The sequence below is a fragment of the Limanda limanda genome, chromosome 9 (genome assembly GCF_963576545.1).
Source record: "Limanda limanda chromosome 9, fLimLim1.1, whole genome shotgun sequence".
NCBI classification, from domain to species: domain Eukaryota; kingdom Metazoa; phylum Chordata; class Actinopteri; order Pleuronectiformes; family Pleuronectidae; genus Limanda; species Limanda limanda.
This window is the reverse complement of record NC_083644.1, coordinates 10,368,368-10,423,890: the sequence shown is the minus strand read 5'-3', so window position 1 is coordinate 10,423,890 and position 55,523 is coordinate 10,368,368. Positions and strand designations below refer to the sequence as shown.

The window sequence follows — 55,523 nt, the reverse complement described above, 5'->3', positions numbered from 1 at the left end:
AGTGGATTTTAGTAAATTATGTGCAGTATCTGAATTTTTACTTCTTGGCAGGATTAAGCAAAAACTACTCAGCTGACTTCCATAGAATTTTGTGAAGGGGTGGGACATGAACCAAGTAAGAACCCATTAAATGTTGGTGTGGATTAGTTTTTTAGTGTCTTTTAACATTGCTAGATGTTTTTCAAAATTTTGGTTGATTAGACTTTTATCTAGATGAGAATAATTCATGCATCTTGATAAGAAACAAATCTGGCATGTTTAGAGGACTGATATTTATGGATGTGTGGGAAATGAGTGAGTTCTAAATAAAAGTGGGGTCTTAGGGTGCTCTACTGGTGCTAGTGTAAGCAGCACTGGTGATGTTTATATTCAAATATACAGATTGGAATCTCTGATCAATAATCATAGAATATTAGCATTAAAATCTATTGTGAAAAAATCTATTGCGAGGTTGCTTTAAAATGCAAACATGTTAAATGTGGGAAAAAGGACTAATGTGGATGAAATCATAATGAAAAAAATAACATCTTTGAGTATTAGTATGTGCAAGAACAGTGAAGTATGGTAAGCGCTCCATAAATGAATATAAATTATTTAACATATATTCATTCCTATCCTATATTTGGTCTATAAAAAAGGGAAAAAAGTTTGACTTTAACAGACGTGACTTTTTTTTTCAAACGCAACAGCTTTTAGTGGAAATCAACATTCTGCACATTTCACAAGCATGCACATATCCAAAATAATCTGTTAAATTTTGCATTTGGAAATACAGATTACAAAATAGAAACAATAGCAAAGACAATATACAACAGGATCGAAACATCATGCATGTCCACAGCAACACGCTGCTGCCATGTCGTAAGATGACAGTTTTTTTGTTTGTTTTTAAATTGACATTATTCTGCAAATCAAGACTATGTGCAGAGAAAGATCTGTTTTTCCACATTCAATTTAATTGACATTTTTCTTTCCTCTTATAAACAAATGGTCACATAAGGAGAATCACAGCAACAAATAAGTAACTACAGATCTTTTTACTACGACTTACAGGACAACAGTGATTATAATGCTATTCTCACTATAAGCTTGAAGTGGAACTTAAACAGTGTTTTTTTTTTTCCATAACCTTTTACATGTTTCTATGAATTGTGGTTAGAAAAACCCAGGTTATTAAAGGGACATGTTATTCAGACCTAAAGCTCTCAGGGAAAAAGCAGTAAAAACGACTGAGCAGCAACTCTAAGCTTTTGTTTTCGGGACCCGGGAAACACAGGACAACTGTTTGAGCTTCACTCATCTACGTTTTCAGATTTAGATTCAAGACTTTATAACACAACAGGAACATGGGCTGTGCTAGAAAGACAAGTGGAGTCTCAACCTAAAAGAAGCAGGTGAGTGAAATGTCAATGATCTACGAGACGTGGAAGAGGATTTGAGTTGATCCGTCTTTCTCGTGTTTGAAAAATTGATCTCCAGTTTCAGTTTGTTGGCCAGAATTTAGTTTTAACAATTCAGTGTTTAGTTTCAGACTCACTAGATTTGGTGACACAAATGCAAAGTGTAGACTTAGATGAGGGCGTGGATCCAGGTTATCTTAGTTTTTTCGTCAACATTGCAAGAGTTTACATATTCTCAGAGAATAATTCATGGATCTTGATGATAAAACCTGAATTTAATTGGTTTTCCCTATAAGACTGGTGGGCGTGGGCGGAGGTATGTGCTCCACTGAGTGACATTCTAGCTCAAACTCTAATCAAAGTCGTATTAGCTGCTTAAATCCAACTCTTAACTTTTGCTGCTCACTCTGTGTGACGAGTGAAACGTCCTGGTCTCATATGTCATCACTTAATTTCTTAGTTTCCAACGTGGTGACCTTCACACATCTTGCAGCTCACTGTGCTTTATTCACCTTGTTTCTAGCAGCTGTACACATCTGGTAGATCACGGTGTTCTGCAGGAGAACTGCACACGTTGGACTTTTGACAGGAATCACACATTCGTCATGTAACCAGCGTTTTAGGGTCTGGACAATTTCAGGAGGTGAGACTGCCTAGGCAGCACTGTTGTGTCTTTTTGAGGCTGAAACTAACCACTGCACTCGGGTCGTTTTAATGTCACTGTTTGTACGTGACTCACTCAGATGTGTGTGTGTGTGTCTGTGGGAGGGGGGGGGGATGACCACCAGAGAAATACATTCGAAGCGCCGTTCCTTCCCAACACGAGCGCGCAAGCTGCACTGGAGTAAGCCCTTTCTAGTGTTGCATCTCCTTAAAATCTTCAGGGATAAAGAAACAAAAATGTAATAAAATTAACAAGATAAGCCAAAATATAGTTTACAAAGGAAAATAAAGAATTCATCTTTTCTTTGACATGAAAATATCTCCGGTGTACACATCTGTAGTGAGAGAGTCAGCATTCACATCGGGCAGAACAGTCCCTGCTCAAAAGCCAGGAGGCCACAAATAAAGTGCCAAGCAACAAGCGGACAAACCATTGCACAAAAAAAACAAAACAAAACAGAATTACACTTTACCAGGTCCAGAACCTGACATGATAGGCAACGACATAAATCTTCTTTACGTGTCTGTCATGTCATGCAGTGACTGAGTAATGCAGAGGCGCCAGAACTTGCTAGTCCGCGGATGCAAACGACCAGTGCGCCGTGCCAACCTGCAATCGGAGGAGGTGGGGGGGGATGCTCTTTTTCATACGAGAATTTACCATTTACAGCGACTCGTACACGGATGCTACAGTAGGACGAGGAGTGGAACGAGCAACAGTCGGGGGGGGAGAAGATTGAAGAGCAGAGACAGAGAAAGAAAGAGAGAAGCTGGCAGGGTGCCGAAACACTCCAAAGGTCGGGGGTCATTTGGCAACAGGCTGGAACTACAGGACAGAGATTACATTCTTTTATCATTCGTGAAGAACCATTATACAGAGATGGAGGTAACAGAGTCACTTTAACAGAACTTAAAACTTGTCGCACAGGAGAAACCCAGACATGCATCCCTCTGGACTGTGTGATCGCTTGAACGTTACACAGATCAAACCCTGTGGAGCAAGAGAAGGTCGTTGTTTATCGAGGTTCTGTCAGTATAGTCATGCATTCAGTTTCAGCTAAAGCGTATGTACAAGGTCAGTGTGGATGACTGTTAATCAGCAGGATGAGAGAAGAGGAAATGACAGGAGAACTCCAACCACTGGCATTACCCACAATGCATCGGTGACATCAGGCTGAAGATCAAATAAGAACATCTTTTTTTAGTAATAAGAAACTTCAACTTTATATAACGAAAATCAGCTTCTGGTAAAGTCTTGTGCATTGCTGGGGGTTTCTTTTGAGTGGCTTATTTTTCAGAACCTGGCTCGTAACTGCCAAATGTTTTCAGTAACTACAGATGAATGTTTCATCGATCTAAAACCTTGAGTTAGGTTTCGTTCCTTTAGGATCAGAGAGAGAAATACACAGAAGTAGTTTACTGTAGAAGAGGCAGAGATGCAGTTTGTATGAAGGTGGTTGTCGAGATTATCGACACGTGATTCAAGAAAAAGAAAAGGCGGGGCGAGCAATTTAGAAAACAAAAAAAACAGATTAAATAAGGAATTAAGTAAAGCTGGATTTATGCTTCTCTATATAAATTCGTAGTTCTGCAAACTATTTAATTTGATTGTCATAGCACCACTGCAAAAACTCCACATCCTGAAGCCAGCATCCTCCAGACCATCAACTCTGCGTCTTTTCACAATTCAATTTGATCCAAGGAGATGCAGCTTATTCTCAATTTACAAATTTTTTTCCAGCGATTGGAATCCAGGCACGAGCAGGGGCTACTTAGATGTGAAGGTGAAAGTTAGAGCGGTACAAAATCTGAAGGTGAAATCAAAAAAGTCCAGCTCTCAAACTGAAAGACCTCGCTCTAGAATAAAAATAAAATAAAAAAACACCATACAATGACGGTGGATAGAGAGTTAGCACTGGAATGGCGCCACTAGTTCACAATATACATATATCAAGCTACTTCCAATTGGAGATGATACTGAATCTCTTTCTCCATGTTGTCCTCAATATCCATTTCTACCATGTTCAACCTTTGGCACCACATCTCACAGACTGAACACATCTCTACATGCAGCTCGTAGCCTCGACCCATTACCAAACCATCTCAAAAGTATAAATCCAGCTTAACTTCTGGAATGTGTCAAACGATAAAACATCAGGAGGTGGATTGTTTTTTCCTTTAAGGGTGATTTGTTGTTTTTGTCTTATTTGCATAGGAATCACAGATCTGTCGAAGGCAAACAAAACTTTTCGTGGAGGAGCACAGCAGATGAGAAACTGGGGAGTCGGGCTCTAAAACCAAACGTGATTCCTTTCTCGGGAAGAAGAAGAAGGGGGAGGGGGAGCGCTTTAGGTGAGTAAGTGATTAGCAAGTCTGTACACAAATATAACAATATACCAAACATGATCCCACAGACCTACAAACGACTCTCAGGGAAACTCTGACAAAAGGCCGAAGCAGACTGAAATCTGAGGTGCAGTTTTTTAAATTTGACACTTGTTTTCATACATTTTGGCAAAAGAGACGTTTGTGTGTCATGGACATAGTTAGTGATGATGCGAGTACATTTAGAGTTTCAGACTCAACTACGTTTTCGAATGTTGTTGTGACCATTTTAGGTGTTTGCAACACTGAATAGAACAAGGCCGATCTTGTTGCTGGCAAGAAATTGCATAAAGTACTTTAAATATATAAATAAACTCATTATTTCTTCTACGGAACCTTTATGTTCTCTGTTCACTTTACTTGCTATAGTAAAAATAATCCTTTTTTTAATACACTCTGAATCTGCATCTTATGGATACAACTGTCTGAAGGCGTTTTAAGTTTTCTCCTACAATCGACCATGGAAATCTCTATTCGCTGTAGAGGACTTTGTTATTGACTGTGGCAAAGATCAGCAGAGATTTTGTTAGAGCTTCCCTGTTCAGGAGCAGAAAGCCTCCCCATAATTGCACCGCTTCTCAAATACTTCAAAACCCATACTTTGAATTATTTTTTTTACGTTTCTTTTTTTTTTTGCCCCACTTTTAAAAAACATTGACAATTTGGCTATAAACTGTACCGCTACAAAATACAGTACATTGATTTGTCAAACCTTACACAACAGAACCACAAGTATCACTGATCAAAAGTTAAGTTCCTCTCAAATACACGAAATGTTACAATAAGTTACGAAAATACGCTGTCACGTTAGACACTGAAGTAGAACAGTAGAACACTCATGTAAGGCAAAATCAGGTGATTTCACAGTGACGACTTCAAAAGATTTGAGATTTTTCGTGTTCTCTGGTTTAAAAACAGACGGCGGCAGTCTGAACATGTGTTGGCTTTTGACCTGCAGAGCATTAATTTTGGACGCGTTTCTATCGCTTTCTAGTTGAATAGAAATACCTGATGATTTTCTCAGATAAAAAATAATTTCAGTGGCGTAAAACCATCCATTAGTGGAAACTAGGACGTTTTGATTCAAGCGTTGGGCGGCAGCGTCGACCACGTGCCGACATCGGAGAACGGCACATCTAACACCGAAGAGCAACTATGGGGAGGTTTTGCACTCCTTCATTAACCAAGTAGCTTAACAAACACAATATAAATATGTTAGTGATTAATAAATAGACACAAATTACATCAGTGCAATTGTACACTATGCTTACAGAAAGCATTTTGGCATCAAAATTTAAATTATGAAATAGAATATAAAATCTTTAACCAAATAAATAAATAGAACATATAAATACAGAAAGCATCAAAACGTACAGTACATGATGAAAATAACTTTTGGTTGTCAAAAAATAAAGCTTTGAGTGTGAAAGAGAAAGCTGTTACAGCATGATGGGGAAAACCAATTCACCTGATCGCCAGGTACAAGCAAACCGGATGACTTTAGTTTTTTTTCCTCTTTTTTTTAACAACAGCCGTTATACCAGGAAACGGTTTAGCCCAATGTCCGAGCAGCTTCCTGCTACGAGCAAATATAAACAAATACTTAAGTGGATATGAAGAGAAAACAAAATGTGCGTTTGGAATATATGTGGCATGTAATGGTACACTGTAAACACAGCAGGCTAGCGAAAGCACTGAGCGACCAATCTCATTCAAAGGGACAGCAGGGCAGTTCCCCAGCAAGCCACTGGGTGTGCTGTTCCCTGCTGTCTTTTGGTGGCGCGTGGTTTCAAAGGGCTTCACGGAGATGAGGGCGAGGTCGGACAGCTGGACAGCCATGCAACGAGGGAGAGGGTTCTTCCTGCCCTTTGTTTCTCTCCTTTCACAAGTTAGTGTTTTTCTGTTTTTTCTTTTCCTCTTCTTGTTATTGGCCAGTCAGCCTCTAACGTTACAGCCTGTCCATCCTGAACGTGTCCTCGGTGGCCGGGTCGGCGAGCACCATGTCGGGGTCGTTGAGCATGTGCAGTCCGTCCAGGGTGAGCGGGTCGATCTTCAGCTCGTCCAGAGGAAACTGAGAGTCTGTGTCGAAGCTGACATCGCCGACATCAGCCAGAGAGTTGGTCAGCTCTTTGGAGAGGCTCGGAGGAGACTCACCTGTGACTGAGATACGAGACGTTAGAGAAAAACCCTGGAACTGATGTCTGAGGAAGACAAGGCAGGTGGACGGGTATCACATTGAGATTTTTTACACAGACGACACTAAATCTAAAGTGTTTGCATTTTGAACCAGAAAACTAGAAAATATTAAACACAAATCATATGAAAACCCAGAATATATCTATTTAGAACACTATAATTTTCAGTTTAAAGAACCAAAGGACATGTTTGTTTCCTGTTTGGTGCTGCAAATACAATATATCATCAGTTGTGGTGGAAGTTTGGACTTTCTCCTGCAGGCATTGCTATTTGTAAGTATTTTCTTTTATGGTTATTTTGTTATTCCCTTCTCTGTTTTCCTTACCTTGTTACGCAGCCTTGTGCACCTTGAAAGGCGCCCAAAAAAAATCCAAGATGTTATTATAACCTTCTGAGAAGTTAACGGTATTTACATGTTTTCATGAGCTCACGGTCAAACTAGTGGACTAAGGTTAAAGTGGATGTAGTAGTTTGGCCCGTGTGGCTACCTGTGAGGATGATATTGGGGATGTTGCTGTGGCCACTGTAGTTGAGCTGCTGAGAGTCCTGTAGGCTGCTGCCAGTGAGGCCCATCATGGCCGCCTGTGTGTAGTTGAGGGTGGAGCACTGGTTGTAAAGGCTGGCGGAGCTGATGGGGTTCTCGATCATGTTGAACTGCTCCAGCTACAAACCAGTGAAGAGCAGATGTGGTGTAAAGTTAGGGGCTTTACGAAGATATCAAATACTCTGGCTGTTTGTGTGTTCTGTGTCACCTGGTGAGAAAGTGCATTGGTCTGCCTCGATGTCAACTGCTGATCATAGAAGGAGTCGCCAAAAATACTGCCCACTACGGGGATGTGCTGGAGAGAAGGAGGAGGTGACGAGATTCAGAACAAAGAGGAAGAAAGCAGCTCAGATTTAAACAAACAACAGGAAAAGCTACAGGCCGGTTTATCTGAGCCCACAAGCAGAAACTGCAGCGATGGACCAACAGAAAAACACGAGCAAAACACAAAGCAGCACGAGTGTCAGACTGAGCAGTGACCGAAGCAAATGGTTTTTGTGGCAAGAGCTGTCGTGGTCGAGAGTTAAGAAGAGGTGAATGAAACACTGGAAAGAGTAAAAAAAAGTTTTGTTTTCTTTGTTTGATGTTTATATTCACCACACACATGGAATTATTTATATTTTCTGAAGCTGTGGGGGCATCGCATAGCTCACCTGGTAGATTTGGCGCCCCCTATACCAAAGCTCGAAACATCTTTACAGCAGCATGAGTTCGATTCCGACTTGCTTCCTTATGCTGCATGTAACTACCCCCCTCTCTCTCTCTTTCCCCTTTCACACTGTTCTATCAAAATAAACAACTTAAAAAAAAAATTGTAAGTGATGAAGGTGTGGATGTGAATGAACATGATGTGGTTGTTTGTGCCGACCCTGTGGTCAGGACACACAACTGCAGTGATACACTGATGAAAAACACAGATCAACATGTTGAAGGGAAATTCTTGTATTTGTCAACGTGAGGGATATTCTCATATTTGACTTTCTTCGGCTGTAGAGGTTTGGGCCGCGAGAACAAGTTTGATCAGGATGAGGACCACAATGATCCGCCTCCTTGTCAGCATGTGGATTTGCTATGTTATACTATATATATATATATATATACACACACAAACATTACTATATTTCCGAGGATGTTTATCTTTACTTTGAGAGTGGAAGATTCTTAAAAAAGCTTTTGGGACTTTTTTCCAACCAGTGTCAGTCTTGCCAAAGCCTGTGTCCCACATCTCTACAATCAAAGAGCTGAGTAAATTATGAGAAAACCAGCAGGTGGCTAAACATCAAACTTTCCCTTCAAAATATTCTTGCAATGAGAAAAGCGCTTTCTTCAGTGGTGGAGCCCCGGTCTAACATTTCCAACATTACTGACACAACTGAGTTGAACTGAGGACGTTGATCAGTGTCTAATATTCAGAATTGATATGGTTTGATTTGATCTGCATCTATAAATTGTACTTTCTCCCTTTTCGAGTGTCTCCTCTTCACATTTCCAAGTAAGCCATTTCTCACATTAAGTAAAATGCCTATTTCAGCTTTCGACAGAGTAACTACTTTTGTTGCTGTGGCCTTCAGCCATGAAATGGCTTTGCACCTTGAAAAACACTAGAGACAAAGTGGACTATGAAAACACAAGCAGCTGTTATTTCCCTTCCTGTCGAATGTTTTATTGAAGAGGGAATAAAGCTCTGATGACTCTTCCCCAAAAGGAGGCAGCGACAGCGATTTGTTGTGTATGTAAATAACAGATGTAAAGTGATGCAAAGAGTGGCACTGCAGTGACCCTAAATACATGGGAGGATAACTGGGAGAATGCTTGTGGGAAAGAAAACAGAAAGACTTTTTTTATGTTGAAAATTGAAACAAGGAGGAGCTAATATACCACACTGGTGTGCAGAAAGGATATTTATTCCTGTTAATTTGGTTTGAAAAAGCAGAAGTTGTCTTACTGTTCACGTTGAGAGAGTATTGCTGCCCTCAACAGATGGATTATTGGTTCCTATTAGATGTAACTGTATTAGCGAGTGTTTTAAAATCGGTTCGATGGGAATTTCGTGGTGTGTTTATAGTGACAAAGGGTTCTTAGCATCTCCTAAAGTCTTGACTGCAGAAATTAATTAAGCACAAAGAAAACAGCCAAGAATGAAATCATGTATAACACTATTTCAAAATATTTGATCACTTTTTCCATCACTACAAGTCTCTATCACAAGAGAACATGGTTTCAATCATCCGTAGCACAAACCTAAAAAAGCTTTATCCACAGTAGCAGAGTCGGGGCCTCCATCAACAAACTACGGCCGTGTAGTCATGCACAGAGTGAACAGTGGTGATGAAGATGTGAGTTAAGCAGCTGCTGACACCATGAGCGGTTAAACTGCTGATACAGAGAACGAAAAGAAGCAGCCTGACTCATCTACTCATTAGCTTTCCCCCCAGGTGCGAAGCCCTTCCCCAAACAGCAGCTAGCTCGGTGGGTGGGCCCTTACTTGAGGTGAGCCGCCGGGGGAGAAGCCTTGATTGGAGACTGGGGAGGTTGGAGACTGAGTGGCTGGTGAGCCAGTCTGATTGCGGTACTGTTGGAGGGAAGAGGGTTAGCTAGCACTAAGCTTCATGCCTGTCACACACAAATCTCAAAGGACGGGTTGTGAGAGGGCATCAGTGAAGAATCTGCTCGGTAGAGTGTAGAGTGTGTTTAAGTGTAGGTGGGAAATATATCCAATCCAAAACAGAGATATCGTGGGGGACATCTGTGGCTGGCTAGTTTATCTACACATCTGGAAAATACAACAGCAACATCTGTTGCTCCTACTCTAGAGTTAAATGGTACAGTTGAAGTTACTGTTGTATTACAGACCCCGTTCAGACCTTGTATTAACATCTGTCCTGAGTAATCTGATCACAAGTTGAAAGCGCCATGTTCAGGTCTGAGCACACCCACATTCGAAGGTGGTCTGGGACCCATGTGGCCACATTCCTTTCGAAGTCCTGGAACCAAATAAGGAAGGACCGCCAACTTAGCTGACGTCTCTGACCCTCTACAGATTCAATATATTTTTAGGCTTCTCAGTATCTAAAGGCTGATCAACACGAGAATTGAAACCCATAATTTGGCCTTCTTGAACACACTTTGAATACCAGGTCTGAACGAGGCCATAGTGAGTGATTAAACTAGTATTTGTGTTTCTTCTAAGCTTCTTTCAGTCAATTTCTTGCTTTAACAGTACACATAGAATCATGTTTAAAAGATCCGTAAGCATCTTCCTGAATATCACACAACTAATATAATTAAAGGTCAAGTCAAGAGTAGAGAAGTGTTTCTCCTGGGAAGGTGAGTTATTCTAAGAAATTACAAATTAATGCGTGAAGGTTTTTACCAGGCTGTATTCTGGGCCGAACAATAAATTAACAAAATAAATAGAAGCTTAAGAACAAGCAAAACGTTGCCAGTCGTTTCCTCAGGCTTACGGTTATCTCTGCTTCCCCTCTCTGACTCGACAGCTTCTTACCGAGCTGATGCTGATGCTGGCGATTGTCTGGGTCTGGCTGTCTGGGGAGGGGCTGCTGGCGGTGCCAGTGGAGGCTGGAGTCGGGAACGTGATGAGCTGGATGCCCTGCGACAGGACCTGCTGCTGCTTCTGCAGGTCGCTGAGCAGCTGAAGCTGGGCCTGAACCGTCAACTGGTTGAACAGGGGATACTGGGCAAGCTGCTCCAGGGTCAATGTCTCTGTTGGTACGGCCTGAAGAAAGAAGGATAAAGACCCTGGTTAAGATTGAGCTCTGTCCCTGGGTTTGACTATTCTACTATTGTAAAAACACCCTAGAGGCCAAAGCTTAGAGCTGGATCAGCAGATCCTCACCTGTGTGATGTTGATCGGTGAGGACAGGTCGGGAGAGAACTGCTGTGGCGACTGTTGGAGATGGAGCTCAGAGGTGAGGGTGAGCGGCACCACGGGGGGTTGCCGGCGCTGTGACGTTACAGTCATGGTGGGCTGAGAGGAGGTGGGGATCCCTGCAGAGGACAACACACACTATTAGTGTGTTTGAATGCAACTAAAACCAACAAACTGATTTGAAAAGAAGAGTTACAAAAGCTGCAAGACATTTTAATTCAAGTAACAGCAGGAAAGGCTCTTCAATTAAAAGTTTGTGTTAAAAGGGGAATTTATAAGGCTAAAAGAAAACTAAAACATTATTAGTCAATATTCTCCTATGTCAAGTATAACAAATAAAAGCATGTTTGAGAAGTTGCATCCTGAGATTATTTAAATCTTGCAAATACCAAAATATCGATCGACAATATCAAGATTAAAGTAATTCTCTATATATAGTCAAAATGTATTAATATTGGATGAAAACATGCCGGCAAAATGTAAATGTTAAAGTCTGTTTGAAATTACTCTCATTTTGTCCATTGGGTTTTTCCACACTGAGTTCTTTAAATACACAAGACTGAGACCAAGTGATGCTGTTGAGCCAAACTGATCCTCAGCCCAGAAAGAACAAACCATCAGATATGATGAAAAGCAGCCAATAGCCTGCTGATCCAGACTCGGAGATCGGGCCAACACTGCATGTGCTTTCACTGGAGGTGGTAGCGTTTGAGCGTAGAATAGCATCCTGTTTATTTTGGAACTGAAAACGGATCATGTTTTTCTGTGTTCACTTCATAATAGATTCTGGTGATGTAAACATTTTTACTTTTCTTACCATTTGACTTGTCTTCGTTAACATTTACTCGACCTCCCCACATATGGAAAGAGAATTAACAGCTGTTACCGTGACTGGCTGCGCTGATGCCCAGGTGGGTGAGGTTGGTGGTGAGGATGCCCGTGCTGTTGGACGAGCTGAGGGAGGGGAAGGCCACAGTGTCCTCGGGGTCCAGCGGAGTGGACAGCGGAGGAGGGAACTGGATGTTGGTCAGATCAGGCAGCGAACCGCCGGTGTTGTGTGCAGCTGGGAGCAGAGATGGGTTCAATTCCTGGTCTGGTGATGGGAATATACTAAAAAGAAGAAAAAAAAATGTTTCAACGGTCACAGTTACACCTTTTTGATTTTTCAAAACTAGTGGCTAGATTTTGACCAACAAACACAGATGCATATATGTTTAACTACAGACACTGATGCTTCAAATTAAGACTCAAATATTTAGATCTGGACATTTGTTCAAATTGCTATGGAGTTGTTTAGTATCAGTCGGTGTTGTAATTAATTTGGAGGTGACATTTCTGTTTCCTGTAATCTGAGTTTCTGGACTGGCGACCGTTTTGTGACTTTAACTTTATGCAATATTGTAGAGACATGTGTTTAACTTTCTTTTAAGTAGTGCTGAAAAATAACAACAGATGACTATAAAATAGAATTCATTTAATACATGTGTACCTAATGGGAGTCTTTGGGTGAACACCCGGCTGACGTATGATGTTTCAGTCACAGGCCAGTGTGTTCTTGCCATAGATATAAATATAACAAATAAAACTGAATACATAATGAATATACAATAACAAACACTATTCACATCTTTCTGCTTGTTATTGAGATCAGCTGTGCACTACCACACACATTTCCTCTTAGACAATAGGGGAACATGTTAAAAGTGACTTCCCTGCACGTTTCCTCGACCAGCTGTCTTGTATCAGTGCACTTACAGCATGACTTATTTACGGCTGTGTGACTGCTGCAATACTCCGATAGTGTTTCACAGCAAAGAATAAGAAACCAATTGACTTGTGCCACTCACTTAATTCCAGGGACATCACATGTGTTGGGCTCCGAATCATCCTGAGGAGAGAAGGAAATCATGAGCCACGATTCTTGTATCTCGAGAAAGTGTAAGACCTTGCAGCCCCTCCCTCTCCCGTCAGTACCTTCTTGTCATTCCACAACTGTGCATCCTGGTCTGCGTTCGACTCAGAGTCCTCCATCCCTGTTAGCAGCAGAACTAATTAGTGAAACAGCAAGACACAGTTGCTTGCAAGGCAAAATACATAACAATTCAAATCAGTGCAAGAAATGAGTCATCAATATCCGGCCCAGTCAAGCAAAATAAAGTGCTCTGCACTAGATTCCGAGTCTCTGGAAATAGCAGTGACCACCAGACTGTTTGAGTGGATGCCAGGCAATCTTGGCTTCATTAGAGCAGAGCTTTGCACATAAAAAGACATAATCCATGGATAATCAGAGAGTTATTGATCCTCCTCTCTAGATTATCATGAGTCAGCTTCATTCAGAGATGTTACTTTACTCTACAGCCAGCTGCCGACTGTATGCTACACTGCATGCCGGGGCTGTTCCCTGCCCGAGATCAGTATGTGTTCACTCCATAAATGTTTCATCAAGAGTAGGGCCCCATTCTTTTTGTGTGACACCAACCCTTTTGTGTTGCTTAAAGTTTGCCATTGTCTCACATAAATAAATAAAAGCCACTCTGTGTCTCTGTGTCTGGAGCTTGTGTTACCTCGTTTAGGCTGCAGCTCCTGTGATCCCCCTGCAAACACCTCCTGGGGCTTCGGATTCATGGCGCTCTGGTGTAAGGCAGAGTCTGAATTTGTCCTGCATGTGTGAGAAAGAGGAGACGTCAGCGAAATCTGCGTGCAAATTCTTCAGCATTGTACACTTTTAGAATCACTTTTATCTGACATTTGTGTGGCCTTTCTTTTTGATGAATTTGGAGGTTTTGTAACACCACAGATGCAGAGTTTTGCAAGTTAATTCTTTGCAATTGAACTGTATTCTGTTCTGTTTTGAACTATTTATCACTTTGTGAAAAATGGGACAAATGGGAGTTGCTTACCTTCTCCAGCTAGTGTCTGGCGGTGGTGAGAGGTAAACTGAGCTGTAAGGACAGCTGTCAATGTGAATTTAGTTAAGGTTCATAAAGTAGACGGGATGAAACATGGATCTGCGCTAATCCATACTTGCATGCCTCTTGGCTGGTTCAACCTGATAGACCTCATGCATACACACAAGTGTTGGGATCTAATTACATTGAAAGGGGCTCGAGTCGGTGTCTTGTTATCTAATGGTGGAACATATTTCTAAGAATAATCCTGTCACCAAGAGAGAAACAATGCACGCTCTCAAATTCACCTCACTGAGACGATAGCTCACTATCACCACTTCTTGTGTTAGACATACGTATAATGCAGAGAAATCACACTAAACGAATGAGGCAAATATCCACTGCTTCCCTCTGAGGTCTCAAATGTTCATTGTTTTATTTAATAGCTCATAAACCAAGAGAGCCAGTAATTCCAGTTACTTTTATAATACATTGCAATAACACTCCTTACTTACTTCTGTTAGCTAAACTATGTCTCAAAGCTCGATCTTGAAGACGGAAACAAATTTGTCTCAAGTTAAAATTACTTCTCGAGAATATCCGTTTGGCAATTATAAAATAATGCAGCGGAAATTAAAGTTTTGCTTTGTATTTGTGTCTGTGAACATTTTGGATTCCAAATAAATGACAGCAACAAGGAGACAAGTGTATCCCCTTAAAAAATATCAAGTCTGCGGTAATGTAAAAATCAAACAACTTGACTTGACCCAAGTGTCGGTAACCGAAAGCAGACCAAAACAAGAGAAGGTGTAGATCCCAATGGGATAAAAACACCCTCTAAAATCATAAGCAATTACAAATAGTGTCAAAACATCCTCAAACAAAGGATATTTGGCGTCCATGTTTGTCGACTGACAGCGGCCGGCGGTGAGGAGATGTGATGCGGTTCCGGTCGCGGTAAACACGCTCCACCAGCCCGTGGTGCCTGGTTGTTCGACTGGTATCCAGCACCGAGTTCTAGAGTGAACACACCAGGTGAATGAGGCGAGGAAAACCCACTTACCTACACAGCAAAACTACGTCTTACGATAATGTCTTAGGATTAATGGTGTAAAATGTGTTCATTTCAAAATGAGTCAAGCCATGGGCCCCCCATACTGGTGCTTGAGTTGGCAAATGTATTTAAAGATGGAAAGCCATGACAAGCAATGATATACTTAAAAATTTAGGAACCAAATTACACGTCAGAGTAGAACTTGTATATCTTGTCGTGCACTTCTGACTTCTTTTCGTTCCTGAACCAAGACAAAACCTGGTGGAACACTTTACTGCCCTCACGCTGATCCTGTAGACTCTAAAGTTCACTGTTTTGAGCCAATCTTTCACCAATACTACACATAACTGCAACCTTTGCATGTCCAATATCATCAGCAACAGCTAAGAAAGGTACACTGGTACACTGAGAACAAACCTTTGATTTACCTGCCGAGAGGCTAAGGGCTCACCTGAAAAGGCAGGTCAATGTTGCCATTTCCAATCTGATTGACATTGGGCAGTGAGCCTCCATAGTACTGTCCACGATTCTGCCCTAGTTGCAAATACTGGGTCTTCTGTAACTGCAACTGTGCAAAGTAAAATTGCATGAAAGCATGAGTGAATGATTGATTCGATTCACAAAAAAAGGTGATACCAAAAATGAATGATGCCTGTCAGTCCACAGTTGTGAGGTGAATGATAAATGAATCCATTAAATGATACATGAATGATGTAATGATGATGTGATGATGATGATGATGTGATGATGAGACAGGCCGATGTGGCTGGTTCATGAGTCACCAAAGAGGCAGACGACATCTTTCAAAATCACATCAGCTGATGTGAATGACACCTGACTGACAGCTGGTGCAATTACAATCAGACTTTCCATGTAACACATCTGGCTATTACATCAGCGACATGTCAGAACACGACAAAAGAAAACTCACAAAAGTCATGTATGTTATCACGAGAAACACTGGGATGGAAGGCCTCCGGTGCCAAGAGTGAACTACATGTGATGGTCTGATGACAACACAGAGAAATCAGGCAGAGACCACAGATCTGACAAGTTGATTGAATTCTTGTCCATGACATTTCCTGGTAACAATATGGTCACATTTTTATGGTAAATTCAGTAGAAACAACTCCTTATTTAATTGATTGACATTTTTGATTTTAATGACTGGTTGTTCAATGAAAATACAATCTTCTAAAACATTCAGATTGACAACATCACTCTGTTTTATAGGATTGTTAACTGAGAGCTATTGGACTATAATCAAATTATTACGTTAATAAATTAAATTATAATGGTTAATATCACAATAATAAGCAGATAATCGAGCTCGATCTATTGGTGATCGGTCAAATAACAGAAAATCTATCTGCTGCTGCCTCTTCCCCCTGACATGTGATGCTGCTGCCTCTCCCCCCTGACATGTGATGCTGCTGCCTCTCCCCCCTGACATGTGATGCTGCTGCCTCTCCCCCTGACATGTTGTGATGCTGCTGCCTCTCCCCCTGACATGTGATGCTGCTGCCTCTCCCCCTGACATGTGATGCTGCTGCCTCTCCCCCTGACATGTTGTGATGCTGCTGCCTCTCCCCATGACATGTGATGCTGCTGCCTCTTCCCCTGACATGTTGTGATGCTGCTGCCTCTCCCCCCTGACATGTGATGCTGCTGCCTCTCCCCCCTGACATGTTGTGATGCTGCTGCCTCTTCCCCTGACATGTGATGCTGCTGCCTCTTCCCCTGACATGTTGTGATGCTGCTGCCTCTCCCCCCTGACATGTGATGCTGCTGCCTCTCCCACTGACATGTGATGCTGCTGCCTCTCCCCCCTGATGCTGCTGCCTCTTCCCCTGACATGTGATGCTGCTGCCTCTCCCCCTGACATGTGATGCTGCTGCCTCTCCCCCCTGACATGTGATGCTGCTGCCTCTCCCCCCTGACATGTGATGCTGCTGCCTCTCCCCCCTGATGTTGCTGCCTCGCCCCCTGACATGTGATGCTGCTGCCTCTCCCCCCTGATGCTGCTGCCTCTTCCCCTGACATGTGATGCTGCTGCCTCTCCCCCTGACATGTGATGCTGCTGCCTCTCCCCCTGACATGTGATGCTGCTGCCTCTCCCCCCTGACATGTGATGCTGCTGCCTCTCCCCCCTGACATGTGATGCTGCTGCCTCTCCCCCCTGATGCTGCTGCCTCTCCCCCTGACATGTGATGCTGCTGCCTCTTCCCCCTGACATGTGATGCTGCTGCCTCTCCCCCTGACATGTGATGCTGCTGCCTCTCCCCCTGACATGTGATGCTGCTGCCTCTCCCCCTGACATGTTGGGATGCTGCTGCCTCTCCCCCCTGACATGTTGTGATGCTGCTGCCTCTTCCCCTGACATGTTGTGATGCTGCTGCCTCTCCCCCCTGACATGTTGTGATGCTGCTGCCTCTTCCCCTGACATGTGATGCTGCTGCCTCTTCCCCTGACATGTTGTGATGCTGCTGCCTCTCCCCCCTGACATGTGATGCTGCTGCCTCTCCCACTGACATGTGATGCTGCTGCCTCTCCCCCCTGATGCTGCTGCCTCTTCCCCTGACATGTGATGCTGCTGCCTCTCCCCCTGGCATGTGATGCTGCTGCCTCTCCCCCCTGACATGTGATGCTGCTGCCTCTCCCCCCTGACATGTGATGCTGCTGCCTCTCCCCCCTGATGTTGCTGCCTCGCCCCCTGACATGTGATGCTGCTGCCTCTCCCCCCTGATGCTGCTGCCTCTTCCCCTGACATGTGATGCTGCTGCCTCTCCCCCTGACATGTGATGCTGCTGCCTCTCCCCCCTGACATGTGATGCTGCTGCCTCTCCCCCCTGATGCTGCTGCCTCTCCCCCTGACATGTGATGCTGCTGCCTCTTCCCCCTGACATGTGATGCTGCTGCCTCTCCCCCTGACATGTGATGCTGCTGCCTCTCCCCCTGACATGTGATGCTGCTGCCTCTCCCCCTGACATGTTGGGATGCTGCTGCCTCTCCCCCCTGACATGTTATGATGCTGCTGCCTCTTCCCCTGACATGTGATGCTGCTGCCTCTCCCCCCTGACATGTGATGCTGCTGCCTCTCCCCCCTGATGTTGCTGCCTCGCCCCCTGACATGTGATGCTGCTGCCTCTCCCCCCTGACATGTGATGCTGCTGCCTCTCCCCCCTGATGCTGCTCCCTCTTCCCCTGACATGTGATGCTGCTGCCTCTCCCCCTGACATGTGATGCTGCTGCCTCTCCCCTGACATGTGATGCTGCTGCCTCTTCCCCTGACATGTGATGCTGCTGCCTCTCCCCCTGACATGTGATGCTGCTGCCTCTTCCCCTGACATGTGATGCTGCTGCCTCCCCCCCCCTGATGCTGCTGCCTCTCCCCCTGACATGTGATGCTGCTGCCTCTCCCCCTGACATGTGATGCTGCTGCCTCTCCCCCCTGACATGTGATGCTGCTGCCTCTCCCCCCTGATGCTGCTGCCTCTCCCCCTGACATGTGATGCTGCTGCCTCTCCCCCTGACATGTGATGCTGTTGCCTCTCCCCCCTATATGTTGTGATGCTGCTGCCTCTCCACCCTGACATGTGATGCTGCTGCCTCTCCCCCCTGACATGTTGTGATGCTGCTGCCTCTCCCCCTGACATGTTGTGATGCTGCTGCCTCTCCCCCTGACATGTTGTGATGCTGCTGCCTCTCCCCCTGACATGTTGTGATTTTGGGCTTTCCCCCCCCCTGACGTGTTGGCCTCCTGTCAGCTGCTGGGACCGGGAGCAGGTGCTCGTCCCCGGGTAACGACGCTGCTCGCCCGCATGTCGAGGCATCACGCCCGAGGCCGCGGTGCCTCGACCGGTGCGGCGCGGAGGCGAACGTGCCGGACAACTTTAGCTACTTTAGCTACTTTAGCTACTGTAGCATCCCGACGGTCAGGGCTGTTCTCCGCAGCGTTCGGTTAGCTTCGAGGGGGGGAAACACATGAAGGAACAGCGGAACAGCGGCGCTGCGGCCGGTCGGTGCTGGTCTCACCCGGGCAGCTCGGCTGATGTTCAGCTCCTTCATCACCTCCTCGAACGCCGCCGTCTCCTCCGCCTGCTTCTGGTTGTGCAGAGCGATTTTTTCGCTAAATTTGCGAGGATTGTTAGAGGACGCCATCTTTCCCCTCTTCTTCTCAATGGAATGTTACGCTACGCACCACGCCGACGCCGAGTGGTGTCGTCATCACGCACGGATAGTGCTGGTGCTGATGCTGCTGATGTTGTTGTTGTTGTTGCTCTTGCTCCTGCAGTGACCGTGAAGCTCCAGGGAACCTCTGAGTTTTTCCTGAATTAACAAGATACCCCCCCCCCCCCATAAAATCTGCTGTCTTTCTCAATTCACAAGATACTTTTCCTAAAAGAAGCCTGTTTTCTGAATTAATGAGATACGTTGTTAATTCAGAAAATCTGTGCAGAATTCATGTTCTCTTAAGTGAATCCGATACGCTTCGGTAAGTATGTGATATTTTCCCCAGTTTTCTAATATGGTTATCTTATAAATAAATATATTTATACATTTGTCTTTATTTGTTTAGCACCTTTCATACAAGAAATGCAGCTCAAAGTGCTTTACATACAATACAGATAAAAGTATAAACACAATAAAAACATGTTAAAATGCAATTCATGTCAAAGAACAGATTTTATTCAACATAAGCACATGTTTAAACGACATTTAAAAGGAAATAAGTAAGAAAGTAAAGTAAAAAATCCATAAAAAATATATAAAAAATATAACGGGTTTTTTAATGACGTTTACTAAACTAGCTTCTCTGATGTTTGACGCAGATGATCGCAGTGTTCTTGAGGGGACCTAATTAACTAAAGAGTCAGCTATGTAACTCTCTCCTAATCCATTCAGAGCCTTGTATGTAAGGAGGAGAACCTTAAAGCCAATCCTGTGTGTAACATGCAGCCAGTGCAGAGCTAGAACCAGACAAATGTGTTCTCTCCTCTCGGTTCTGGTCAACAGCCGAGCAGCAGAGTTCTGAATGAGCTGGAGTCTCTGTTTTCTTTGGGAGGCCTGTAGAAAGTGCCATACAGTAATCAACTAGTAATCATTTCTCACTTGACAATTCATATACTGAACAATCAATCTATAATTAATCTCTGTCTCTCTCACACGCAGACATGACGTTGAAAGCAATTTGATGAACCCCACCAACAGCTCAGATCTAGAAGACCAGGACCACCAAATAAGGATTTGGTATGTTAATGGTGGATATTTACGTATATTAAGTATTTCAACCAGATTATTAATCAAGAAAAAATAATCATTGGTTGCAGCACCAATGACAGAAATTATTACGCATCTTTTCAGCATAGTACTGTTTCTTGTGTCTGTGGAAAATGTGTGGACACAAACATTTGAAATAATACATTTGAATAATACAATTTAATAATGCAAGGCAGTGTCTTATTGTGGAAATGAATCCTCATCTCATGGAAATAGAAAAACAATAAAACACCTGAGGTTTATTTTTAAAACATGACACACCTTTAATAAAGGATGCAGATAAAGCTACAAGTGTGTACATTCCCCTTTGACAGCGGTTTCCTTTTATATTGCACTTCAACAATATAATGTGCTTTTATTGGTACAGGCAGAACAGGACAAAGGCAAACAGGAGACACTCACTGTCATACGGCTCCCATTTAAAAAGGAAATAACAAGAACATTAAGCTTGATTCTTCCTTATACACACATTAAAATCAAACGTCTCATGAATACTGCTCGGAAAAGGTGCAACAGTGTAGTCAAAGGAAATACTGAGCGTGAAAGTTAGAGAGAGACTTGTGCGAGATGTTAAAAGACAATTGTTCCCTGCAACATCAAACGTTACATCTACCGAGTGGAATACAACAGGTAACACAAAAGCACCACACACTGAAATTATTACTATATTATGCAGCTGCCTACAGTATTGTATTACTTTGAGTGACACAACTATAAGTTTGTCGGTGGCTGGGGGTGGGCAGTGTTATAAGTAACAATTAAAGACAAACAAACAAAAACAAACATTAACAATATAATGTCGATTTGATCAGTTGAGATGTGAACTTACACTCAACTTGTGTTTACTGTGCTTTGGATTCTGTGCATTGATATGTTGTTTGGTGATTAGACATGTGAGCAGTAAGATCAGTTTTCTTGCTGTTTGAATAATAAAAACCAATCAAATAAAAAAAATCACAACTGTACAATCAAAATGTCAACATTAAAAAGATCCAGTATTTGCACAGCAAAGACTTAAATAAAGAAATTCCAAGATTTCCAAGTCATATTAATCTAATAAAATAAGGAAAAACCAAAACTATCAAAGACTGATATTATCAAAATTGCTGATTATACACTATATTAATTATATAATTATATAATGACTGACTTCAAATGTAACTTGCAGATAATATATTAATCAGTCTGGTATTGAATTCAAACATCTTACGATAGGCTTTTCCACTGAAACGTGATAAAATGTGTAAAAACGGACAAAATCTATAATTAAACCCAGTTCCTGTAACACAGAAGTGTTCCAACCTAAAAATCCAAGAGTTTTCATCTCTGAAGCTTTGTCTCTTAATCAGACACATCTTATCCATAACAAGAAGAGAAAAGAATATGCCGCTCTGTGTAGTGCTGCTTTTAAGCTTTAGAGGTCCTTTTCTCAAATACACACACAATAGCTTAAGTCACGTTGACACCTTGTGATGACACAATCGGCGGCAGAAAGAGCACATGGAATAAAGTCTTCACAGTCGCAGGTCAGCGTTGCGTGGTGTATTGTGGAAGTATAATCGGTGTACAAGCGATGCCAGCAAACGATTCTGGGAAGTGCAGATCCCTCTCCCACTCATCAGTCTCCGTGTTGTACACCTGCACGATGCTTGTGACGTTGTTCAGGTGCCAGTTGTATCCTCCCACGATGTAGATCTTCCTGTCCAGTAAGCAGCAGCCGGCCTCCGACTGCCCGGCCCTCATGGGGCTGACAGTGGTCCACTGGTCATTCTCTGGAATGTAATACTCGGCGGCCAGCACGTCAAAGCAACGGTCCACGTGGTCCATGCGGCCGCCCAGAGCATAAACCCGATCCCCGTTGCTGATCATGGCGTGCAACACCCTGGGTTCGTTCATGGGAGCTCTGAAGTCCCACTGGTCTGACACTGGGTCATAGCAGTGAAGCGTTTTCTTGTCATCCAGCGAGACGCCGTAACCCCCTGAGATATACAGCTTCTCTCCACACGGCGTGCCCGCATGCCCCCAGATCCTGCGTTTCAATGGTTCCACGTAAGTCCACGCATTCTTTTTTGGGCAGTAACACTCCACAGATGCTAGACTGCCGGATCTATTGCGCCCTCCAGTGGCATACAGCTGTCCACGAAGCACGTTGAGCTGAAATTGGATACGACCCTCCTGCATGGATTGGATGCGCAGCCACTGGCTCAGGTGTGGGTCGTAGCGGAAGCAGCTGTCCACTGCGCCCTCGCCGCTGCGGTACTGTAAGTGCTGTCCGCCCACAACGTACACAAAGTTATCAAGTACGGCGACACAAGCGTGGCTGCACCCGGTTTCCATCTCTGTCAGCTCTCTGAACTGGCGGGAAGTGACGTCAGCGAGACAGAACACCTTGGTACTGACTGTGTGGTCGTTGTCAGTGTAGGGCGTCCCCCCAAAGGTGATGAGCGACATGACATCAGAACGAATGAGTGTCCGCGAGGATTTCATCTCATGCTGTCTGAAAGGAAGGATCTGATAATTGAAGGCCTCAAGGAGATACTGGCGGCACAGCACTTCCTCCACCATGATGTCCACTGTCTGAACACTGTCCACCAGCTCGGAGGAGCGCATCAACGGGAAGCGCACGTGGCAGAGGACACTGCTGGCTTGAGCCCGGCGAGACTGGTCATACTGGAGCCACCGAATGGCGGCGTGGAAGAGATCGATCTCGCTGCAGTTCTTCAGTTTGTTGCTCTGCAGGAAGAAGACGAGGCGCTCCATGGGAATGTGCAGAAAGTCCTCCTCCTCAGCAATCTGGAGGAAGTGACGAAAAGTGAAGGCATCCACCGACTCCTTCAGGGAAGACAGGCTGAAGGTGGTGGCCATCTGGCCGATGTGCAGGCAGCTCTCCACGCTCATCGCTGACTTGAGGAACTCTTCACACAGCTCCACAACTGGGACCATCTGGAGAAACACAGCAGCTCCCAGCACATCTTGAATACAGTCCAAGTCTAAAGTGACCTCAGAACTGTAGGCAAAGTCGATAATGTGTTTCAACCCACGGGCGGACAAGCCCCTCATCTCGATGGTATCTTGCTTGGACTCCCTCATGCCGCCAGTAAACATTGCTCTGAAGCAGGAAGATAGAAAACATGACAGTTTTAGGATTACATTTTCTTTCAATGAGGGAGAAAATAAATTCCCCTCATGACGAACATTCCACCTACTGGATTGTTCTGTTTACAGTGTGGTGTTAATTGCAAATGAACTGAAAACTGTTTGAAGACACAAACCAAACATTAATATATCAAATATTAGGCAAAATTTGTATTAAATTTATGTTAAATAATTCATAGTTTTCAAATGTATGGACTTTCCATGTATGTACATATTTCCACAATTAAGCAGGAATTGTAGAAATATGAATTATGTGGCTCAAATCAAAGACAAAAGGGAAGATAATAAGAATAATTTAACGCATTTTGTTTCGCATTCCACCACCATTGCTGCTCCCCTACTGAATTGCTTTGAACATAGTTGATCTGTTAACTGCAGCTTGCTCTAACAGAGGCACTCAGGATAGATTACTCCGGGTAAGAGCATCTGCTAAGTGCTTCCAATCTAAAATGCAAAGGGGAAGTGAACAGTCTTAATGGTTCCACTTACCTGAAATAATCACTACAGGCAGCCAGCACAGCTTTGTGGACCTGGAAGCGCTCCCCGTTGATTGCTAGCACGACATCAAGCAGTTGGCCCTTGGCCCGCAAAACCGACAAGCCCTGCAGGAGGGTGGCGCTGTGACTTGGGGCCGAGAAGGAACAGCGCAGGGTGCTATTCTTGTTTGCCATACTGGAAAAGGAAATACAGGCCTTGTCACAAACTGGGATTCAGAGGATCGAATCTAATTTGAAACACTTAATAGAAGCAACATCGCTAGGAAGAGAAATGCCATAGACACTTATTATAGGAAAACATCAGTTGGCCAGTAAGAAGCATGATCACGACAGGTGGAAAAGTTACTGTCTTACAGGTGCAAAAAACATTACATATCATATCAGGCTGCATATAAAGACTGGTGATGCGTCTCTACTTCCTCACATTATCCAAAAATGAAGCCAAAATATCCTGAATACATACACTGTCATCTTGCTCATCTGGAGCCAGAGTCTGAGTAGTGATCAAGGATCAATGGAGCAGTGATAAGTTATTTTTGATCAACATGTGCCTCATCAACCGTAAGTCAGTCGCAGTCAAAAGCTAAATAAAACCAAACTTACTGGAAAAATGAACAGCATCATTCTGATAAGAACTACGTGAATAACAGAAGTTCTCTTTGAGATAAATGTATTTAACGTTTACTCTGAATTGTTGGTTTGGTTCATGTTCGATCTGCTGACATGGATGTCGTCCTTATTCATTTACAGTCCATGGTCCATATAAACAAACTCTCATGGGTAGGGGTGGTAATATTGTGCATGTAAATGTCAACATCGGACAAGATGAAGTCTTCATTATGATGGAGGAGGACATGTCTGCGTTTTGTGCATCACGGGAAGGATTAACTCACCACTTCCTGCGTCCATCAACCACACCCACTTTATGCATTATGTTCCATGCCATCAAGTGTAGACCGCACAGTGGAAATTTTATGTAAATCGAATTATATTTGTAAAATAAGGCTTACCTCCTTTTGCTTCATTTTTAGCAGACTAATAGTTTTGTTCAGGTCAAAAACAAACTCTTGTCTCTGTTTAGATCGTTTAAATCTTTTACCTTTGCAACGGTCTAAGACATCAAAGGAATCTATGACCACTGACATTGGGACATTAAAGCAAGCACTTCCAACAAGGAATTCTTTGCTTAATGAATCCTTTCCAGTGGGCGCCGTGATTTAAAGTCATGATTTCTGCTTAGATGTCATCAGTTTGGAGTCAACTGGACCATGTATGTCCGTGATACGACAACCTTGTGCTCTAATGGTGATTCATCCAAATTAGACACCACGCCACGGTCCCACTGTGTAACGAAAACTCACAATTTGAGTTAGTTGCAGTTTCCAGGGAGTCAAGCTGACACTCACCGAATTTGAAAGCTCTAGGTGGAGTTTGTTAAAATAAACAACATGTAAAACGTCCAAAATCCTGTTATATCAATAAATACACGGTTGTACCGAATTTCGTGTAGATCAGTTAAACCAGTCGGAATTGTGGTAGTAGCCTATAATTAAAAAGTTATTTTTGAATTGTAGCATGTGCCGCTCTCTGCTGAACGTCTCGGTCACGGTGGCCCTTTTTCACAGCAGACACTTGGTGGGAAAACCACAGGTGTTAGATGTCGATAAGAGAGTGGCCACGACACTGTGTCAGCGAGGGAACAAGAACTAAACCAGCTGAATGAAGCTGAATTCATTTTGCTGATAGAGCTGTGCTTCTCTTACTGTGACATATGTCCCAACACAGGACTGACACCAGTCAATGTGTTGGATCAGATTTGAATCTAAATGGCATCAGTCAAAGCGAGTCAACCGACTGTCTAGATTTAACTTGCAACTTATTAGGTTATTATTATTATACTGTTTTCTGCAACCAAATTTGCTTGATTTAGTAGTATTAGCAGCAACAAATAATCAAAAGTTAATTAAAAGAGCAATTAGCTTCTACTTTGACAATCGCATGAAGCATTTGAGTCAAATAATCGAGCAAAAAACTTGAATGTGAACTGGAAATGTTTGAATTTGACAAAAGGGCAGTTTAAAGATTATCTGAGAAACTGAAAATAATAGCTGTGCGGGATAATTGATTAAACAATATTAATAATCATTAGTTGCAGTCTGACTTGGTTTATTGTTGCATTTAAGGAGAATTCATCTTTACAGTAACAGGTACAGCAGCTTGGTTGCATCAACACTGCCAACAAATACTTTGAGTATTGTTTTACTCGTGATACTGTTCATTTATTCATGTTTGTTTTCACAGCGATGAAACACAAAACCTTTACATACAGAACTTCAACATGTGTATAAACACACGTGTACGTTTAACCCACTCGTGATACATGAAACCAAAGTAAACAAGAGCGTTAATAAAATGAAAATATTTTACTACATAATAAAAGAAAAGAAATGAAGCTGTTAACAACACAACACACAGAGTTTGTTGTGTTGTGACAGCTGATCAGGCAGTGCTGATGCCCGGAGGCCCGGACAGCGCCTCGGTGTTTCCTAAGTGTCAAGCCCGGGTGCCGGGGCACTCTGGCCGGCAGGGACCGGGCTGCAGTGCCCGGAGACCGCGGAGACTTCCGGCTAAAAGGGACCAGTCCCCAGCAGCGAGGACACAACACGTCCTCCCCCAGCAACACTCACCTGCTCTGCGAATGTTTCGAAGCAAAGTCCCCCCCGTCCGACTCCGCCATGTTCTAGCACACAGCAGCCCGCATGGGGCATCTTCACCAGCGGGGAGACGAGGTCAGCAGCTCGGCTGATCCGGTCATGGTGCTGGGGAAGTCTGGAGCTCGCCTGTGGTTCAGGCACCGAGGGAGAGCAGCAGCCTGAGGTCCAGAGACGACCTGTCTACCTGTCCTCCCCCTGCACTGAGGGCTGCTCACCACTGAGAGGCGCCACTGGGCCATAAACACACCAAGAGGCCTGGGGCCCGTTTCACAAAGCAGGTTTAGTGAAAACTCTGAGTTAGTTAACCCTGAGATGAGGGAAACTCTGGTTTTTCAGTTTCACAAAGCCAGTTCAGCTTTACTCTGAGTCAGTTACCCTGGCAACATACTCCGTGAACCTAACCTGCTCGCTGGCAGGTTTTCTTCAACTAACCCCGAGTTTCTCCTGCTCTTAAGTTGAAGCCTGCAGACTGAAGGCAGTGGCAGACATGGCGTGTCCTTTTATTGAAGAGCCAGTTGATGTCGAGGCGCAGATACTCCGCAGACATCTCCACCGGGAGAGGATTATTAGACCCCGATTGGATGTTTTATCATTCCCTGATGAGTATCTGTTTGAGCGTTTCCGTTTCTCTGCATCATCTATAATTTATATAAACGATATTCTCAGCCCTCACATCGCTCACATGACGCATCGTGGACATGCTCTCAGTTCCGAGCAAATTCTTTGTATTGCACTTCGTTTTTTTGCCAACGGCAGTTTTTTGTATAACGTCGGTGATGCAGAGGATGTGTCCAAGGCAACTGTCTGTCGGGCTGTCCGAAATGTGACACTTGCACTGAAACGGCTACTATGCACGTTTGTAGTGTTCCCAAGTCACAGACCCACCAGACTTCTCAAAGAAGAGTTCCACAGAATTGCAGGTATCAGTCTAAGCAGTAATTCATTTATGTCATAAAGCTTTGAGACTTGAAGCACTAATCAGTCAATTTGATATATTTTAGGGTTTCCAGGTGTGATTGGCTGCATAGATGGCACTCACATTCCTATCATCGCTCCTTCAATAAATGAAGGAGATTATGTGAATAGGAAATCTGTCCACAGCATTAATGTGCAGGTAGGCCTAAATAGTAGCCTTTAACATTCCAAATTAAATACACTACACCATACAGCTAATTACTGTTCTCCACTGTGAAGATCATATGTGATGGAGCCCACATGATTAACAATGTGGAAGCGAAGTGGCCTGGGTCTGTGCATGACTCACGAATGTTTCGTGAGTCGACACTGAGTGCCAGATTTGCCGGTGGTGAGTTTATATATATAATTTATATACAGTATATAGTTATATCCTATGATCAAATATTTTGTTTCCTCCTATTGCAACTGAAACAAACTGTATCTTGTATTATCATAGTAGAGTTCGATGGTTACCTACTCGGAGACAGAGGGTACCCCTGCCAGCGCTATCTGCTGACCCCTTACCCTGACCCTGAGCCTGGCCCACAGCGACACTACAACTTGGCTCACTGCAGGACACGAGCCAGAGTGGAGATGACCATCGGGATACTCAAGGCCCGGTTCCAGTGCCTTCGTAGGCTTAGGGTCACCCCAGAGAGAGCTTGTGACATTATAGTGGCATGTGTGGTTCTCCACAACATTGCCACTATTAGAGGAGAACAATGTCCTACTCTTTCCCCCTGTGATCCAGGTATTAATCATACCCCCCCTGCTGATACACGAGATGGAAGAGCTGTTAGAGACATGATATGTGTCAATCATTTCTAACTGACCCATCAACTCCCCAATGTTCAAGAACGACAATATGCATCTCATTTTATGAGGTCTTCTTTATTTCCTAGAAGGACAAATTTTGTACAGTTGTTAATCCTTTGTTGTTGAAACAATTAAAAAACATCCACCTGTGGGCACGTCACCCACCTTTAACTGATGGTCCAGCAGTTGCATTTCCTTTTCTGTTTTGGTGATCTGCAGCCTTATGTGCTCCCTTTCTAGGTGTGATTTGTTTATTTGAGATTCTAAATATACCTTGTAAAGTTGTTTCACAGGGAGCTATAGGAACATAAATGACATTGAATTTCAGTGCCATGTCTATTTAGTGTCATTGTAAGTTGTGGGTCAATGCTGAACAACATCTTACTGAGGTAAGCTGTGCTGTGGAGGTTGATGGACCTTCTTCCCCATTGTAATTTCCAGCATGGCTCTGTTAGAGAGAAAGAAGTTGCAAGTTGTATTGTGGAACAACACTATTAACTGAGCCAAAGTTATTTAAAAAAAAAAAGGTGTATACTTCAGCAGGCCTCTCTGCATCTTCCCTCTCTGTGGCAGCTGATAAGGTTTCTTCATCATCCTCCTGTAATGAAACAGAATGTGTGTGTTATATTCTACCAATTATGAAAAATCTGTGGAATATTAAGAGTACTTACAACAGCATGGAGGTCTGTTATGGCAGAAGGCTCAACGAGACAGATTACACCATCAGTAACTGGTAGAAAATGAAGATTAGACAGTTGATGATTACCCAGAAAAGTGCCCCACCTAATTTAAACACAATTTTTCAAACTCTGAGTCACCTTAAAATAGATTGATATCTGAAAGCAAAAGCAGCCAATTGCAAAGAACTGTAGCTTACTGCTACAAGAAAAATCAGTGTGCCAACTAAGTTGTGTCTAAGATGAATGGGTGGCCATTACTGAGCGAACACTAGAAAAAGGATTAACGTACATGCCATTCATTTGAATAACTTACCTCTTATGTAGGCCCCTGTGACCTGGGGCGTGGGTGGGTCCGATGAACTCCCCCCAGAGATGCCCTCAGCAATGGGTCGTCCACTGTTCTGACTGAGGGCCATCTTTTCAGCCTCTGTGAGAGGTGGTGGTGGTGGACCGCCACCTGTTTTGCGGGCCTCAGCCTTTTTTCTGTTGGCTATAATGGAGGTCAAATTTAAATACATACAGAAAACACAACTTTGGAGACTTGTATGTATAAAAGGCATTTAGGTGTTGCTTTCATAGAGACAATATTAAATACTGGCAGTGTTGGGATTTCTCTTTTTTTTGCAGATTTCCCTAATTACTTAAATATATCCATCACATGTTGAATGTAGCCACTAAATGCTGTTTAATGAGGGCAGGCTAAACATCACAATTGCTTGTACTTTATTATACCTTACCTGTTTGAACTACATTTTTATATTTCATCTTTAGCTGCTGCCAAGTCCGTTTGGTGCCTGTTGGGTTGCACCTGTGCTCACAGACACACATATGGAATATAATTGTTGAATAAGTGGAACATTCAAGACAAAACATTTCTTTTTTTTCTCAAATTAATACTGACGCATTGACTCGGTCAGCAATTTCCTGCCACGCAAGATCCCGCGCTTTTGCTGCTGCCACAGTATTGCTTCTTTTTAAAAATATATGCTCACTTTCTGCATACGCAGTCATTAATATTTCCAACTCCACTGGGGAGAAGTAGGAGGATCGAGGCTGTTTACCACTTGTTGCCATGGTGAATCATGTTATCTGTGTTCCATTGATGAAGGCTTTTTATATCCTCATGCACAAGCTTCACTCAGGGTTACCTTGACTCTGAGTTGATTGAACTAAGTGTTATCACCTGTTCTGAAACCGAAAACTTAGAGTTTGACAGCTCAGAGTTGCTCAACCCAGAGTTAAGGTTTTAACTCAGAGTTTGTTGAACCTGCTTTGTGAAACGGGCCCCAGGGCTGGTTCCCATCACGGATCAGAATCAGAATCAGAATCAGAAGTATTTTATTGCCAAGTACGTTCACACATACAAGGAATTTGCTCTGGTTATTGGTGCAAACAATGAACATAGAAACATAAAAACGCAATAAATACAACATGCATGGAGAGCAATAAAAAATGGGAAACCATTATATATTTACTCACTGTTTACTTCTTATTTATTCACTTTTTATCAATATTTATACAAAGTAACATTTATTTTGAGATAAACATTTCTGAATAGGAATATATAAAAAATATAAAATATAAAAAGTGAAGTAAAAAGTGAAATGCTAAATGCAAAACAGTTAACAGTGTCATATTGCAATATGCAATGTAATGCAGTATAATATAATATGATATGATATAATGTGTTAATTTAACACATCCTAGAGGTGTGGGGGTGGAATAAAAGTCTGAGTCAGGTGGGGGTCCCGGGCCTTGTTGATAAGGCCCACTGCAGTCGAGAAGAAGCTGGTCTTGAAAGAAGCTGGTCTTGGGGATGTATTGGTCCCCAAACAAACCGATAGAAGTTGAACAATGGTTCCCCCCAAACAGATATGGGGCTCAAAACAACGTGAAGCTCCGTAGACAGGGTGCACCTGTGTGTGTCCGTTTGTTCATCTGGTTTCAGCAGCGTTGCCAGAGAGGAAATGTGGAAGTATCCTACCAGAAGCTTGAAATGCAGTATCAAGGCTACAGCTCCAGATTACAACTGATAATAATAAGTGTCACAAAATGATCAAGTTATCGTACATCATGTCTTATTAATCGTATAGAGGCCAAAATAATTGTACAAATACGATAACTATCGTACATCTGTCAACACTGGTTTTTAGCCATGCGCTGAACTATGGATTAATCTCCCGACATTCTCCAGGAGGGGCTGTATGTGCAAATGCAAACGTCCAAGTGAGAGTCTCCTGACATTTTGCGGACTTTCTCTGTGTCCAGTCCACAAGTATAAAGTCTGCAGAAAGCCCAGAAGAGACGGTGGGAGAGCACAGCAGGAGATACTCCCCAGGATAAAAACAAAAACATGGGATCTCCGCAGCAGAATTCATACGTGACGTCCTGACTGTGTCTGCAGCAGCAGCTTCACCTGAACACTTTCTGTGTCATGAAGGCGTCTGAAAGGCAACTTCTGCAGAAAGTCCGGACCCAAATTCTCTGCACAATCTGTTTTTTTGTGGGCAAGATTACACAAAAACTACTGGACGGATTTCCACGAAACCTGCATGGTATATGGGTCAGGGACCCATTAAATATTGTTGCAGATCAAGATCAGGGGTCAGATCGGTACGTGCATGAAGTACAATTCACCTGCAGTTGTGCACGTTGTATATTGAAAGATGTCATAAATGCCCTAATCCATTGTCTTTCGTCTGCAGATACAAATTAATGTTTATGTGTGTGATCTTACAAAATTGTCCCATCCAAACCAGACCTACAGACCCATGAGTTCTAGCACTGTTGTTAAAATAAGCTCTAGTCCAAAGGTGCGGAAGAAACATGTGTGTACTGTATTTATACACACTGACGAAGCAATGTGGTGTCGCTAGATCAGGGGTCACCAAGAGGGTGACCGCCATCTCAATCTATGCCAGTGATGCTCAAACTGTGTGGCTCAGATGCATAACAGCTAGGGCGCGCGACCGGGTGGGGGAAATGTGTGTGAGTGTCCCCAGACAGCACCACATACACAGGCCCCGGGGCTCCGCCCCCAATCATTCGCTCAGAGAGACACAGTGAGATCAGAGCTCGTTCACGTGCAGCAGCCGGTCAGTGACAAACAAGACACAGTGTTCAAAAACCAAGTTGAAAAGAAAGTACGATGAAGCCTGTCTTGCTCTTGGGTTCACAGTGAATGAAGGAGGTGATGAGGAGAGACCAGTGTGGATTATAGGTCTGAAAACTCTGGCAGCTGACAGTATGAGACCCAACAAATTAAGTAGACACTAAGAAACATTACACCTCAGTCACATGCATGCGTTTCTTTTTGGTTGAGCTTTATCATCGTTGTAACAAAGTGATTATAATTTCATTTATTTTTTATCTATTTTTGAAAAAGTACAGACTGATGGAGGAATGTAGTGATAAATGTCACCAAAATTACTTCAATTAAGTTGAATTTAAGCAAAGTTGAAACAGATTAACAGAAATAAATGTTGGATGTATTAATATATCTGTTTCCTGCCATCATTGTTGTGGAAATCATTGTTAATAATTATTGTGAGGAATAATTAACATTAATGTGATCAGACAGTCTCTTCACATATATTATTATTAATATTAAAAGGTGATCTGTGGAACTTTGTTATCCAGGACGTTTGTATCAAACAAGTAGCCCTTCGTACTACTCAGTACCTTCGAAGTAGCTCTCAGTCTCAAAAAGGTTGGTGACCTCTGCGCTAGATAGTATTCTAACCACAAATTGCATTCGTAAGATGTTAATCTGTCGTCTGTGGTTGGGACACATGATATTGATCTCACTGTGGTGAGAGATAAAGTGTGTGAACCTACAAAGGGACATACTTGCTGAATTGAAATCTTAACCAAACACAGGAACCAGTTTTTCTGCTGATAACATGTGAGTCGGTCGTCACTTATAATAAATCAGCCTGACATACTCTAGTTGGAAACCCTCAGAGCTCTCACTGGTTATGACTAATCTAAGTTTATTCACCTTGCATAAGACACTTTTTGGAAAGGCCATGGTCTCTCTGTCCTGACCACTTCCTGTCACAGGGTTACCTCTTCACAGAATCACTTTGTGCGTTGCTCAGCCTTCACACGCATTGCTTCTGCACCTTATGTTTCGTTTTACACTGACAATGGGACACAGTCTTCACAGTAAATAATAATAATAAAACATTTTATTTATATGCCCCTTTCACACCGCTCATGGTCACCTTACAAGGCAGAGATGAAAACAGAAACAAACAAAAAGGGTTTCTGTCATTGTAGATGAATTATGCTCAAATGTGTATTTTCAAGTAAGTTTGGTTTTAATTAGATATTTAATTCTACAAAACAACAGAGTGAAGGTCTGAACAATACCTTACCACAAAAATTGTGTATTGACAACCTGCAGTGACAAAGCCTGTGTGTGATCAACTCTGCTGCTTATATCATTATGCTGATCTCCTTATGAAAAACATCACTGACAAAATACTTGCTACAGGAAAAGATTAAATTGTTGTTTAAAAAGATACAACTTTCAAAATAGACTTCATTTATCCACTATTGGTGAACAAATATTGTAAAGATTTAGTCTTTACGGTGAATCTGTCTTTAGATCGAAGACCAAACCATTCCTGTATATCAGCAAGGCGATCTCGCTTTCCACCTGCTCCAGATATGTCAGCTCTTTGACTCTGGACCTCTTCTGCTGCTGATCTGTGGATCCCGGACTCTCATCACCGCTCCCCTCTGACATCCTCGAATCCCCCTCCCTCTCATTGTCCACGTCCTCGTCGCTCCCAGCGTCCCACTCTCCTCGGAGGACGGTGGTTTCCTCTGCTTCCTGAGGGACAGTCTTGTGCTCTGGGTGCAGCTGCAGCAGTAGCAGGTCGTGCACCTCCTCTTTCCCCTCCAGCATCTCCTGATGGAGGTCACGTTGAAAAATGACAGTAAGACTCAGGGGTGAGAACTCAACAAACTGTGCTGAGCTATTGAATTCTTAAATTGTAAATCAATGGAATAGGTCACTGTTTTGGTTTCTTGCTCAGGAATCACGCAAATGTCTCAGAAAATCTAATAACGCATAGAAGAAGTTCACTTTACTCAACTTGTGCCTGTAATTGATTGTAACATTTCATGATTTAAAGATCAAGATAAGCTTGAGTTAGGTTTTCATGAGCCGTATCATAGAAAAGGGGAATTACATTATCTTCAATGAGGTGAGTATTTTTTTAAACATTGCTGACACTTCCTTTGAGTAGTTATACAGTGTACTGTATATAGACTGCACTGATTTACTGTACACACTGTTTACTATGTCTGAGGGAATTAGTTCTGCTGTTTGATTAAAATATAGTTTTTAAATGAGAAAAATAAACCGCCATGTTTTCAGAAAGAGCAAAAACTTTGATATAAACAGTTCTGCAGCCTGTGTGTGGGATTTACCTGACCAAGGTGATTGGGTGAGAAATCTGGAATAACAGGCTTCGGCACAGGAGGAAAGATCTTGTTTTGGATTCTGAGCATCAGAACAGAGTAGAAACAGTTAGGAATAGATCAATCCAGTGTTTTCTAGAATACTCAGTAGATCATCATCTCCTCCAAGGCCCAACAGTTCTATTAAAGTCATTCGAGCTTCACCAAATTTCACACACTCATCAGCCCCCTAAATATATCTGATTTTTTTTCATCAACAACCATGAATTTCACAATCCACAATTTTGAAGAATGGGGGAAACAAAATCCTGTATTTATGGTTAATGTTACTGTGATGTGTCACTGAAGAGTTTCACCACAAAAGTGAAAAACTAAGAAATGGAGAACGTCTTGGATAATCACAGACATTTTCACTTTATCCTGTTGCTGATAATTGAGCCTTTAATAAAAGTCACGTGGTTTGATTAAAAAAACAAAAAACATAAATTCTCCTTCCCTACAAAGCGAGTTCACACTAAAGTTTATGTGATTGTTCACATTACACACCAATTGTGGAGTCTTTAAAGTATGGAGGTCGCCTACCTCTTTAAGATGACGGTGCACATTGTCGAGATGAAGAAGAACCCGATCAGCAGGCCCAAACTCAACCACACTGATTTGGGTGGAGAAGAAGGAAGACAGGGAAAATGAGTTTGCATCCGCATGTGGAAAAACTGCAAAGCTGCTTCAACGTGGGAGCTGGTTCTGTAGGTCGGATACCATTCACATGTTTCTCCTGCAGCGTGTTAATAGTGACTGTAGCTGCGGGTCCTGCTCCCGCTCGGTTCACTACGGCCAGGCTGATGTTGTATTTTGTTCCCGGTGTCAACTTTTCCAGACTGAATTTTCTCAATGAGGCTGATATGTTGTGGCACTCTGATGAAACAAGACGTTGAGAAATATCACAGTTAAATTCACATATCTGGTGTCATTTGGAGAGCTTCCGTGAAAGTTTGTCCTTTCATAGTTCAAAAGTTGTTCACAAATAATTCATCTGTGAAAAACCCTTTGAACAAACTGCTTCAGATGATGTAGTAAAGTGGCTCTCACACCTCTCATCTCATCCTTCGAACCCATTTCCACACTGCACAGGCTGTAGTGGGTGAGGAAACCTCGCTGGTCCTTGGAGGGGATCGCTTTCCAGGAGAGGTTCGCAGAATTGTGCGTTTGACCAAAAACAGTGATATACTGAGGTTCTCTAAGTGGTGCTGACAAGGAAAAGAAAGACAGAAGGGTTAAATGACTTCTCTCTCATCTTGCGGTACAGGATACATGTTCTCTCACTGAGATGCACCGATTGGGGTCATCTCCTCAACAACCATCTCGTTACTGGGTTCCACAGGAAATCTTTCTCGTCTTTAACCTCCTTCGAATCTCTATTAAAGACACATTTTCTGTGCTTTAATAGCATTTACCTTTTTCAAAGCATCGAGTAACAAATTATAACCTAATTTAACTGACAATTGGCATCAGAATGTTATTTTGTGCACTTTTACTTTTTTGGTTTCGTCCGTGTCCCATCTACTTACATGCAGGAGGTGTGGCTTATGACTGACTGCAACCAGCCACTAGAGGGCAATCAAGATTAAATCTGGGTTCTGTCCCACGCCTGGCACCAAGCGTTTTAGGCGGACGCATTCCGGTCCGGAGTGTGCATCCAGTGCACACATCATGCAGGGAGATCTAATTCAAAGACACGTACCTCCCTCTTTCTTGTAGTAGAGGCACATCTTAACTGTCCGCGGCTTCCCAACATCACAGATGTGTTCAAAGTAAAGGTAGCCAACGTAATCCTGTAACCCAGTTACGTCTGGAAGTGAAACAGGAAGTGTGTGGATCAGGTGTAAGGTACAGAAAATGTTTCCAGTGCAAGTGTGACACAACAAGAGACAAGTAAAAGTGGTATTTCTACACAGTGGAAAGTCCCCTGAGTTTAAACATTTTTTTTGCATTGTGACATATTTTTCAGTGAAATGATGCAAAAATGTTCTTCAAAATACATGTTTTGAAATTGTCATTAGTTGGTAAACTACACAGAACAATCTGCAGTTGTGTGTCAAAGTTAAAGTTGAGTGATTTAAAGTACTCACTCTTTGTTTCTTGCTCCCTTACTAGTTTTTTCTTTCTTTCTAAAGTTATCACATGGTCTGGCTTCAAACCTCCATCTTGAAGCTCGTACCATTGCTTGCAAGTTTTCTTATTCAATTTATCATCCACCGTTTTGTCACAAACTGTCGGGGAAAGAATGACAGAAAGAACATCCCACAGTGAAATTCTGCCTAACGATTAATACTCTTGAAATTTGAAACACACAGACTTGGTCCTACTTTTTAAATCCGCAGTAGGTTCGGCTGGCACATAAACGGTTGCTGAAGGAGAACACCCTGCTGTGTTTCTGGCGGTGACAGAGATGTCGACGGGAGAGTATGACACATGAATGGTGAAGTTATTGGTTTTGAGGTGTTGTCTCCTCTTCTCTGTCCTTGCACAAGGACAACCCAGAGAAGACTGTGTGTCCTCCAGTCGGTAGGTCACTCCTGCTGCTGCTGCGTGGGACCTCAGCTGAAGTGAAACACAAAGTGAAGACAAAACCCTCGAATGATTGAAACAGCAAGTAGTCATTTTAAAATGGTCGGATTAGTTGATGCTCTGGTGTCGTTTTTCCTGTAACTGGTTTACCTTCCAAGTCACCGTCACCTCTCTGGTGCCATTCAAATGTTTGATTGTCACGTTAACTTCAGGCTCGTGTGCAAGCTCTGCAATAAAAACAAAAAAAGAAACCAGAAATTCAGTTTCGTTTTTACAACTAAAAACTGTTTTGAAAGCACAATATAACTTCAGCCATGAGCGTCTCGGAATCAAAACATAATAAAAGACCCAGTTTGATGGTGACCTGAAGTAGGGTGGAATTATGGGAATTGCGGATGAAAATCTACCTGACCCGACTCGAATGTATTGAAGTTTTTATAATGTTACGCAATAAAACGCTAAATAATCGTGAGAAAAAACAAACCGTGGACGGAGAAAACGCTGACTGGCTAGCAGCACGTTTCTCCTTCGTCACAGGTTGATTGAAAGGCGATCAAAAGTAAACATCCCACAACCTTAAATAAAATATTGAAGGTTGAAGTTTGAAACTTGTTGGAAACATTTTGGATAATATAAATGCACAAGTCAACAAAATGAGCTTGAGTCATTTTTCTGTCATTTTAATGAAGATGTAACAGTCTGGCAAACAGTCTGGCTAGTTGGGTTGTATTTGTCAGGTCAAGACTGTTTCATAGTTATCTTGTAGATCTCTGTTGTTTGTTTTAGTTTCATGTTTGCACTCTGTTTCTGTTTGTTTCCTGTTTTATTTTGTAGTCTGTTCCTTGTGTGTTGTTTCTGTCTTCACTTCCTGTCGGTGATTGTCTTCCTCTGCCCTCATGTGTTACACCTGTGTTCAATTGCCCCTGCCTCCCCTGTGTATTTAAACCTCTGTCTTCCCTTTGTCCTGGGTCGGATTGTCTGTTTTTCCTGCGGTGTTGTCTGTCCTGTTTTTCCTGCGGTGTTGTCTGTCCTGTGTTCCTGCGGTGTTTGTTCGTCATCCCTCCTGCCTTCCATGGTGCTTTCATGATCTCCTGATCTCCTGTATCCCCGCGTAAGCCTCGTGTTTTGTTTGTTACTGTTTAGTGTTAATGTTTTGTTTGTTTTGTTAATTACTTATTTAATTAAATAACCTTTTATTTTGACTATCTCTGCATCTGGGTCCATCTCTCCATCCAAACCGTGACAGAAGTGTTACATCTTGTATGTTTAAACATCTCAACAATCCATCAGTTCATAGTTTTCAATCTCCACAGGTAGAGAAGAGGCCTCTGCGTGAACTTCAAGGAATTAAAACCTTGATGATTTAAAAAAATTATGGAAGGTGTCGGGTTGAGGGTGGTGACACATATTTAATCGCACCGGAAACGGTCTGGGGATTTCATGTACGTCACTGTGTCCCTTTGTGATTCATGTATGTGAATTGATTTGACTCCTCTATTTCATCTAGAGCCACTTCATGATGACTGATGACTCGTTTTCTTGTGGCGAACTATCACCAACAAATAATTTCAAAGCGGGATACTGCATTTCAGTCCAAACCACGACCAAAAAACTATAAACCTGAGATCCATGCACTAATGTGAGGAGGTAACATGGGTTCACCTGCAGGAACGATCACCACTGGAGACCAGTTACTCCACAGCGGGTCTTTGACCTGAGTGGACCGTTGTCTGATCTGAACCCAGTGGGTTGAATGCTGTGAGAGATTCTTCACCGTCACCTGGTCTGTGCAGAAAAAAAAACAAAGACATTTCAAATGTCCTCATATCTAATAAATGACAAAACCACTCTGATCTGCCACCTCACAGTGTTAGGTAGTCCAAGGTCAGTCACGAGTGTGTTAAAGCAACACTATGCAATTTTTTAACTTTAAAATAGAACCTTCAAAATAAGCTTGACTTGGAATAAGGAGAATGGTTCCTCTTTTATTCCTACTTTTCACCCTGAGCGTCAGTTCTGGCTCTATGTAACTTTGGCGAGTGGGTACGATCCCTGTGACAAGTGGGGAACTGACAGAGTCGCGGCTTCAATTGCCAGAATGAGACTCAGCAAGTTCAAGAGGAATGTTGAACTGTTGATCAGTTAAAAATACTTAGAAATCAGTCAAAACACTTTTTTATCTCCAATATACAGCGAGGAAACTCTTGCTTGTAATTGATCATCCATGTCGTGTTCTAGTTACTTTCTTCCAGAGGGTGGTCATGTGATAGGAGTCTGACGCTGTTATTACTCAGTAGCAGCTACATAGTGTTGCTTCAAACATTTTCAGCCAGGGGGGAAATCTGACTCCAGTGAATTCCAAAGTTGTCTTCTCAAAAGTGTGTGTGTTCTTGGATAGTTTGAAAACAGAACGTACATTCAGAAGTTGCCGTTTTTTTCAGAGTTGGACAGTGTGAAGTCGGTATCTTTCCCAAATTGTGTGCAGTCACTGAGAAAAGGAGAAATCAAATTTTGCAAACTTTCAGTTAGTGGGATAAAACAGACAAAAACAGCAGCGTGGCCCTTTAGTGTGTTTCTAGAGCAGGGGTGTCCAAACTACGGCCCGCAATCCACTTTTAATTGGCCCGCATCAATGTCTAAAAATATAATGTATAAAAAAAAACTTTCTTACTTACTTGGCACTTACTTACTTAAAGCACTTTGTTTTGCTTTATGGGGCCAGGCTTCTTCGACAGGGGAGAGGCCGGTGCATGCTTCTGCGTTTTCAGAGACACTTCTTTCGTGCTTGTGTGCATTCACCAATTTTTGTAACTATACGACAAAGCTATGCAGCGCGCAAGGCTGTGATTGGTCCGCTAACTACATCCTTTCCAGAGTCATATATCCGGTTTCATGCCCCTTAATACCGGCAGCAACCAAGGAAGATTTATTAGAACGGATATGGACCAAATAGAAGAGCACTTGGCAGAAGAGATCTGAAAGTATGACCACTTGTATAACCCGTCACTGACTAAGTACAAGGACATGCAGATGACCTGCAATTCCTGGAAGATCTCGGCTGACGTCGGTTTGCAGGTCGACGAGTGTACGAAGCTGTGTAGAAAGATCAGGGACAAATTTGTCCTCCAGAAAAAGTAATAAACAGTCGACAAAGACTGCCACACACAAAGAAGGTGTCTCTAAGGTTGTCTTCGACAAAAAACGTTACTACACCTAGTGGTCTGGCAGTGAATTGCTTTGCTGACTTGCTAGCTGTCCCTCAGAACGCCGCCACGCCCCCCCACCCTGAGCGACGCGACTGTCAGGGCAGGGGGGCGTGGCGGCGTGAGTGGCCCAGTCCTTGGTACTTTTTTCTGTATGTGGCCCTCGGGACAAAAAGTTTGGACACCCCTGTTCTAGAGGTATATCCACATCAGGTAAATAAATATATCACCCAGAGAAAACATGAAACAACACTGATCTAACATTTCATTCAAAAGATGTTGATTACAAGGACATGCGGGCACTTACCAATGTATGTTGTGTTAAACAGCTGTAACAACATTGAAGGATAAATGGTTATATAGAAAAGCTAAAATGTAAATGAGCAAATAGATTTGGTGACCAAACATAAATGTGCCTCACTTTTTTCCAGGATTCTGCGGGCTGTCCATCTCCTCGCAGCCAGACCTCGGCTAAAGCTGGATGCTTCTCTGGAGCCTCCCACATTAAGCTCAGGCTGTTTTTGGACCAGGACATTGAAATATTTTGTGGTGCATCATACTTTACTGTTGAGGAGAAGTGGAACAACCAACTTTTATATTTCATAGGATTTAAAACACGACATATTTTGTATTATTTACCATTTTTTCCTCCTTATTTTACAAAGTATTACGAACTCTCAAAATAAATGAGCACAACCTTAACACATCAATTCATATCCATTATTTGGAAACCATTACATCCATAATCATTGATTGATTAAGCTAATAATAAATCCAAAATATAGGTCTATTCCAGGGTCTAATGTTCTGGTCCAGATCAGATAATTCAGGGGAAGCCTAACCCCTTCTTGTGTTCAGCAGGTCTTTTTCTGTTTGGCCAAACTTTTTTCTGGATACATATTTCACTGAATGAGCAATAGTCTCCCATGCATCTTGTTATTTTATATCCGCTTCTGATGCGATTAAATGTCAGAACTCCTAAAGCTTGTCCTTCATTGGGAGTCCGGTCTTCCTCTGTCTGTAGATTGTTTGTTAGGACTTCTCTTTTCTCTGTGTGTGTGATTTCTGTGGCTGCACGTCTCCTGCGGTCACCTGCCATTTCATGGGGACTGGCAGGCCATCTACCAATTCTAGGAACTAGGAACTTTCAATTTACTAGAACAATGACTTTCATCTTAACACGCGTGTCAACAATTCTGCGGCTTGAGAACATGTCACAAATCGGATTTAGAGATTTACAATTTCAGAGGATATTAGAGAATGAGGCCAAAGGTATTTCTCCCATTCTGCAAGCTGAAATTTAGAGAATGAGCAGTTACCTATGTCTTTGAGCACCACAGACCTCCTGGGCGATGAGCAGCTGGAGTTTCCCACATGAGCTTCCACCCAAATGTAAACCGTTCTGTTTTTGATCAGCCCTTGCTTACGGACCGTATGCCAGGTCTTGTTAATGACCTTACCGAACTCTTCTTTACTGCGGATAAATATTCACGTATGAGTTGTAAAAGTGACAGCAACTAAAAGACATCATCATTAGACCTGATGTTTATAATTAGCAGACTTGACTATTACTACTACTATTTCTAAATTTACATATTTGACACATTAACCTAAAATCTAGTCAGACTTATATGGTGTCTTAGGGAACTTTGCGATAAAGATTTTAAAGTCAAGTTAGAACTTAAAGTATGACTTAAAGGGGAAATCACCATGTGTAAATTGTTAGTTGAGGGGATTTTTACACTTAAATAATACTCACTCATAGTAAAGAGTGAACGTCACAATGCCATCAGTCGGGCTCATGCTCCATTCACAATTGTAAACCGATACGCTTGCATCTTTCCTGAAGCACTCCGGACTTGTAGGAGCTTCACATGCAAAACCTTCAGAGAAACATGTTTCATTAAAATGATCAAAGTCATATAAAACTACTTTTCTACCTATTTTTACTGAAGAAATAAAGAAGTATTTTCTCTATAGGTAAACAAGAACAAATAACCAACCAGCAGCAGCAGGGTTCTCATTTTATCTAACTTTTTGTTAATGGTTATTCCGCTTTCAAATATACCTCTCCTTTTCAATTTGATGTTTTACTGCAAAGAACTTGAAAATGCATTATGTATTAAATCAGTGTTGCCATTCTGAAGAGGGTAAAGTTACATAGTGAAATACAAATGCATCCAATCTATAAAGTAATAATTTGACAGTGTGTAAAGTAGCAGTTAGTGGAAACTACAGGCTGACACCTGAGAAAAGCTGAACAATGCCGTGCATCTGTTAGTGGAAACTACATGATGTGGATAGACCAACATTTTGTGGCTGATGTATTAGTTTAACTGCGGAAGTCTAGTATCATGCATCATAACATATGTTTAATATGTGTTTGATATTAAAAGTGAATGATAAACCAGATTAATAACACATAAGTAGTGAAAAAGTAAAAAAGTTAGGATATATTTCATATTCCTTTACCTTTGCTTACTGTTGTGAGGAAGATAAACAAAAAATATCCACATAGCGAACTCCAGTTTCTCAAAGTTTCCATGAAGTGTAGAGGAAAGTAGAAAGAGAAGATCCGGTGCCTGAGAGCTGATTGTCTACTTTCACGGTACTGTTTCTTTTTCACAAATGTCACAGCGGTTTCAAGTTCAGGTTTAAGTACGTTGCAGCAAAACCACAGAGTGGGGGGGGGGGGGGGGGGGGGTGCCTTCGTCACAGACACAACAACCGTTCTGAAGGTGACTGAGCTTTGAAGTCCCTCTCTCATTTCTTTCTTATGTTTTATTTTCCCCAACAATTGCTTTGAGTGGTCATCAAGACTAGAAAATCAGTCGGTTAAAAAGTCCTAAGAAACCACCTTTAAATCCACTAGATCCAGATTTTTATTTGACTGTAGCATTACTGCCGTGTATTCCAGCATCGAACCAACCTAAAGAATAATATAGAAACAGACCATCCTGTACCCTGGATAACAATGGATGTAACGGATAGATTAGAGATTTTAATGCAACTGTTAATTCAGGTATTTCTGCATGCGATGAACCCATAATCTCACATTTTGTGTTACTCTATACAAATGTAGGATTAGTGCTTTTAATCTTTCACTTATCGTGATACACTACTGAACTGTGATGTCTAAAAGCCAACCACCTCCCGGCGTGTGTTGTGGTCTTCATCCACTTCATCTTACATCCTCATCCCCCCCCCCCCCAATTCCCATTTATGCAAGTGACAGTTTCGTACTGGGATCACTTGCACTTTCATTTTGTAAAGGTGTCTCCTGTTCACACTTTGTAAGATGTTCTCACATCTGCACTTTTGAAGCCTAGACTTACTTGAACTTGTTTAAGTACAGATTTTCATTGGTAATTTAAAAATAATTAAAAAAACTGATTAGTGTTATCGGGACACTTTCCACACTTTAAGCTATTTGATTTCTCAACATAATTATTCAACAGCCACTAGAGAGGCTCTCGTCGTGGTGCAACTCGTCATCATTAAATTAAAGTATAAGGCAGATTTTCTAAGCAGTATGTTGTAGAAGTACAAAATATAAAAGTAAAATGGAAAACAAACAGAAAGATATAGCATTTCCTGATTTTGTAAACTTTTATGAAGCTCTTAATTTGATTTTATCTTCACTTCTCAATAGCAAGATGGTCAATGTGGTTAATGTGTTTTATAGTCGTGCAGGTAAATAAATAAGACGGCACCTTGTTTTTCCACTTATCTAAATCTATTTTCGTCCTTTCTTTTTTTTCGATTGCTTAAACACTAAAATCGAAAGTATTACACGATTATCTAAACCTTACACTCAAGGAGCATAACATGGGCCCAGATCTGCACCACTATAAGCACAATGTCAGCTTCACACTTTTTGCAAAACAATAGACACAGTGATTTGCAAGACACTAATCACACTTGTATGCATTAGACACAGAAGTATATGAAGATGTCACTTCCTTGCAATTCCTAAGCACTGACTGTCAAATGACCTCCCTATGAGCCAATTGGTTAAACACAGCCATCAGGTGCGCAAACACAGGATTGCTTAATGGTAGACACACCAATCAGGTTTAAACACTATACAAATGCAGCAGCCTAGTTCACCTGACTTCAAACAAAATTGAGCTTGTGCTCAAAAAAGAAGAAGAGTTAGTGTGAAAGGGGGAATCCACGGAGGAGGAGAAGGCTGCGGCTGCAGCATGAGTATGTTGAGGTGTGCATTGTTCTCTTTAGCACTGTGATGTTGCATACTGCACGGGTAACCTTTATCATGTAAATGTACTGTATACCAGACCTTTGCTGAACTACACAATCTTGTCTTTCACTGTATTTCGGAGAGTTTTACAGATGGATGCTGAGGAAATCCCGCATGAATTCATATATATAGATGAGGCAGGGTTCAACCTTACAAAAGCAAGAAGGAGAGGCAGAAATATCAATGGCCACGGTAGGGGCTATAATCAATGCGCTGCCATTACACAGAATGGAGTCCTCCTCCGTCACACCAGTAGGGGCCCTTACAACACACCTCACATTCTCACAGCAGTAAACCACATCCACCAGATGCAATACAGTGTCATCTAGGGCAATGTGTCATTCCATCTCTCTGCTCTAGTCCAGAACTGGTTTCAACACCATCCACAGTTCACAGTACTATACCTTCCAGCATACTCTCCGTTTCTAAACCCAATCAAAGACTTTTTCTCTGCATGGGGGTGGGGGGTTTACGATCTCCGGCCCCAGGCTCAGGTACCCCTCATTGAAACCTGAACTGGTTTCAATGAGGGGTACTGAATTTTCTGCTTGTCTGACAATTGATCAAAAGTTAATTAAAAGAGCAATTAGCTTCTACTTTGACAATCGCATGAAGCATTTGAGTCAAATAATCGAGCAAAAAACTTGATGTGAACTGGAAATGTTTGAATTTGACAAAAGGGCAGTTTAAAGATTATCTGAGAAACTGAGAATAATAGCTGTTCGGGATAACTGATTAAACAATATTAATAATCATTAGTTGCAGTCTAACTTGGTTTATTGTTTTATTAAAAAGGAGAATTCATCTTTACAGTAACAGGTACAGCAGTTTGGTTGCATCAACATTGCCAACAAATACTTTGAGGATTGTTTATTCATGTTTGTTTTCACAGCGATGAAACACTAAACCTTTACATACAGAACTTCAACATGTGTATAAACACACGTGTGTAGGGGACAGGTGATATAACATAATTCACCAAAGACGTAACACTAATGGCGTTTGCACATTTACTGTGGGGTTACCAAGGTAACGAGTGCACTGGCGGTGGTTAAAAGCGGATGTTTGTGTGGCACCCGGAAGTCGCTATGTTTTGATTTGTTTGTAAAATAAACGCTGGCCGCGAGGCACACAAACACAAGAAGATCTCAGGATTACGTGATTCCCTCGACTCCTACATTGGTGACCTTGACAACTCTGGACGTATCCAGAGACGGACATGGCGATAAACGCAGTCGCGCTTAAGCTCCCGGAGTTTTGGGAATCGCAACCAGCTGCCTGGTTTGCTCAGACGGAGGCGCAGTTTGCCCTGAGAGACATTACAGCGGATACCACTAAGTATTATTATATTGTCGCGGGTCTCAATAGCGAAACAGCGGGCAGAGTGGTGAGCTTATTGGAACATCCTCCAGAGCACGATAAATATGGTGCGCTGAAGGATCACCTGTTGAAGGCTTTCGGGCTCTCCGACTCCGAGCGCGCCCGCCAGCTTCTGTCACTTGCCGGCCTCGGTGACGCCAAGCCTTCCGAGTTAATGGATACGATGCTGTCTCTCCTGGGAAACCACAAACCGGAGCTTCTGTTCAAGGAGCTTTTCCTGCAGAAGCTGCCGACTCAGGTGCGGTCTGCTTTGGCCAACACGAGCATCACGGATTGCCGGGCACTGGCTGAGGAAGCCGACAAGTTTTTCCTTGCGGGACAGCAGAGCTGCGCGGCAGCCTGGGACTCACCCGGGGACGGTCCATGGCGCCACGGCCGTGGTCAGCGCTGCAGCTGTGAGGCGGCAACAGAGCTCACAGCTGTGTTTTTACCATGCACGGTATGGTTCTAAAGCTAAACGGTGTTGCCCACCATGCAGTTACAGCAGGATGGGAAACGGCTTGGCCGGCGCCCACTAGCTGCCATGAGCGCCGGCAGGACATGCAGGTTGCTGTTTATTCAGGATTCCATTTCTGGGCGGCGTTTTCTGTGCGACACGGGAGCGCAGAAGAGCGTCTTGCCCGCATCACAAGTGGACATGCTGAGCGACAGGCACGGCCCCCCGCTGCAAGCTGCCAACGGCACCCCCATCCGCACCTACGGGATAAGGTACGTGGAGCTTTGTTTTGGGGACCAACATTTCAGCTGGGACTTTATAACAGCCAAAGTTACTGTTCCCCTGCTAGGGGCAGATTTCCTGTGCGCTTATGGGCTGTTAGTAGATATCAAGGGCCACCGCTTAATTGATGTAGTGACTTTTTGTTCTTATACCTGCTCAATCGGAGTATCAGACTTTGTGGGGTTGTCCAGCATTATACCAACCACGGATGAGTTCCACAGCCTCCTGATACAGTTTCCAAGCTTAACAAAGCCCACGTTCTCATCCAACAGCACCAAACATGGCGTGGAACATCATATGTCTACAGCAGGCCCGCCAGTTCATGCCCGTAGCCGGCGCCTAGACCCGATAAAGCTGCTTATTACTAAAGCTGAGTTTGAGAACATGGAGTGCCTCGGGATTATTCGTCGTTCCAGTAGCCCTTGGTCTTCACCGCTGCATATTGTGGCAAAGAAAGGCAGTGGCTGGCGCCCGTGCGGCAATTACCGCCGGCTCAATGACTCAACAACACCCGATCGTTATCCTATCCCGCACATCCAGGATTTTTCTGCCCGTTTGGCGGATAAAGTCATATTTTCCAAGGTGGACCTAGTCCGTGGCTATCACCAGGTGCCGGTGCACCCACTGGATGTACCCAAGACAGCGGTTATCAAACCATTTGGCCTCTTCGAATTCCTTCGGATGCCGTTCGGTCTTAAAAATGCAGCTCAGACTTTCCAGCGAGTGATGGATACAGTACTGAGGGACCTTCCTTTTTTATTTGTTTATCTGGATGATATACTGGTGGCTAGTGCTTTGGCTAAGGCGACGATGCTGGCACACCCCGCACCCATTGTACCGATATCCATCACGAGCGATGCTTCGGACTATGCAGTTGGAGCGGTGCATGAGCAGTGGGTCAAGGGGGCCTGGCAGCCGCTCGCCTTTTTCAGCAGGCAACTGCGCCCCAATGAGCGGATTTACAGTGCATTCGATAGGGAGCTGCTAGGCCTCCATCTTGCCGTCCGACACTTTCGTTTCCTGCTAGAGGGCCGAAGTTTCACAGCTTACGTGGACCACAAGCCTTTGACGTTCGCGATGGTTAAAAGTGGCAGAGCCATGGTCTGCTCGCCAGCAGCGCCAGCTTTCCTTCATATCGGAGTTTACAACAGATATACAACATGTGGCAGGCAAGCACAACCCGGTGGCTGACTGCCTCTCCCGAGCGATCACTGTCCAGCTAAGTGTGGACTATGATTGCATGGCAGCAGATCAAGTTTCGGATCCAGATGTTCAGGCACTGAGGACGGCTGAGACAGGACTGAGGTTGGAGGATGTTGCTTTTGGTGCTGCTGGCACTACACTCTTATGTGATGTTTCCACAGGCCAGACACGACCAGTCGTTCCCACAGGATGGAGACGACAGATTTTCGACGCTGTCCATGGCCTGTCTCGTGATACATGAAGCCAAAGTAAACAAGAGCATTAATAAAAGGAAACTATTTTACTACATAATAAAAGCATGAAGTTAAATGAAGCTGTTAACAACACAACACACAGAGTTTGTTGTTTTGTGACAGCTGATCAGGCAGTGCTGATGCCCGGAGGCCCGGACAGCGCCTCTGTGTTTCCTGAATGTCAAGCCCGGGCGCATGGGCTCTCCGGCCGGCAGGGACCGGGCTGCAGTGCCCGGAGCCTGCGGAGATTTCCGGCTAAAAGGGACCAGTCCCCAGCAGCGAGGACACAACACGTCCTTCCTCCGCGACACTCACCTGCTCTGCGAATGTTTCGAAGCAAAGTCCCCCCCGTCCGACTCCGCCATGTTGTAGCACACAGCAGCCCGCATGGGGCATCTTCACCAGCGGGGAGACGAGGTCAGCAGCTCGGCTGATCCGGTCATGGTGCTGGGAAAGTGTGGAGCTCGCCTGTGGTTCCAGGCAGCTAGGGACAGCAGCAGCCTGAGGTCCAGAGAAGACCTGCCTACCTGTCCTCCCCCTGCACTGAGGGCTGCTCACCACTGAGAGGCGCCACTGGGCCATAAACACACCAAGAGGCCTGAACTGGTTCCCATCACGGATGTATTGGTTCCCAAACAAACCGATAGAAGTTGAACAATGGGTCCCCCCAAACAGAAATAGGGCTCAAAACAACGTGAGGCTCCGTAGACAGGGTGCACTTGTGTGTGTCCGATTGGTCGGCGTTGCCAGATAGGAAATGTGGAAGTATCGTACCAGAAGATAAAAATCATCTTAAAATAGATTAAGATACATTTATTTGTCCCAAACACATGCACAGACATGCAGAAGCACACTCATGCAATTGTAGGGAAATGTAACCTCTGCTTTTAACCCATCTGGTGCAGGACACACAGAGCAGTGGGCAGCCATGTACGGCACCCAGGGAGCAGATGTTGGGGGAGTAGGGTGCCTTGCTCAGGGGCACTAGACAGGGTAGGGAGAATCCTCTTGGATTTTTGGACAGATCAATCCAGGTTCGTCTTTTTGTTGTTTCTCCGTGGAGTCGAACCAGAGACCTTTTCTGCCCATAGTCCAAGTTTCTGCCACTAGTCCACCGCCTCTTATTTTTGAGGAATGCACACGGCCACAGTATCAAGGCTACAGCTCCAGATTACAACTTATAATAAGTGTCACAAAATGAACAAGTTATCGTACATCATGTTTTATTAATCGTTTAGAGGCCAAAATAATTGTACAAATACGATAACTATCGTACATCTGTCAACACTGGTTTTTAAAGATGCGCTGAACTATGGATTAATCTCCTGACATTCTTCACAGGGGCTGTATGTGCAAATGCAAACATCCGAGTGAGAGTGTCCTGACATTTTGCGGACTTTCTCTGTGTCCAGTCCACAAGTATAAAGTCTGCAGAAAGTCCAGAGGAGACGATGGGAGAACACAGCAGGAGATACTACCCAGGTTAAAAACAAAAACATGGGATCTCTGCAGCAGAATTCATGAGTGACGTCCTGACTGTGTCTGCAGCAGCAGCTTCACCTGAACAGTTTCTGTGTCGTGAACGCGTCTGAGAGGCAACTTCTGCAGAAAGTCCGGACCCAAATTCTCTGCACAATCCGTTTTTTTGTGGGCAAAATTACACAAAAACTTCTGGACGGATTTCCACAAAACTGCATGGTATATGGGTCAGGGAACAACGAGATCGAGATCAGATCGTCATGTGCATAAAGTACAATTCATCTCCATTTCTGCACGTTGTATATTGAAAGGTGTCATAATTGCCCTAATTCATTGTCTTTCGTCTGCAGATACAAATGAATGTTGATGTATGTGATCTTACAAAAGTGTCCCATCCAAACCAGACCTACACACACATGAGTTCTAGCACTGTTGTTAAAATAAGCTCGAGTCCAAAGGTGCGGAAGAAACATATGTGTACTGTATTTATACACACGGACAACGCAATGTGGTGTCGCTAGATAGTATTCTAACCACAAATTGCATTCGTAAGATGTTAATCTGTCGTCTGTGGTTGGGACACATGATATTGATCTCACTGTGGTGAGAGATAAAGTGTGTGAACCTACAAAGGGACATACTTGCTGAATTGAAATCTTAACCAAAAACAGGAATGAGTTTTTCTGCTGAGAACATGTGAGTCGGTCGTCACTTATAATAAATCAGCCTGACATGCTCTAGTTGGAAACCCACAGAGCTCTCACTGGTTATGACTAATCTAAGTTTATTCACCTTGCATAAGACACTTTTTGGAAAGGCCATGCTCTCTCTGTCCTGACCACTTCCTGTCACAGGGTTACCTCTTCACAATCACTTTGTGCGTTGCTCAGCCCTCACACGCATTGCTTCTGCACCTTATGTTTCGTTTTACACTGACAATGGGACACAGTCTTTACAGTAAATAATAATAATAGTAAAACATTTTATTTGTATGCCCCTTTCACACCGCTCATGGTCACCTTACAAGGCAGAGATGAAAACAGAAACAAACAAAAAGGGTTTCTGTCATTGTAGATGATTTATGCCCCAATGTGTATTTTCAACTTAGTTTGGTTTTAATTAGATATTTAATTCTACAAAACAACAGAGTGAAGGTCTGAACAATACCTTACCACAAAAATTGTGTATTGACAACCTGCAGTGACAAAGCCTGTGTGTGATCAACTCTGCTGCTTATATCATTATGCTGTTCTCCTTATGAAAAACATCACTGACAAAATACTTGCTACAGGAAAAGATTAAATTCTTCAAATATTGTTGTTTAAAAAGATACAACTTTCAAAATAGACTTCATTTATCCACTATTGGTGAACAAATATTGTAAAGATTTAGTCTTTACGGTGAATCTGTCTTTAGATCGAAGACCAAACCATTCCTGTATATCAGCAAGGCGATCTCGCTTTCCACCTGCTCCTGATCGGTTAGTTCTTTGACTCTGGACCTCTTCTGCTGCTGATCTGTGGATCCCGGACTCTCATCACCGCTCCCCTCTGACATCCTCGAATCCCCCTCCCTCTCATTGTCCACGTCCTCGTCGCTCCCAGCGTCCCACTCTCCTCGGAGGACGGTGGTTTCCTCTGCTTCCTGAGGGACAGTCTTGTGCTCTGGGTGCAGCTGCAGCAGTAGCAGGTCGTGCACCTCCTCTTTCCCCTCCAGCATCTCCTGATGGAGGTCACGTTGAAACATGACAGTAAGACTCAGGGGTGAGAACTCAACAAACTGTGCTGAGCTATTGAATTCTTAAATTGTAAATCAATGGAATAGGTCACTGTTTTGGTTTCATGCTCAGGAATCACGCAAATGTCTCAGAAAATCTAATAACGCATAGAAGAAGGTCACTTTACTCAACTTGTGCCTGTAATTGATTGTAACATGTCATGATTTAAAGATCAAGATAAGCTTGAGTTAGGTTTTCATGAGCCGTATCATAGAAAAGGGGAATTACATTATCTTCAATGAGGTGAGTATTTTTTTAAACATTGCTGACACTTCCTTTGAGTAGTTATACAGTGTACTGTATATAGACTGCACTGATTTACTGTACACACTTTTTACTATGTCTGAGGGAATTAGTTCTGCTGTTTGATTAAAATATAGTTTTTAAATGAGAAAAATAAACCGCCATGTTTTCAGAAAGAGCAAAAACTTTGATATAAACAGTTCTGCAGCCTGTTTGTGGGATTTACCTGACCAAGGTGATTGGGTGAGAAATCTGGAATAACAGGCTTCGGCACAGGAGGAAAGATCTTGTTTTGGATTCTGAGCAACAGAACAGAGTAGAAACAGTTAGGAATAGATAAATCCTGAGGGAACTAGAACACTCAGTAGATCATATATCTCCTCCAAGGCCCAACAGTTCTATTAAAGTCATTCGAGCTTCACCAAATTGCACACACTCATCAGCCCCCTGAATATATCCGATTTTTAAAATGAAATAATTTTTAATAAAAGTCACGTGGTTTGATTAAAAAAAACAAAAAACATAAATTCTCCTCTAAGGCCCAACAGTTCTATTAAAGTCATTCGAGCTTCACCAAATTTCACACACTCATCAGCCCCCTGAATATATCCGATTTTTAAAATGAAATAATTTTTAATAAAAGTCACGTGGTTTGATTAAAAAAAACAAAAAACATAAATTCTCCTCCAAGGCCCAACAGTTCTATTAAAGTCATTCGAGCTTCACCAAATTTCACACACTCATCAGCCCCCTGAATATATCCGATTTTTAAAATGAAATAATTTTTAATAAAAGTCACGTGGTTTGATTAAAAAAAACAAAAAACATAAATTCTCCTTCCCTACAAAGCGAGTTCACACTGTAGTTTATGTGTTTGTTCACATTACACACCAAAGTTTTGAGTCTTTAAAGTATGGCGGTCGCCTACCTCTTCAAGATGACGGTGCACATTGTCGAGATGAAGAAGAACCCGATCAGCAGGCCCAAACTCAACCACACTGATTTGGGTGGAGAAGAAGGAAGACAGGGAAAATGAGTTTGCATCCGCATGTGGAAAAACTGCAAAGCTGCTTCAACGTGGGAGCTGGTTCTGTAGGTCGGATACCATTCACATGTTTCTCCTGCAGCGTGTTAATAGTGACTGTAGCTGCGGGTCCTGCTCCCGCTCGGTTCACTACGGCCAGGCTGATGTTGTATTTTGTTCCCGGTGTCAACTTTTCCAGACTGAATTTTCTCAATGAGGCTGATATGTTGTGGCACTCTGATGAAACAAGACGTTGAGAAATATCACAGTTAAATTCACATAGCTGGTGTCATTTGGAGAGCTTCCGTGAAAGTTTGTCCTTTCATAGTTCAAAAGTTGTTCACAAATAATTCATCTGTGAAAAACCCTTTGAACAAACTGCTTCAGATGATGTAGTAAAGTGGCTCTCACACCTCTCATCTCATCCTTCGAACCCATTTCCACACTGCACAGGCTGTAGTGGGTGAGGAAACCTCGCTGGTCCTTGGAGGGGATCGCTTTCCAGGAGAGGTTCGCAGAATTGTGCGTTTGACCAAAAACTGTGATATCCTGAGGTTCTCTAAGTGGTGCTGACAAGGAAAAGAAAGACAGAAGGGTTAAATGACTTCTCTCTCATCTTGCGGTACAGGATACATGTTCTCTCACTGAGATGCACCGATTGGGGTCATCTCCTCAACAACCATCTCGTTACTGGGTTCCACAGGAAATCTTTCTCGTCTTTAACCTCCTTCGAATCTCTATTAAGACACATTTTCTGTGCTTTAATAGCATTTACCTTTTTCAAAGCATCGAGTAACAAATTATAACCTAATTTAACTGACAATTGGCATCAGAATGTTATTTTGTGCACTTTTACTTTTTTGGTTTCGTCCGTGTCCCATCTACTTACAGGCAGGAGGTGTGGCTTATGACTGACACTGCAACCAGCCACTAGAGGGCAATCAAGATTAAATCTGGGTTCTGTCCCACGCCTGGCACCAAGCGTTTTAGGCGGACGCATTCCGGTCCGGAGTGTGCATCCAGTGCACACATCATGCAGGGAGATGTAATTCAAAGACACGTACCTCCCTCTTTCTTGTAGTAGAGGCACATCTTAACTGTCCGCGGCTTCCCAACATCACAGATGTGTTCAAAGTAAAGGTAGCCAACGTAATCCTGTAACCCAGTTACGTCTGGAAGTGAAACAGGAAGTGTGTGGATCAGGTGTAAGGTACAGAAAATGTTTCCAGTGCAAGTGTGACACAACAAGAGACAAGTAAAAGTGGTATTTCTACACAGTGGAAAGTCCCCTGAGTTTAAACATTTTTTTTTGCATTGTGACCTATTTTTCAGTGAAATGATGCAAAAATGTTCTTCAAAATACATGTTTTGAAATTGTCATTAGTTGGTAAACTACACAGAACCCTCTGCAGTTGTGTGTCAAAGTTAAAGTTGTGTGATTTAAAGTACTCACTCTTTGTTTCTTGCTCCCTTACTAGTTTTTTCTTTCTTTCTAAAGTTATCACATGGTCTGGCTTCAAACCTCCATCTTGAAGCTCGTACCATTGCTTGCAAGTTTTCTTATTCAATTTATCATCCACCGTTTTGTCACAAACTGTCGGGGAAAGAATGACAGAAAGAACATCCCACAGTGAAATTCTGCCTAACGATTAATACTCTTGAAATTTGAAACACACAGACTTGGTCCTACTTTTTAAATCCGCAGTAGGTTCGGCTGGCACATAAACGGTTGCTGAAGGAGAACACCCTGCTGTGTTTCTGGCGGTGACAGAGATGTCGACGGGAGAGTATGACACATGAATGGTGAAGTTATTGGTTTTGAGGTGTTGTCTCCTCTTCTCTGTCCTTGCACAAGGACAACCCAGAGAAGACTGTGTGTCCTCCAGTCGGTAGGTCACTCCTGCTGCTGCTGCTGCGTGGGACCTCAGCTGAAGTGAAACACAAAGTGAAGACAAAACCCTCGAATGATTGAAACAGCAAGTAGTCATTTTAAAATGGTCGGATTAGTTGATGCTCTGGTGTCGTTTTTCCTGTAACTGGTTTACCTTCCAAGTCAACGTCACCTCTCTGGTGCCATTCAAATGTTTGGTTGTCACGTTAACTTCAGGCTTGTGTGCAAGCTCTGCAATAAAAACAAAAAAAGAAACCAGAAATTCAGTTTCGTTTTTACAACTAAAAACTGTTTTGAAAGCACAATATAACTTCAGCCATGAGCGTCTCGGAATCAAAACATAATAAAAGACCCAGTTTGATGGTGACCTGAAGTAGGGTGGAATTATGGGAATTGCGGATGAAAATCTACCTGACCCGACTCGAATGTATTGAAGTTTTTATAATGTTACGCAATAAAACGCTAAATAATCGTGAGAAAAAACAAACCGTTGACAGAGAAAACGCTGACTGGCTAGCAGCACGTTTCTCCTTCGTCACAGGTTGATTGAAAGGCGATCAAAAGTAAACATCCCACAACCTTAAATAAAATATTGAAGGTTGAAGTTTGAAACTTGTTGGAAACATTTTGGATAATATAAATGCACAAGTCAACAAAATGAGCTTGAGTCATTTTTCTGTCATTTTAATGAAGAAGTGTTACATCTTATATGTTTAAACATCTCAGCAATCCATCAGTTCATAGTTTTCAATCTCCACAGGTAGAGAAGAGGCCTCTGCGTGAACTTCAAGGAATTAAAACCTTGATGATTTAAAAAAATGATGGAAGGTGTCGGGTTGAGGGTGGTGACACATATTTAAATCGCACCTGAAACGGTCTGGGGATTTCATGTACGTCACTGTGTCCCTTTGTGATTCATGTATGTGAATTGATTTGACTCCTCTATTTCATCTAGAGCCGCTTCATGATGACTGATGACTCGTTTCCTTGT

General features: G+C 42.9%; 6 protein-coding genes across 6 annotated transcripts in view; 1 reads left to right on the top strand and 5 right to left on the bottom strand.

The window, feature by feature from the left end:
• Positions 1-6,104: 6,104 nt before the first annotated feature.
• crtc1b (CREB regulated transcription coactivator 1b) lies at positions 6,105-19,180 on the bottom strand. The gene is made up of 14 exons (XM_061078498.1): positions 19,055-19,180; positions 15,471-15,587; positions 14,857-14,982; positions 13,978-14,039; positions 13,642-13,736; positions 13,052-13,125; positions 12,925-12,965; positions 11,964-12,187; positions 11,045-11,196; positions 10,694-10,924; positions 9,674-9,760; positions 7,397-7,483; positions 7,133-7,307; positions 6,105-6,602 (listed from the first exon to the last, which is right to left on the bottom strand). The coding sequence occupies exons 1-14, from the start codon at positions 19,178-19,180 to the stop codon at positions 6,397-6,399; spliced, it is 1,803 nt and encodes a 600-aa protein (XP_060934481.1). The 3' UTR covers positions 6,105-6,396.
• Positions 19,181-21,454: 2,274 nt separating this feature from the next.
• Positions 21,455-26,795, bottom strand: klhl26 (kelch-like family member 26). Its single transcript, XM_061078088.1, has 3 exons — positions 26,640-26,795; positions 23,945-24,127; positions 21,455-23,408 (listed from the first exon to the last, which is right to left on the bottom strand). Exons 1-3 carry the CDS (start codon positions 26,687-26,689, stop codon positions 21,827-21,829), a joined length of 1,815 nt encoding a protein of 604 aa, XP_060934071.1. The 5' UTR covers positions 26,690-26,795; the 3' UTR covers positions 21,455-21,826.
• Positions 26,796-26,955: 160 nt separating this feature from the next.
• LOC133011086 (putative nuclease HARBI1) lies at positions 26,956-28,546 on the top strand. The gene is made up of 4 exons (XM_061078781.1): positions 26,956-27,586; positions 27,668-27,780; positions 27,861-27,972; positions 28,081-28,546. Exons 1-4 carry the CDS (start codon positions 27,154-27,156, stop codon positions 28,449-28,451), a joined length of 1,029 nt encoding a protein of 342 aa, XP_060934764.1. The 5' UTR covers positions 26,956-27,153; the 3' UTR covers positions 28,452-28,546.
• Positions 28,501-30,203, bottom strand: LOC133010627 (uncharacterized). Its single transcript, XM_061078220.1, has 8 exons — positions 30,181-30,203; positions 29,857-29,927; positions 29,433-29,609; positions 29,111-29,169; positions 28,975-29,037; positions 28,825-28,887; positions 28,605-28,736; positions 28,501-28,521 (listed from the first exon to the last, which is right to left on the bottom strand). Exons 1-8 carry the CDS (start codon positions 30,201-30,203, stop codon positions 28,501-28,503), a joined length of 609 nt encoding a protein of 202 aa, XP_060934203.1.
• A 3,122-nt stretch (positions 30,204-33,325) lies between these two features.
• LOC133010626 (interleukin-12 receptor subunit beta-1-like) lies at positions 33,326-42,907 on the bottom strand. The gene is made up of 16 exons (XM_061078219.1): positions 42,796-42,907; positions 42,083-42,206; positions 41,643-41,797; positions 40,745-40,887; positions 40,631-40,652; positions 39,537-39,608; positions 38,783-38,905; positions 37,271-37,347; positions 36,919-37,153; positions 36,682-36,822; positions 36,294-36,401; positions 35,644-35,799; positions 35,312-35,467; positions 35,135-35,204; positions 34,562-34,634; positions 33,326-34,037 (listed from the first exon to the last, which is right to left on the bottom strand). The coding sequence occupies exons 1-16, from the start codon at positions 42,866-42,868 to the stop codon at positions 33,711-33,713; spliced, it is 2,055 nt and encodes a 684-aa protein (XP_060934202.1). The 5' UTR covers positions 42,869-42,907; the 3' UTR covers positions 33,326-33,710.
• A 7,798-nt stretch (positions 42,908-50,705) lies between these two features.
• LOC133010895 (interleukin-31 receptor subunit alpha-like) overlaps positions 50,706-55,523 on the bottom strand; it is a 7,081-nt gene continuing 2,263 nt past the window's right edge. Inside the window, exons 6-14 of the mRNA XM_061078547.1 lie at positions 54,687-54,763; positions 54,332-54,569; positions 54,095-54,235; positions 53,706-53,813; positions 53,055-53,210; positions 52,723-52,878; positions 52,546-52,615; positions 51,844-51,916; positions 50,706-51,319 (exon numbers count right to left, since the gene is read on the bottom strand). Of these exons, the coding sequence (XP_060934530.1) occupies positions 50,993-51,319; positions 51,844-51,916; positions 52,546-52,615; positions 52,723-52,878; positions 53,055-53,210; positions 53,706-53,813; positions 54,095-54,235; positions 54,332-54,569; positions 54,687-54,763 (1,346 nt within the window). The 3' untranslated portion in view covers positions 50,706-50,992. The remainder of the gene's footprint in view (positions 51,320-51,843; positions 51,917-52,545; positions 52,616-52,722; positions 52,879-53,054; positions 53,211-53,705; positions 53,814-54,094; positions 54,236-54,331; positions 54,570-54,686; positions 54,764-55,523) is intronic.

What these genes read in the sequence shown, in the direction of transcription:
- crtc1b (XM_061078498.1), bottom strand. Translation starts at nt 19,180, where the DNA reads ATGGCGTCCTCTAACAATCCTCGCAAATTTAGCGAAAAAATCGCTCTG. An exon ending in CCAGACACTAGCTGGAGAAG is followed by an intron (nt 13,737 to 13,977) that starts GTAAGCAACTCC and finishes TCACACATGCAG; the next exon opens with GACAAATTCAGACTCTGCCT. An exon ending in CCAATGCACTTTCTCACCAG is followed by an intron (nt 7,308 to 7,396) that starts GTGACACAGAAC and finishes ACTGGTTTGTAG; the next exon opens with CTGGAGCAGTTCAACATGAT.
- klhl26 (XM_061078088.1), bottom strand. Translation starts at nt 26,689, where the DNA reads ATGGCGGAGTCGGACGGGGGGGACTTTGCTTCGAAACATTCGCAGAGC. An exon ending in TCGAAACATTCGCAGAGCAG is followed by an intron (nt 24,128 to 26,639) that starts GTGAGTGTTGCT and finishes TTCCTTTTCCAG; the next exon opens with TATGGCAAACAAGAATAGCA. An exon ending in GCCTGTAGTGATTATTTCAG is followed by an intron (nt 23,409 to 23,944) that starts GTAAGTGGAACC and finishes TTCCTGCTTCAG; the next exon opens with AGCAATGTTTACTGGCGGCA.
- LOC133011086 (XM_061078781.1), top strand. Translation starts at nt 27,154, where the DNA reads ATGGCGTGTCCTTTTATTGAAGAGCCAGTTGATGTCGAGGCGCAGATA. An exon ending in AGAGTTCCACAGAATTGCAG is followed by an intron (nt 27,587 to 27,667) that starts GTATCAGTCTAA and finishes GATATATTTTAG; the next exon opens with GGTTTCCAGGTGTGATTGGC. An exon ending in TCCACAGCATTAATGTGCAG is followed by an intron (nt 27,781 to 27,860) that starts GTAGGCCTAAAT and finishes TCCACTGTGAAG; the next exon opens with ATCATATGTGATGGAGCCCA.
- LOC133010627 (XM_061078220.1), bottom strand. Translation starts at nt 30,203, where the DNA reads ATGATTCACCATGGCAACAAGTG. An exon ending in ATTCACCATGGCAACAAGTG is followed by an intron (nt 29,928 to 30,180) that starts GTAAACAGCCTC and finishes CTGTGAGCACAG; the next exon opens with GTGCAACCCAACAGGCACCA. An exon ending in TAACAGACCTCCATGCTGTT is followed by an intron (nt 29,038 to 29,110) that starts GTAAGTACTCTT and finishes GTTTCATTACAG; the next exon opens with GAGGATGATGAAGAAACCTT.
- LOC133010626 (XM_061078219.1), bottom strand. Translation starts at nt 42,868, where the DNA reads ATGGAAACTTTGAGAAACTGGAGTTCGCTATGTGGATATTTTTTGTTT. An exon ending in AAAAACGGCAACTTCTGAAT is followed by an intron (nt 38,906 to 39,536) that starts GTACGTTCTGTT and finishes TTTTCTGCACAG; the next exon opens with ACCAGGTGACGGTGAAGAAT. An exon ending in ACCTACTGCGGATTTAAAAA is followed by an intron (nt 36,823 to 36,918) that starts GTAGGACCAAGT and finishes TTTCCCCGACAG; the next exon opens with TTTGTGACAAAACGGTGGAT.